This window comes from Asparagus officinalis, chromosome 8 (assembly GCF_001876935.1).
Source record: "Asparagus officinalis chromosome 8, Aspof.V1, whole genome shotgun sequence".
Lineage (NCBI taxonomy): Eukaryota > Viridiplantae > Streptophyta > Magnoliopsida > Asparagales > Asparagaceae > Asparagus > Asparagus officinalis.
This window is the reverse complement of record NC_033801.1, coordinates 45,364,012-45,427,233: the sequence shown is the minus strand read 5'-3', so window position 1 is coordinate 45,427,233 and position 63,222 is coordinate 45,364,012. Positions and strand designations below refer to the sequence as shown.

Here is a 63,222-nt window from a genome sequence, read left to right as displayed (position 1 = left end):
TATATATATATATCATCTATCCTGAACTAAGTGAAAATTGATATTTAGAAATCCACAACACGAGAATGGGTACGTCGAGCGAAATAATTCAAACAAGGAAACCCTCATGTATATACCTCGTATCTCAAACTGTGAATCGCTAAATACCAACTCCATATCCTATGAATAAAATAATAAGTAAAAGAACAACACAGTACCAAACGTCATCCAATGCAGCTTATGTCAAATACCTTGCACTACCCTCGGGTAGTTGGCGCAGTCACAAAAATAAACATCTGGTAGAAGGGTCTCCTATAATATATGTCTTGTATGATAACCTTAGTCTTATACCCTACTCTCGGAATAATTGACATGGGTGCATGAATACAATCTATGTGATTCTCTATCAGAAAAAAAATATGTAGTAAGTCGCTCATAATATCCTATGGCATCACCTACCTTACTCAATCGCCTAACAAAAATAGGCATATCACCCTATTCCTGAAACAATGATGTACAACAGAGTGTAGTCTACTGCGGTCTCATTGCAGTATACCAACTAGCCACTGTGAGTGTAGTCAACCGTGGTCTCATTGTAATATACCAACTAACCTACTCAAGCATCCATACTATCATGAAATGCAATATATGTTATTTTCTAACATGACAAACTCAAAATATAGGTTACGCACCTCCAAACGCTCGTGCGTACTCAAATCCAATACGTGTACTCTCGTAAAATACACATGTGTACTAATGTGCGACTCATACTTCGTGTTCACGATCAACACGCATGAAGACTCATCATATGCAAAACAACCTCTATCGATCGACCGAAACTTCTCCTCGGTCGACTGGCGCTACGTGCAAAACATGCACACAAACAGGTAATGATCGATAGACCGATGCCCTTGGTTCGGTCGACCGACCAGAGAACACTCTCAACTGTCGAATGACCTATCGATCGACTGATCATCCTTGATCGGTCAACCGATCAGAACCAAAAAAATCCAGTTTTTAGGGAAAAGTTATATATTCTCATATATTCATCAAAAAAATCAAAAAATTTTAATGAAACCCATGTTTTAAAACTTGTTTAAGGTATATTAGGGTTTATTCTATTACATTAAACCAAAATTTATCATCTTGAGCGGATCTAGCAACCTGCATGCATAAATTTGTTAAAATCATCTTGAAAAATCATAAAACTCAACAAAATCTCATATTAAATTTATTTCAAATCTTGAATCCAAAACAAATGATTCGTTTTATAACTTTTTAACACAGAAAGGTTAAATCTTTATATCATACAGTTCAAAAAAAGTGATTTTTATACATAAACTAAGTTTTAAAATCTGATAAAACCATATAAAAATATTTAAAAATAGGGGATAGGTTTGGAGGAGATGAAACTCACCTCAACAAGTCGTGCTGGACTTCAAAACACGCGTGAGAACGATGCTCCTTCAACAAAAGCTGTGGATCTCGCCCTTCTCTTAATTTTTACTTCTCAAAGCTCTTAAAATTCACAAAAATAGGTTCTAGGGTTTTAAGGGGAGAGGGTGGCTGATTGTTCATGTGAAAAATCTAAGAATAAGGGAAAAAAAATCAGTTATATATACTTATTACATAAATAGACCGAACTAAAATAAAACTGACCTGAAAACAGAACTCAGGTTCGTGCACTCGTCGATCGACTGATGGTTGACATCAGTTGACTGGTAAGCTCCTATCGGCCGACTGATGCTTGCTATCAGTCGACCGACCAGTGGCTAATTTTTAGCTAACATATATACGTACTCGATCTCAAATCGATTTTAAACATACTCATTCGTCCTAGAATAGTATCATCCATCATCCATAATAAAAATCATTTAATATTATTTTTCACAATATTTTAAATTTATGGGGTTTTACACCATTACATATTATGATTTGTATTGGTTTTGACTTTGAGGGCATTGATTATGAGTTAATTCTTATGTTTTTAGCATTTGCTAGTTCTAAAAATTTCAAGCTAATGCATGTTAAAACGCCTTCCTAAATGGTTTTATAAATGAGAAGGTTCATGTTGAGCAAATCCTCTGGATGTATTGATCTTCTTTTTCCAAATCATGTTTATTGGATGAAAAAAGCTTTATATGGGTTGAAACAAGCTCCAAGAGCTTGACATGATCGCCTTTTTAGTTTCCTTATCGAAAATGATACAATTGATTTTTGTTTGTTTTATCCAAGGCATACTATCTTTAATCTTTATGGATGAAGCATAAAAATGTTCAGCATTACTTTTTGTGTGATCATGTAGATAAGTAAGATGTATCCCTTATTTATATTGATTAAAAATTTCAAAATAAGTGGACATCTTTGCCAAGCCTCTTACGAAGAAAATTTATTTTTGTATAAGAGGTAAATTAGACATGTGCATCCATTGATTTATGTTTTATTCTTGAATTTCAAAATTTTATGGATTTGTTGATAAAGCATGTTTTGATATTATTGTGTTTTAAAATTATTTATCAAATCATGATTTATGTTTGAATGTTTATGAACTTTTGATGTCATAAGTCGACCGAAGCTTTAAACTAGTCGACTGATGTTTCCTGTACAGTCGACCGGTTTCTGATACGTTAAGTCGACCGATTTATGATTTCATTTGATTGATGATCTTCATTTGACTTTCATTTGACTTTCAATTGGTTTTCATGGATTCATGAATTTTCATGATTTTCCTTCATGGATTTTCATAAATACTCTTATAAATATTCTCATGGTTATCTTTCAAAGTTTTTCTTTCAAAAATATTTTCGGATGATGCCTTTGGATCCTCATTTTTGTCACTATTGGAGTTTTATTTGTATTAGTTCATTTGTATCCTCGTTTATTGCCATTAATTTTGTATTGTTGTTTGTTAGCTTTTTGATAATTTTAACTTTTGTATTTGGTCTAACACTATGTATTGATATACACTTTTGTTAGCTGAAATGAGCATGATTCTTATAGCTGTGTATGTTTTTTCACACGTAGCTGCCTTGTTATTTTTTTGTATATATATGTAGGGGGAGCTTTCGCTCTCTTTCTTCTCATTGTTTTTCCTATTTTGATGTTGACAAAGAGGAAGAAACAAGTGAATTATGAGTATCTCATTTTGTTCACTATTGGTTAAACATGTGTATTATATAATTTTTATACACTTTGTGTAAATTATTTGTTATCATCAAAAAGGGGAAGATTATTAGGATTCATGTTTATGAGCCTATTTTCTAATATAGTTTTGATGATTAACAAACAATTTCTATTCTTATTTTCTAGTATTTGTGTTTTCCTCCAATATGAATCCAGGTCGGAGGTTGGATGGAATTGAGCGCTAACGATGATATTCGAGGAGGTTGGAAGGAAAATTGAAATGAAGCCATCGCAATTCAAGTCAAATACGAAATCATGCTTCATCCCTACTATCAAGATGAGGATCGCCAAGATCAAGCTTCATACAAATTATTTGCCTTCGATGCAGTGTTTTAAGTTTAGTTGTGTACTTTATATGTTTATACTTAGAGCTCAAATCACACACATACACATTGTTTCATGTTTATCGATTTTGAGAATATATTGTGTTTTTGGATTATTAACAAAATAAAAATATTTTATATCTTTTCTAAAGTCTATCAATCCATTAAAAAGAATCTCAAAACTTGTTTTAAAGGATTTCAACAAAATCAAGTTTTTAACGAGTTTGTATTTTTGACATGTTTGTAAAATATTGAGTTTTCACAAATGAGAAATGATATTTTAGAAATTTCATTTCTAAAATGTTTATTTTCATATATATATCTATATATATATATATATATATATATAGAAAAACAAAGTATCTGAAATATCATGTTATCAGTTGACCGATTGAAGAAACCGGTCGACCGACCAGTACCAGTTTTTTAGCCTTCTGTTTTACAGTCTATCAGTCGACCGATATGATTTATCAGTTGACCGATCAATAGTCATTTTACTTTAACGACTAGTTTTGACTGCTTTGTTTGAGAGGTTATAAATAGCCCTCAAGACTTGATTTTTTACTAAGAGTTCTACAAGATTGTTTCACCAGTTTATTTCTAAGTTTAAGGGTATTTGTTTGTGTGAAGAAAGTTTAACAAAGAGGAGGATCTTAATTTCGGTTTTGAGGTGTTCAACCTCAAATCTTTATATCTACATCTTTTTGTTTATGGAAAAGTTTTCTAAACTCATTCTCTAGCTAATTTATATTTTGATTATCATATATAAGCTAAATTTTATTTTACTCATTGTTTACACACACAACTACTTGAGCTTAAGTATTTCACATATTGTATATTTAAGTTGTGATAGTGTTTCCTTAAGAGAGCTTACAATTCATTCTCACCTGTTTAGAGAACAAAATATTTATTCACACTCATTGTGAAAACACGTTGTAATACATAAGAACACTTAGAGGAGTAGTTGGAGAGAGACCGGGGTTAATTCTAAGAGGAGTGGGTTGGTAGTAAAGCCTAAGGAGAAGTTGTAAATCTAAAACAGTTGAGGAAGGTAACACGGTAGTCAAACACTTAGAGGAGTGAGGAGTGTGGCTTGTGGGATTGACAACGTGTGTATTGTAAAAGTTATCAGTGATATTTGAAAACCATTATTTTATAGTATTTGTGATATAGTGGAGATCTCCTCGAGGTGAAGATGTGAACATGTTTAAAAACGTATTGAAAACAGAAAATCACATTTTTGAATCTCATGTTTAAATAAATTTCCAGATCTAGATCTTAATTTACAAATTCGTTTGTGAGCTTTTCATAACTAAAAAATATAGATCTTGCATCTCATAATGTAAAGTATCTATTTTTTATGCACAAAAATATGTTTTAGGCTCAAAATCCGAAATAAAACTCAGGAAAAGTTATACAAACAGTGGGTGTAGGATTTGGCGAGATGTTACTCGCCTCTGGTATGCTGACCAATTCTTGAATCCGAGAGGGAGAGATCTCCTATGCAAACCCCTTTAATTTCTATTGATACTCATGAGTTAGAATCAGAAATATATTACTGGACATGATTAGAGAGAATTTCATTTAACGTTTTTGTAGATAAATCATCGAAAACAGGAAACTAGGGATTTTCTGTTCAGTCGACCAATGAGTCGACTCATGAGTCGACTTATGAGTCAACTGATAAGTCGACCAATGAGTCGACTGATGGGAAAAATCTTAGTTTTTGTTTGCCTTGTCTGGTCAATTTATGAGTCGACTGATGAGTCGACCAATGAGTCGACTGATGAGGAGTTTTCTTCTTTTGTATTTCTTCAGTGTGGATCTGTTTGAGTTATTTCAGTTTAACTAAAATCTATTTATGTTTGTTATCGCTGCGTGCTTAAATGTGAACGAGGAGTCGCCTCGAATGACGGGTATTAGAAATTTAGGTATAACCTGTATCTTTACATGTGAGATGACATGCAGACACGAGTTTAGGTTTGTGCACCGAGACACGTGAGAAAGTAGAGTATATGCACCTGTTCATATAACTCATCTAGTCCATGTGTTGGGCAATTATGATGTGTAGTCCATGTGTTGGACATTTATCACTTTTAGTCCATGTGTTGGACAGTTTACATATGCAGTCCATGTGTTGGACCATGTGTTGGACATTTATCACTTTTAGTCCATGTGTTGGACAGTTTACATATGCAGTCCATGTGTTGGATATCCACTACATCAGTTTAGACCTTGAGAGTTAACATCTATACTTGCATAAGCTGGACACGACATTTATATGAGTTGTGACACGACACCGTAATTAAGTCTGAGATGAGTTTGCCTTCTTTTATTAATGTTCTTGTATTAGATATTGGGTTTGGTATTTAGGAAGGTGCAATTTGAGATACAAGGCATATACATGAGGGTTTCCTTATTTGGATTATTTCGCTCGACGTACTTATGTTCGTATTGTAACCTCCTAAATACTAAAATCCTCTTATACATAGGTATTTACAATCTGAGCTACATGGTATATACTGCTCGCTAGCGCTTTGACGCTCGTTGTCCCTCCCCCTTTCAGGTAATGAGCCAGGAGCCCGGAGAGTCGCAGGTTGATGGCGAGGTACTCTAGCCTCAACTTCTCTACTATAGTTATATTTTACTTTTGAGCTCTACTATAGGCTTTTGTTTTAGACATTTTGAGAGTTTACTTCTACAAGTTATAAAGGCTGTGTGCCTTATTTCCTTTTATTCAGACAATTGTATTTGAGACTTGTGGAGATGTTCCACTTATTCATTTTAGACATTGACTTATACTTCAGTACGTTAGATGATGAAATATTAATTTTGATTTCCATTATTTTATCAGTTGACTCTTGTATTATCTTTTACTTTCTTTTATACCTATACCTATTATTTGACTCTACTAGAGAGATAGTAATTGTGATGGTAAAACACACTACAACACCTGAAATCTACCATAGCGGCCGAAAAACGCTATGGTATTATTTCAGAGCGTTTTAATCAACGTTGTGTCAGAACCCGCTACAGTAGGTCTGTGGCTTTACATAGCGTTTCCCCAAACGCTATCAAAACGTTTCCAACCATAGCGTTTTTATGTAGCTATAAAAGAGTATTCAATAGAGTTTATATATTGCTATGACAAATACATAAAAACGCTATTAGTTAGTTTCCAACCATAGCGTTTTTATGTAGCTATAAAAGAGTATTCAATAGCATTTCTATATTGCTATGACAAATATCTTTAATAGCGGTTGAAAAATGCTATTAGTTAGTTTTCATTCATAGCATTTCAACGCTGCTATTATCTTACATTTGATAGCGTTTGAGTTATTACAATGGCGTTTCAGTGAATGTTGTCTTTCTTCTTTTAATAGCATTTCAACAATTGTTTCCACTTCTTATAGCATTTCAGTTGTGCCTATAAACCTTTGAGGTTAAACTAAAAATAACTTCCAATTGTGACAACCATAAAAGCAAATATTTCATTTAAAGATTCAAACTGATACATAACCAAGTTATAGCATACAAGAAGAGTCAACACAAATGTGCCAAAAAACAAATACTAGTCTTTGGATAGTCCAACATGGAGTACAAGAAATTAACCATAGTACACAGAACAACAGAAACTAAATTTGCTGCATTACATATGACTTGGAAGACTCATCATCTTCAGCATTTGAGTACTTGTACTGCTGCAAAAAAACAGAAATTAACAACACCAATAATGAGATCCTAGAGCCATGAACATTATATGGATACAAAACATAAAACAACAACACCATTAATTAAAAATAACAAGCTTATATTAATTTCTTTAATAATTTTGTTTAAATTTGTTATTAATAAAAATAAGAAGACAATAATTTGTTCTTTATTAATTCCTGCATGAAAAACTGGCTTTAATGAAATCAGGTGAAATCAGGTGAAAACTTAGTCTAAAGTCTGAAAGGAAAGAAATGTAGTAAAATTATGAGTGTTCATGTACATATGCATGTGTTGTGAGATATGTAATTTTATAACAGCTTGTTGCATATTTGCATTAACTCTCCACAATCTTGGTTAGCATTTGAAGTTTTGTTGTATATCTACATTTCTTATTTAGAAGCAGAATCAACTGATGATCAAACATATATGTACAACCCTCAATATGCTTCCAGAGTTACAATTGAGCTGTAAGACCCGAGGGAAAAAAGACATTTGCTCAACGTATATCAAATACACTCAAAGCATTTCTTTGACTCTCTACATATTACCAAATTAGACCATTCTAGTTATATCAAAATGAAACAGAAAAAACTATTTGCCTGAACTTCACTCCACGCATTACACAAAAACTAACAACTAATAGTGAAACTCAAACAAAATTACATATGTAAGAAAGCAAGGATGCACCTAGTGGATCAACTATACAAGAAAATACTCAAGGTTAGCTAAGAGAACAGATGCCGCTCCTTCCAAAGTGTAGCTCAAGGAAATTTTTTTCAAGTATAAAGAATTATGAATATTCAATAGATTTTTTTCCATACCATTGAACTTTGCAAACGAAGAGAACGTAGAATTGAGTGCCACTGAGTCAGACCTTTCTTCTTGGCGGTCTAAATATTCTGCAATCTAACAATGACTGACTCCACTATTACCCATTAAAGTTCCTTGTGTTGTTCACATCGACAAAGGCAATAACAATCTTCTCCCTCTTTTTCTTGCAAGTTTTCTCTGTCTAATAAACACACATATGGGAATAAGGATTCCAATGTTATGCAGTTCCCGATATTTGAGCAATAACCATCAGGCCCTTTGAAGTCTTATATCCTCTTGCAAAATCTTTTCTTTTCAGACCTTGAAAATGTTTGTGGTGATGGTGGAAGGTACAATCTACTTCCCCGTTGTTCTGGATGCAAGTCTTTCCTAATTCTAATATCTTCCAAGTCCTTATGAGCATTTATCCTTCCCCGTTGTTCTGGATGCAAGTCTTTCCTAATTCTAATATCTTCCAAGTCCTTATGAGCATTTATCCCATCTTTTGATTTCCCACTATGCAACATAGTGCTTATTATGCTCTCACAAATGTTTTTCTCTATGTGCATCACGTCTAAATTATGACGTAATAGAAGTTCCTATAAATAAAAAATAAAGAAATACATTAAGCAATTATAAAGCTAAAACAAAATATATAAAAAATATGAAATAAAGAAAAAACAGAACACTAACCTAACGCGAACAAGCCCGCGACGTATTGTTATCAATGTCACTTGTGTCATCCTCATCCTCATCATCATCACCATCATTCTCATTATTATTCCTTTTTCTTTTTTTGTCTCCACCTTTTCCAAAATCATTTGGAAAATCATTTAGAACAGCAGAAATATTGTGACCTGTTAAGGCTCTGGGCTTGCTACCATGCTCTACACTATTATCAAACCACGATTCTTTCTTCGGTATGGATGTGAGGGTTTCATAAATTTCCTGTGACCCATGTATGAAAACTTCCTACTGAAGCGTAACCATCTATGATGTGATTTTTCCCACATATAGGGCATGCTTTTCTTCCTTTTGTAGAACAGCCAGCAAGATTTCCATATGCTGGAAAGTCATTTATAGTCCACATCAACATTGTCTTCAAATTGAAAGTTGATTTGCTAAATGCATCATAAGCCTCAACCCTATTCTCCCACAAACATTGCAAATCATCTACAAGTGGTTGCAAATAGATATCTATGTCGTTTCCCGGTTGCTTTGGACCAGGAATCAGCAATGTTAGCATAATATTATCTTTCTTCATGCACAACATAGGAGGCAAATTATAATTCACAAGCATTACCGACCAACAACTATATTTAGAGCTTAAGATAGAGAACAGGTTGAAACCATCAGTAGCAAGTCCAAGTCTGAGATTGTGTGGATCAGCTGCAAATGAGGGCCATTTATCATTAACCACGTCCCAAGCTAAAGAATCAACAGGGTGACGCATTTTCCCGTCTGTGCTTTTGTTATCAAAATGCCATCTCAAATCTTAGGCCATTTGTGAAGACCTGAACATCCTTTTAAATTTAGGAATAATAGGAAAATATCTCAAAACCTTAACTGGAACGCCTGTTCTGATTTCTTTACTACGCTTATTTATCTTCCATCTTGAAGCACCACATGTTGGACAGTTGTCCAGTTCCTCATACTTCTTTCTAAAGAGACAGCAATCATTAGGATCAGAGATCTAGTTCCAGTATCCTTAGGATCATCCTATGTCGAGTCGTGGAGCTAGGATAGAGTTTCTTAGGATTCATGTATAGAGTCCGAAAGGATTTCCTAGTATGAGTGAGGACGATATATGCGTATATCTCAGAAATTTGAAATTTTTTTATTTTCTGACAACTATTTTTGAATAAGTTTAAAGTAATTGTGCAAATATTATATGTCGTGGAAAATTGTATTGTGATACGATATTTATAAAGGCCTATTTGACTTATGAATTTTATTTTTTTTTCCTACCATCAGGAGAGAGATGGCAGGATGAGGTAGACCCCGTACCAGGAGAGCTAGCCAGGCAGAGTCCCATCAGCCAGCTCAGTCCGAGCCCCAGCAGGCTCCATCCGAGCCGCAGCAGGCTCCTCAGTATCTGGTGGACCTTATGGCTCCTCTTATCGCTCGGATGACAGCTATTGAGGAGTTGGTGACGACTCATATAGCACCACCGACCGGTAGCTCAGCAGCCGGGGATACCTGCCGTCCCTGTCAGAGAGAGACCTCCAGAGGTCGCGCCTGCAGCCATTCCTCTAGCAGTCCCAGATAGGACCACAGAGCAGGAGGCTTGGCTCCGTATAGTGGAGAGGTATCAGAAGATGAGGGCACCAGAGTTCTAGGGGTCACCAGACCCTCTTGCAGCCCATAAGTGGAAGGAGGATGTGAGCAACATTCTCGATATACTCGGTGTAGATTCAGTCCAGAAGTAGAGACTGGCATCCTACAGCCTGAAGGGAGATGCCGGGAGGTGGTACCGACTCCAGTTCACTCCAGAGCAGAGGCTGACCCTCACGTGGGAGGACTTCATATATTTCTTCGATGGACAGTACATTTCTTCTGCAGCACGGACTGGGAAGGAGCTTGAGTTGTCCCGATTGACTCAGGGGGACATGTCAGTGGCTGATTTTGAGAGCCGGTTTATAGAGCTGTTACATTTCACAAGCATGTGGCAGACATGAGAGCGTCAGGCTCAGATGTTCTTGGCTGGGCTTCGCCCTAATCTTCGATGGTACCTCGTGTCGAGGAGATTTTATTCAGTTAGGGAGGTAGCTGAGGCTGCCACTTCTCAGGAGATTGAGACTTCTATGTTCCAGAAAGACAAGGAAGGGAAGGCCAAGACCGGACAGAGTAGGGACAAGAGCAAGAACAAGAGAGGTTTTTCTGGACATCAGCAGCAGCATCAGGGCCCTTATAAAAGGGGACCCCAGCAGGAGCAGAGAGCGCATCAGCAGCGCATGTTCCAGGGATCCTGTTTTAACTGTCACAAGGTCGGACATAAGGCATCAGAGTGCCGCAGCGCACCAGCAGGAGCCCAGCAGGGCAAAGGTCCGAACCAGTAGCAGCAGCAGCTCCAGCAGGGTAGAGGTCAGGGCCAGCAGAACAGGCTTGAGGCACCGCCAGCAGCTCAGAGGACTAAGGGACAGATTCGGGCAGTTCAGGATGTTCCCTAGGGACAGATTATCCCATATTCTCCAGCACCATCAGCAGAGCAGTCTTCAGCTACGGGCAGGGTATATGCAGTGGTTCCTCGTGATCATGGCGCCAGCGGAGCTATAGTGGAGGGTACGTTCTTTGTGTTTGTAGGAGGTGTACTGTCAGTCTAGACGAGTCAGAGTTCATAGTCGATTTGATAGTGTTGCGTATGTCCGAGTTCGGTGTCATCCTTGGTATGGATTGGTTGTCTTCCTACCATGTTAGTATTGACTGCTTTGCGAAGACAGTCAAGTTGCGAGCGTCCGACGGGTCCGAGATGATTGTAGCCGCCTCTCAGGGCAACCGACTTACGGAGTCATTTCTGGCGTACATCGAGGAGGTGATGCGATGGGATCAGAGTGCTGAGTTATTGGAGACTAGAGTTATATCAGAGTATCAGGATGTCTTTTAGGACATACCTGGATTGCCTCCGGTGAGAGAGGTGGAGTTTTGTATCGAGTTGCAGCCTGGCACAGCCCCGATATCCCGCGCACCCTATCGCATGGCACCAGCTGAGATGAGGGAGCTTCAGACCCAGTTGGATGAGTTATTAGCTCAGGGTTTTATTCGCCGGAGTCATTCTCCGTGGGGCGCGCTAGTACTCTTCGTGAAGAAGAAGGATGGTAGTATGAGGTTATGCATAGATTATAGAGAGTTGAACAAGGTCACTATCCGGAATAGGTACCCACTACCTAGGATTGATGACTTGTTTGACCAGCTGTAGGGAGCGCAGTATTTCTCGAAGATTGATCTTCGTTCTGGCTATCATCAGTTGCGGGTTCGGGAGATGGATATTCCCAAGACCGCCTTTCTTACTCGATATGGATCCTTCGAGTTCCTGGTCATGCCATTTGGGTTGACCAATGCACCCGCGGTATTCATGGATTTGATGAACCGAGTTTTCCGTCCCTTCTTAGATCAGTTTTTGATCGTGTTCATCGACGATATTCTCATTTACTCGAGATCGGAGGCAGATCATGAGGAGCATCTACGGATAGCATTGAGGACCCTTTAGGAGCACCAGTTGTATGCCAAGTTCAGCAAGTGTGAGTTTTGGCTTTCAGAAGTCAGATTTCTTGGCCATATTATCAGTCGAAAGGGTATAGCGGTGGATCCGGCTAAGGTCACAGCAGTTCTTGATTGGGAGCCACCGAAGACGGTGTCAGAGATTCGCAGCTTTTTGGGTTTAGCTGGATATTACAGGAAGTTCATTCAGGACTTCTCAAAGATTGCGACGCCGATTACACGCCTTACGAAGAAGGGTGTACTGTTCATATGGAGCATGGAGTGCCAGGAGGCCTTTGATATTTTGAAGGCTAAGCTGACTATAGCGCCAGTTCTGACCATTCCGAGCAGTGACAGGACATTCGTTGTGTATACAGATGCATCGTTGGCAGGCTTAGGAGGCGTATTGATGCAGACTCAAAGGGTAGTAGCCTACATCTCACGGCAGTTGAGGGTGCATGAGGAGAACTACCCCACTCATGACTTGGAGTTAGCAGCAGTGGTGTTTGCACTGAAGTCATGGAGGCACTACTTGTATGGAGTGCAGTTTGAGCTATTCACAGACCATCAGAGTCTGAAGTACCTCTTTTCTCAGAAGGAACTCAATCAGAGGCAGAGGAGGTGGATTGAGTTTATCAAGGACTATGAGTTCGCGATTTAGTATCATCCAGGGAAGGCGAACATCGTAGCAGATGCTTTGAGTAGGAAGCGTCGGCATCGGGTTGCGGCTTTGAGGTGTTCTTTGTACAGAGATCTTATCACTATTAGCCACTTTGATATTAGACCCGAGATTGGAGGAACCAGTGCATTCTTGGGAGCTATGTCCGTGCAGCCATCTTGGAGTGACAGGGTTGTCAGAGCTCAGTTGGAGGACTCTTGGATTCAAACCCGTAAGGGGGAGATTTCCAAAGAGCCTAAGGCGGACTGGACCATTGGAACAGATGGAGGATTACAAATGAAGGGTAGATTGGTTATGCCAGCCAGTGCAGAGTTGAAGAGGGAGTTATTGGATGAGGCGTACCGTACTCGGTACACAGTACATCCAGGGACTACCAAGATGTACAAAGACCTGAAGAGGTGTTTCTGGTGGAGTGGTATGCGGAGAGAGATTGCAGACTTCATGGAGTTCCAGACACGATCGTATCGGATCGAGGATCGGTTTTCACCTCGCATTTTTGGAGGAGTTTTCAGGACTCATTTGGCAGCACGCTATCTTATAGCAGTGTATTTCACCCCCAGACGGATGGCCAGACGGAGAGGGTGAATCAGGTGTTGGAGGACATGTTGCGGGCATGTGTCATTGACTTCCAAGGTAGTTGGGAGGATCATATTCCATTGGTAGAGTTCGCTTATAACAATAGTTATCAAGCGACGATCGGTATGGCCCCGTATGAAGCATTGTATGGGAGACCTTGTAGATCACCGATATGTTGGGCCGAGCCGGAGGATAGCTTGATGCTTGGGCCCGAGCTAGTGAGGCAGACCACTGAGAAGGTAGCTTTGATCAGGGAGCGGATTTTAGCCGCTCAGAGTCGGCAGAAGAGCTATGCAGATAAGAGGCGAAGACCCCTAGAGTTTCAGGTTGGAGATTTGGTTATGCTTAAGGTATCGCCTATGAAAGGCGTACAGCGATTCGGAAGGCGAGGGAAGCTTGCACCGAGATATATTGGGCCTTTTCAGATCCTAGAGCACATTGGAGCTGTGTCATACAGACTAGATCTTCCAGTATCGATGTCTAGTATACACAACGTGTTCCATATTTCTATGTTTAAGAAGCACTTGCATGATGAGGAGCAGCAGCGAGTATTGGATGCACCGGAGATCGAACTTCAGGATGATTTGACTACTATTGAGATTCTGGTTCGTATTCTTGCCAGAGAGGACAAGAGGCTTAGAAACAAGGTAATTCCCTTGGTGAAAGTTCAGTGGAACCGAGGAGGCATTGAGGAGATTTCTTAGGAGCGTGAAGAGGACATGCGTCATGACTACCCACACTTGGTTGAGCAGGTAAATAAATTCTTATTATGATTACATATCTTAACTTATGTACATATCTTTGGTTATGTTTTCATTTAACGCTATAATGAGAATACTTTCGCTTAATTTTTAATCTTTTGGAACACATGGTATATGTATGGGGGGTTCCTTGTTTGGATTTTTCGCCCGATGTACTAGTTCCACTAGATTAGGATTTGAGCGAGAATATTATCATTTTAGATCGTTAAGTGTAAATATCTCTATAAGGTTATCTAAGAGTTAATATTTCAAGTTCACATGATTTCCGAATTTCGAGGACGAAATTCTTTTAAGGGGGGAAGAATGTAAAACCCCGAAAATTTCTACAATAAATATATGTGAATTATTAATAGTAAATATTTTCCTTGTGATGAATAATCATATATATACACATATATATGTCATATGAATGTAATTATCTATGTTTGAGAACCCAACAAGTGATTTTAAGTGAGAGAAATCGAGTGTTATGGCCAGCGTGTGAAATGCCCAGCAGCAGGCATTTTTGTACTGCGCGGTCGACCGACGTGGTCGACCGTGGCGGTCGACCGACGCGATCGACCGCACAGCGGTCAGAGAGCTTTCAGGTTTTGTTTTCTTTGCGGTTTTGTTTCGGGTCTTTTGGGTTTCAGGTCGGGTTAGGGAGTTAGTGTTTATACCAACTCAACCCAGGAGAGCCTCTCTTCACCTCAGGCTCAAAACCCTAGCCCTCATCTCTCAAATCTCAAACCCTAGCTGGATTTGGTGCTTAGGAGGAGATCTGGAGGATTTTTCAGCGGGATTTTGGATTGGCAGCGTAGAGAATCAACCTCCTGCAGATCTAGGGCTTTCGTCAACACCCAAGGCGAGTGTCATCTCGCCCAATCTCTCACCCCTATTTTCTATGGTTGTATTTCGATTTTTCATGAGTTTTAGATGAGCCCAAAAGGTATTTTTGTATAAAAATGAGTTCTTTACAACTTGGATTGTAAGGATTAATATTTCAGTTTATAAAAGTTCACCAATGTTTTATCTAATGAAGATCTAGATCTGAGATTTCTTAAACGAGAGTTTAACCCTATTTTACTGTCATTAAAATGTTTTAAATTGCTTCTCATGTATTTTGAAATATTAGAAATGTGGATTTCATGCTTGAGACTAGTTTTTTTTCTTCTAGAACATTAGACCACTTATTATCATATAATTTTTCAAAATTTTGTTTCAGGTTTTGCGTTGACAGAAACCCAGATTGGGTTTCTGTCCGCTTGGCGGTTGACCGGTGCGGTCGACCGGCGCGGTCGACCGCGGATGACTGTAAAGTTTTCGACCGTGATGTTCTGTCGGTCGACCGAGCTGCCGCAGCGGTCGACCGCGGCGCCCTGGCGGTCGACCGAAATGCCCTTGTGTCAGAGCGCGATCGACCGGTCCGGTCGACTGCTGCACAGTCTGCCTGTTCTGTCTGTTTTGTTCATGTTCGAAGTTTTGGCCTGTTATTTGACTCTGGTTTGTAGTCTTATTATGTATTCATGTATAATAGATGATCCGAAAGTACCAATTAGGGGCATGCGCACTGATTTGAGTGTGAACTGATTTATGTAGAATTTCACTATGTACCTTGGCTGTATTTTCACTATTTCACAGTCCTCGTGTTGGACTATAATCCATTTCAGTCCTCGTGTTGGACTATAATCCATGGAAGTCCTCGTGTTGGACTATAATCCATTTCAGTCCTCGTGTTAGACATCTGCCAACTATCCCGTGAGTTTGGAAACTACAGTATACAAACCCTGTAACAGACATGGTTCTTAACCTTGCATAAGACATTCTTACAGAAGCCCATGATATGACACTATGTAGATTTTTGACATGACACTCGTGTGAGCTATATCATTATATTCATGTAGGCTATGACATAGCACTACACTTACGTTCTGAGATTGATTGTATTTCTTTTATTATTGTTCCTATATTAGAACCTCGGGTTTGGTATTTAGGGATTTACAATTTGAGATGTAAGGTATATACATGAGGGTTTCTTAGAACCTCGGGTTTGGTATTTAGGGATTTACAATTTGAGATGTAAGGTATATACATGAGGGTTTCCTTGTTTGGATTATTTCGCTCGACGTACCTATGCTCGTGTTGTAAATTTCTAAACACTAAAACTTTTTTTAGTGAGATCAATGATTTTAGATCTATTATATATTAACTGTATTTTCTTATACAACGAGCCCTGTTCCCTTGGGGTTGGTTGTGATGTTACTCGCTAGCGCTTTGACGCTCGTTGTCCCTCCCCCCTTTCAGGTAATGAGCCAGGAGCCCGGAGAGTCGCAGGTTGATGGCGAGGCATTTTAGCTTCAGCTGTTTACTTAGATATATTTTCTTTTGGAATTCCACAGTAGACTTTTGTTTAGGTATTTGAGAGTCTTATTCTAGAAGTTGTAAAGGCGGTGTGCCTTATTTCCTCTTGTCAGACATTTGTATTTGGGACTTATTGAGTATTCCAGTTTATCTACTCAGATCTTGACTTTGTACTTCTGTATGTCGGATGATGAGATATTTATGTGACTATTATCATTTCATCAGTATATCTTGTATTACCTTTTGCCTGTTTTGTACCTACACCAGTCGTTGACTCTACTAGATAGATGTTAATTGTGATGGTGAAACATGTTATTGCACGGTGTGGTGCATGGCATAATGAAATCAGGTGAAATCAGGTGAAAACTTAGTCTAAAGTCTGAAAGGAAAGAAATGTAGTAAAATTATGAGTGTTCATGTACATATGCATGTGCTGTGAGATATGTAATTTTATAACAGCTTGTTGCATATTTGCATTAACTCTCCACAATCTTGGTTAGCATTTGAAGTTTTGTTGTATATCTACATTTCTTATTTAGAAGCAGAATCAACTGATGATCAAACACAGTTGTAAAACCCTCAATATGCTTCCAGAGTTACAATTGAGCTGTAAGACCCGAGGGAAAAAAGACATTTTCTCAACGTATATCAAATACACTCAAAGCATTTCTTTGACTCTCTACATATTACCAAATTAGACCATTCTAGTTATATCAAAATGAAACAGAAAAAACTATTTGCCTGAACTTCACTCCACGCATTACACAAAAACTAACAACTAATAGTGAAACTCAAACAAAATTACATATGTAAGAAAGCAAGGATGCACCTAGTGGATCAACTATACAAGAAAATACTCAAGGTTAGCTAAGAGAACAGATGCCGCTCCTTCCAAAGTGTAGCTCAAGGAAATTTGTTTCAAGTATAAAGAATTATGAATATTCAATAAAAAGATTTTTTTTCCATACCACTGAACTCTGCAAACGAAGAGAACGTAGAATTGAGTGCCACTGAGTCAGACCTTTTTTCTTAGCGGTCTAAATATTCTGCAATCTAACAATGACTGACTCCACTGTTACCCATTAAAATTCCTTGTGTTGTTCACATCGACAAAGGCAATAACAATCTTCTCTCTCTTTTTCTTGCAAGTTTTCTCTGTCTAATAAACACACATATGGGAATAAGGATTCCAATGTTATGCAGTTCCCGATATTTGAGCAATAACCATCAGGCCCTTTGAAGTCATATATCCTCTTGCAAAATCTTTTCTTTTCAGACCTTGAAAATGTATGTGGTGCTGGTGGAAGGTACAATCTGCTTCCCCGTTGTTCTGGATGCAAGTCTTTCCTAATTCTAATATCTTCCAAGTCCTTATGAGCATTTATCCCATCTTTTGATTTCCCACTATGCAACATAGTGCTTATTATGCTCTCACAAATGTTTTTCTCTATGTGCATCACGTCTAAATTATGATGTAATAGAAGTTCCTATAAATAAAAATAAAGAAATACATTAAGCAATTATAAAGCTAAAACAAAATATATAAAAAATATGAAATAAAGAAAAAACTGAACACTAACCTTCCAGTACGGTAAAGAAAAAAAAGATAGATCTTTTCTTCCACCTAGTAAGCTCATTCTGATTATCAATGTCACTTGTGTCATCCTCATCATCATCATCATCACCATCATTCTCATTATTATTCCTTTTTCTTTTTTTGTCTCCACCTTTTCCAAAATCATTTGGAAAATCATTTAGAACAGCAGAAATATTGTGACCTGTTAAGGCTTTGGGCTTGCTGCCATGCTCTATACTATTATCAAACCATGATTTCTTTCTTCGGTATGGATGTGAGGGTTTCAGAAATTTCCTGTGACCCATGTATGAAAACTTCCTACTGAAGCGTAACCATCTATGATGTGATTTTTCCCACATATAGGGCATGCTTTTCTTCCTTTTGTAGAACAGCCAGCAAGATTTCCATATGCTGGAAAGTCATTTATAGTCCACATCAACATTGTTTTCAAATTGAAAGTTGATTTGCTAAATGCATCATAAGCCTCAACCCCATTCTCCTACAACAATTGCAAATCATCTACAAGTGGTTGCAAATAGATATCTATGTCGTTTCCCGGTTGCTTTGGACCAGGAATCAGCAATGTTAGCATAATATTATCTTTCTTCATGCACAACATAGGAGGCAAATTATAATTCACAAGCATTACCGGCCAACAACTATATTTAGAGCTTAAGATGGAGAACGGGTTGAAACCATCACTAGCAAGTCCAAGTCTGAGATTGCGTGGATCAGCTGCAAATGTGGGCCATTTATCATTAACCACGTCCCAAGCTAAAGAATCAACAGGGTGACGCATTTTCCCGTCTGTGCTTTTGTTATCAAAATGCCATCTCAAATATTTAGCCATTTGTGAAGACCTGAACATCCTTTTAAATTTAGGAATAATAGGAAAATATCTCAAAACCTTAACTGGAACGCCTGTTCTGATTTCTTTACTACGCTTATTTATCTTCCATCTTGAAGCACCACATGTTGGACAGTTGTCCAGTTCCTCATACTTCTTTCTAAAGAGACAGCAATCATTCACACAAGCTTGAATCTTTTCATACCACATGTTAAATATCTTGAGGAAGCTTTTAATCGAGGTGGCTGAATCTAGCAAAACATTGTCCTTTGGCAACATACGTTTAATGATACCTAACAACTCATTGAAATGTTTACTTGATAATCCACTCTTGCCTTTTGAGTCCATACAAATCTATAATGGCTGACAACTTTGTGTAACTTTCGCAGCCTGGATACAAGGAGTTTGTGCTTCTTCTAGTCTCCTTATGAACTCGTCACCATGTCCATGTTCAGAAGGTTCATTAATAGGTATAGGCTGAACAAGTTCTTCATCTATAAAGTAGGCAGCTTGGAATAAGTTATATGTCTCGTCCTTAGTGGCTTCATAATCAATCTTCTCACCACTTTCTTGTTTCTCTCCATGCTTATTCCAATGTGATTTCATTCGGTACGAAAGATCCATCCCCTTTGTAACCAAGTGTTCAAAAATTGTACTTCCATCTTGATGGCTCATATTACGACATTTCGTGCAAGGGCAGAACATCCTTGTAGGAAATCCCAAATTCTTTTCAACTGTCTTTACAAATTGTAATGCTTTTTGCTGGTACTCAAGGGTGGATCTATGATTTTCAAAGAAAAGGAGCAAGAACAAAATACATTCCAGATATAGTTAAATTACTATAATTTTACAAGTATTGGTGAACCAACAGATTAAGATATGATTCTTGCCCGTGGAGCCACACCCACTCTTTTTCCTTCATCTTTTTAATGAAGATTTATGCAAGCAATGTCTAACATATGAAAACAAAAATAAACTAATGTCAACATATGAAAACAAAAATAAACAAAAATAAACTGGATGATATAAGGTATGAAGTCCTTTTTGCATGACAACTAACTGGTGGTTTCCATATATTCTTGCTGACCTACTAGTAGTGTTCTCTCATGTTGAATGTTCAAGACGTGGAAGTCTGTTGTTGTTCCAATTAAATTGGAAAGTATGCATGGGGAATGGTTTGAGGATTTGGTAACTGATTTAGTTTTCTCTTACACTGGTGTTAGTTTTCTCTTGCACTGGATGATATAGTGTATAAAGTCCCTTTTGTATACCATTACAAAGTTAAATTTTATAACTTTATAAGCTTGCATGGCTTGTTGATTGTCTCATAGTAACAGAAAAACAAAATTAAACTAAACCCAGCCTAAAATCCCAAACCCATTCTCATTATCATACCAAGTATACCATTCGAATGAAACATATAATAAACTCAAATCCTAAACCCAGACTAAAATTGAACACCATAAACAAACTAATACGCAATTATCATTCAAATACCTAACAGTAAACAAATTAAACTCTTACCCAGTTATCAAATTAAACAAATTGAACAAATTGAACACCATAAACAAAATTAAACTCTTACCCAGTTATCAAATTAAACAAATTGAACAAATTGAACACCATAAACAAAATTAAACTCTTACCCAGTTATCAAATTAAACAAATTGAACAAATTGAACACCATAAACAAAATTAAACTCTTACCCAGTTATCAAATTAAACTCAACAAGAATTTCAAAAGGAATTTCAAAGGAATACTATTCTTCAGATTGCTCCCTGAGCTCCAAGTGCTCTGCATCACAAATAAACCACAAATTCATCACAACTAATCTCACAAAATAACTACCCAAAAATAACATTAAAAATAAAAAGAAAAGGACTTTCAGATTCTCTTAAACCTTTCAGATCTCAAATTAATCCCACGGATCTTCAAATTAATCACACGGATCTTCAAAAGAAAAGGGTTTCGGAGGTGGACGAGAGACGAGGAGGGGCTCCGGCGGTGGACGAGAGACGAGGAGGGGCTCCGACGGTGGACGAGAGAAAGAAGAGGAGGGTCGGGTTTGGAGGCGGCAACGACGGCGAGATGCTGCGACAGCCAGTCGGAGGCGACACCGGCGACGACTCCGAGGCGGCAGCGACGAGTCGGAGGGCTATTAGGGTTTGGGTGAAAGAAAAGGAACGGGAACTGATTATTCGTGGGGGGTTTTAGAAAAATAAAAAGGAAACGAAAATATAACACCAATCTCTCCCTTGTTTTCAACACGCGGGTTTTTTTTTTCAGTCTCCCGCTTAAGATTTCAACGCGGCTTAACAAAAGAAATGTGATCAATTATTTATAGCGTTTAAAATTTTTCAAACGCTATTAAAAAATAAGTCACATACAATTTATAGCACTTACAACATAAACGCTATCATTCAACGCTATAAAAAAATAGTTTTGTTGTAGTGACATGTTATTGCACGGTGTGGTGCATGACAGGTTTGACATTCTTGGTTTCACCTTGGACTGCAGCCTTGTGTGAACCCAGTGGCGTCACAGAGGAGTAGAGACGTAGGTCGAGTGTTTGACTGAACCTCGTGATCATATCGCGTGTTTACGATTGTTTCTTTGGCGCACTATTTATATTCATATCTTATGCTTCTTTTTTATATCGCCTTTTGTTATATTGTTTATCCTTGCATATCCTCTTACATATCATATTGTCAAGGACTTTGCATTATTAGTTTTAATTTTGCATCGATATCGGATTAGATTAGCAATTATCCTATTCACGCCCCCCCACTCCTAGGATATTTTCAAGAGGCACCGGCGGCGATTAGAACTAGGGGCTGAAGTTCTGATGCTTGGTGCAAAAGTTCTGCTATACACTACTGCCAACACTGGGCGGTGGACCTAGCGATGGTATAAGTTTTAAAAAAACCAAATAATAATTGGATCTCACCACCAGTGCTTGGCTCTCTATTACGTGGTGAGACCCAATGAAGGAGGCTCTAGCAATGGGCAATGGGGGACAACCTTCAACCATTACCAACACCCCATGTCAGGATAGTGTTTTTTTAGTGGACAGGGCTTGTAGGCGAACCCCGACTAGGGGTCGGGGCGGCATTGCTAGGCATCACCTTCGCTGCCATCAACCCCTCAAACCCAACCTCAGGGTTCTAGAAACCCTGGGGGCAGTTTGGTGAATAGAATTTTTAGTTTTTGTTTTTCTAAATTTTGATTTTCTAACTTATAGTTTTTAAATCAAAAAATTATTTAAAATAGTGAAAATATCTGAAACTTATGAGAAAGTTTTAGAATTATTATTATTATTTATCTTTAGAAATTTAGGAAATTTCTAATTGGAACCAACTTGATTTCATAATAAAATTATATTGGGATTTTACAAGAATAATTTTTAGACTTTGGAATTCTAAAAGAATTATTTTAAACATCAAAAAATTTGTTTATAAAATCCAAAAAAATCTTGGAGATGTTAATGGGTAACTATTCCACTGGGCACGCCTGTGGTGCGTGAGCAATTTCACAAGAAATGAAAAACTTTAATAAAATTTACTAGTTAAATAGGATAGTTAAATAAAGTTGTGAAATTTCTTGTTTATGTTTATCATGCCATATGTGCAGATGCTTGCATACTAAAATATAAACAAATCATTTCAAGTGGGAGATTTTGAGTTGAGATTGTACTATGATATAACCATCTAGTCTAATATATCTCTAAGAAATTTTATATTCTATTTTCAACGCAATTTGTTATGATTTTAAAAATTATATATTTGAACATTATGGCACTATGCCTTCTTCTCTCTGTTTTGGATGTAATTTTATTATCAATATAAAAGGCTTTATGAGATGGAATGTTCTTCTAGGTAGAACACTACTCTATGTATATGCCGCTAATCTTAACATGTCCGTAAATTAAGTGTCTTTATCCTTCTCTTATTGATGTTCCAATATAATATTCTGACTTCAGTTCGGGACTAATGAGTTATAGGTACTTCTGTCGAAAGATCCATTTTCTCCTGAGATCAGTGGATTTTATCGAGTATTGAGACTGTAAAGTTTGAGTAAGAACAGGGTCTAACTCGAACTCAAAGATGTGAGATCAATCATTACAAGGTCTAGAAATAGTGATATTGTACAAGTAGTTCATTGGATGAACTGCAAGGAAGAGCAATCTTATTCAGGAATTTGAAGATTATTTGAATGCAAAGGGCTTCTGGGATGCTCTGAACACAAGATTTGAATATATCTCTCAGTTGAGGATCTGAGTTTCTTATTTTTAAATGGATTCAAACAATATGTCTACTGGGCAAAACATCAGATTCACCTTTCTATGATAACCTTTATGATTAGGGATCATGAGGTAGCTAGAGCTGCGTCGTGCTAGGAGCAACAGATCTAGGTGGTTATAAGAGCTTTACATAACTCTAGGAAACAAATTTATTACTTTCATGGCACGTCGCATATGCAACAATATCCGCATGATGTGCAAATGAGAGTGAGATTGGAATCTAAATACCAGGGTGTGTCCAAGGCTGACATGTCTACTTCAGCTTTAGTAGTTGTATACCCGATGCACAAGGATAAGAGCCTAATTGTAGCGGTATGCCAGGAGTTTTTTTGAATGGATTCTAAAATAAAAGAAGGCAATTAAAAGGTAAAAAGGCTAAAAAAGAGCAAGGCTAATTATTTTGATGGCATACAAGCCAATGATTTAGCGCATGAGAGCATGCAACAGAGAAAACTTAGGACTCATTGACCACATGTATAAGGCATAGACTAGCTCGTAGGTTAATTATTTTGATGGAAAACAAGCCAATCATTTAGCGCATGAGGGCATGTAACCGAGAAAACTTAGGACTCATTGACCACATCTATAAAGCATAGACTAGCTCGTAGAGTTCGTGAAGATTTTGAATGGAAGTAGAAAGATCTAAATAGAGAATATGTATTGGTGTTGTAATGGTGTTGGCACTGATTCATATAGGTTTTCTCTAAGTTCAGGGAACAAATAGATCTTGTAATACTAGCACCATAATTGAGGAATCGTCTCCCGATAATTAGGCTTGTGGAATTCATGTGGGTGACATACATAGATTTACTTCTTGAATTCTCTGCTTCGCATAGGATAGCGAGACAATTTCTTAGTTGATTTTAGAATGTGATTGATTATAAGATAATTGGGTCTATGTTCTACTTTGTCTTGTACCGTTAATTAAGATTGGATCTAATTGACGTTATTATAGATTTGGTCACATTAGAGGATACATGTTAGGGGCGACCATCTAAGTATGTGTACCAATATGTATCCATCCACCAAGAAGCATAATCTAATTGGTAAATCACTAGGAAATCTTTTCGCAAGGCTAAGAATAAATCAGTCATAATTGTACACTCTTATACATGCAAACTAATATTTATGAAGGTACAAAATAGAGCATCTTATTTCCTCACATTAATAGGCTATTACTCTATCTATGGTAATGTATATTTGATCGTGCACCTAGTTTAGAGCTCAAATTTGTTTTGAGCACAATATCAACAAGATGGATAATCAATTAAGCAAAACCATTGGAGCTTTGTGCACTAGTTGCAAGAAAGAGTAGTTACCTGGCCAGTTCAAGGAATTGTGTTAAGTAAAGAGAAAAGTCAGATAGTTGACAATAACCTATATTTTTGTAAGAAAATAGTGTTATAAAAGTGACGAATATGACTCTACTATTCATAACTGAGAACATCTACACATTTAATTTTTGGGAGATGCACCATTGATAGTGACATATGTTCTTAACCATGTACATTTTAGATTAGTATTGTCTACACCTTATGAGTTATAGACAACTGAGGGATAGTATTGGATCACAACGACAATGTTGGTGTGTTGCTCACACACTACTGCTTTTCATTGGTATGAGAAATGGGACCTAGAGGGAAGAAGTGTTTATCATACGTTGTGACTGTGACCAAGAGTGTTGCGAGATATTGTCTACTAGTCCATGGAATGATTCCCGAGGCTATTGAGATTTGATAGATTGTGCCAAGTCATTTAAAGTATCTCTCTCCCACTATCTTCAACTGGTAAATGAACTATCCTCTTCCATTACTAGCTCTATAACATCCTCCTCTGTCTCGTACGCTCCTAAAACCTGACAAATGTTCATGGTAGCACTGCATGTTGTTGCGGAGCCTAAGTCACACAAGGATACTACTTCTAGGTCTGAAGTGAAAGAGTGGAAAACAAACAATCGATACGTAGCTTGAGTTCATGAGGGGGTATCAAGCCAGTGACTTTGTGATGCCCCTGGTTTCATACATGGCTGCAGTCCAAGTTGAACTCAGAGATGTCAAACCCGCCTTGTACTCATACTGTGCATAAACACGTTTTACCAATCATATTAATATCCTCTAGTGGAATCAAATAAAAGTGCAGGTACAAAACAAGCAAAATAGGAAATAGAAATAACAGACATGATATAGAAAGAGGTATTTCATAAATAAAAATCATATCTCAACTGAACCACATCTAATATCTAAAATAATGAAAATGTCTCAACATGAATCAACTGGAAATCATACTAAGGCACACTACCTTTACAATATAAATATAAAACTCTAATGTCTGAATAAGAATATAATAATTAATGTGGAGCCTCTATTAATAACTTATGGAACGATAACTATACAAGAACTCCGTCATCCTGCGACTCTACGAACCTTAGTACTGCCTGAAAGGAAGTTTAAAACAAAAAGAACAACAATAAGAGCGTCAGAGGGCTAAAGCAATATTACCTCCATCTGCAAATAGAATTAATATTTAGAAACCTACAACACGAGATGTGGTATGTCGAGGGAAATAATCCAAACAAGAAAACCCTCATGTATATACCATATGTCTCAAATTGTAGATACCTAAACATTAACACCGAACTAGGAAATGACATATTAATAGGATCAACAATTAGAAATTCACAACACGAGACTAGTACGTCGAGTGAAATAATCTAAACAAGGAAACCCTCATGTATATATCATATGTCTCAAATTGTGAATCGCTAATCATTGATCCTGACTAACAAGTAAAGAAAAAAGTAAAAAATATAAAGACATCATTACATCGTATTTATAATATCTTTCATAATCACTAAGGAGAGAAAATAAATACTGACATATAATGACGTATACATTCAAGAGCAAAGTATCTCGTTTATATATCTCAAAAATGAGTTGAACTCATAACTAACATCCGCCTAAAACATAGGCTATAAATCAACTGTCTCAAAGTCATGGACAACCCTGTAGGTATGAACTGTGTACATGGCTCATTAGTCTCATCATGATCTCAACATGTAGCCTGAGTGCAGGACAACCTACCACATAGGTATCCAAATAGATGGCTTACAATCACCATAAATAGATGGCTTACTAGCCTCATCGTATACTCGTGTGGTCAGACTGCTATACAAAACATCTAAACCCGACTCAATAGCATGTACATATGGAATATCGACGCACTACCTCATGTAGCATTGAACTGGGCTCATCAACGATATCCATCATATGCATAAACTGTGTATATCTGGTATATCGACATATTATCCCATATAGTACGGAGCTGTGCTCATTAACGATATCCAATTAGTGTATGAATAATTACTACTTTATTATAAACAACTCAACTCTTGTTAAAACCCCCTTTGGGTTACTCATGTGTGTGCAACGACACTGTACTGGTGTATGCGTGAATGTACATGTAAAAAAGTGTGGTTCGAACCCTACGAACACGTGCAAGACCTCTTCCTTTGGTTGTAGGCTGTCTAAAAATCACAATAGATAGCTTATCCTCCATCAAACACTGATGATGGAAGTTACAATCTGACGACTTCCAAAAGGCTACAATTTGAAGACTTTCACGTAGATCGCTGAAGGTTACAATCTGACGATCTTCACGACAACCGATGAGAGCTCTAGTTCAACAGCATTCACAATCAACATCGGGAGTTACAATCTGACGACTCTTATATTCTCAAGGAGCCAAGACGAATATTACAAGATAATGATCTTTACAACGCTATGACAAAAGAGATTACTTTGTGATAATCTCTTCAAGACAAGAGGCGGAGGTCCTCCCCGTGTATCAACATCAAAACGCTGGAGTCGAACCCGCGTTACAATATCAAAACGTGAGGGTCGAACCTGTGTTACAACATCAAAATGCCATGGTCGAACCCGCGTTACAACATTAAAACGCCGTGGTCGAACCCGCGTTACAATATCAAAACGCGAGGGCCGCGTTACAACATTAAAACGCCGTGGTCGAACCCGCGTTACAATATCAAAACGCGAGGGTCGAACCCGCGTTACAACATCAAAACGCTGTGGTCTAACCCGCGTTACAACATTAAAACGCCATGGTCGAACCCGCGTTACAACATTAAAACGCGAGGGTCGAACCCGCGTTACAATATCAAAACGCTAGAGTCGGACCCACGTTACAACAAGCGAAACATGAGCGACCCTCGCGTTCGGATGTTCAGTCAACACCCAACCTCGCGTCTCAATCCTAAGACGCGAGGTTAGGGTCCTGATCGCCAGGTTGGGCGTTTAACTCATTCAAATATGAGTCGAACGGTTTCAGAACTGTTTTCCCCACAATCTAAGGAAATCACGCCCACTTAGGAGCGGATTTAGAGGGCAGTTACACCCCCTTAATCCCTTATAAAAGCGAGTAAACTCAACTGAGTTCAAGGTTCGATTTTTCTTGGCTGGAATCGACCATTGAAGGCTGTTTTTTTTTTGGAGCTGAGAATTGGTAGCAACGTTCGATTTTTCTTGGCTTGAATCGACCATTGAAGGCTGGCTTTTTAGAGCTGAGAATTAGCAGCAACAGGGGAGATCATTGGGGGAACTTCGGAGGAGATAAGCATCATCCTTCAAGGAAGATCATCTTCAACGTTCGGCAACAGGAGCTTCCTCATCCTTGGCTATTAACCGATTTTCGGTTTAAATCAACTCTTTTTCAAGAGTTCAAACTCGTTCAGAGTTATCAACTCGTCCAGAGTTCTAAAACTTGCCACGCAAGTTCTCCATAACGTCAAATCGTGAGGAGGAGACATCTTTCCAGTGAATCAAGACATCGAATCGTCAACGGAGAGCAAACTCGACGTGAGCATTCGAGGGAGGCACTCCATCGCTACCGTGAAGAACCCAGTTTTAAACAAAGGAGAGAATCAAATTCGTTGTCTTCTCTTTTGTAATCAAATTGTAATCAGAAACAAAGGAATACAAGTCAATTTTCTTTTATTCTCTTTACTGCAAAGACCTCTTCCTTTGGTACAAACACAGATCTCACCTTCCTCTCGGTGAATCCTTCACCAAACTCTTTCAAATACTTAAAAACTTGAACTACGGTTTTAAAGGAGGGGTGGCTGCTGTATTCTCATGAAAAAGTACAACAAAATAGGGTTTAAATGAGTATATATAAGCCTTAGATCAAAACTACACGGATACAACCCGAAAACCTAAAAGAAAATTGGAAACAGTCCATAAGTCGACTTATAAGTCGACTTGGTGTAAGTCGACTTATAAGTCGGCTTATCAGGAAAAATATGTGTGTGCATGTCTTTGTTGATTTGGCTGTAACTTTCACATTTGAACTCAGAATGAGGTGATTTAAGATGCATTGGAAAGCTATTGAAGCGGTCTACAACTTCTATCTTCTTTTATTCTCTTTACTGCAATTTTTCACTACATATAAAAGATGGCAACTCTGCTGGGGACTAGTTTCTCTGATGAAGAAGTGGTGGCGCAATCCGATGTTCATCTCACTGGAACAACCGTCGAAACTCTTGTGGTAGAGTTTGATCAAGCCAAGTTCGAGGAGGCTCTCTCCTCCGGATCCCTTAGCCCCAAGGCTATACGCAAGATCCACAAAGTCTCCAAGAAGACTAAATCTCCAACTGTTGATGGAGTGCCGAAGAAAGTCCTCTCCTTTGGTCAAAATTCATCAATCAGCCCCTTCTCTGAAGGACTGGGCTCTGCCTCTGCTAAACTCACTCAACGAATTGAAAACTCCACACCCGCGTCAATACGATGTGTCATGGGTGGTAAAAGGCTTAAGACGGAGATAGATCCAATCAACGCCGATGATGCCCTTGCAAAAGCCTTAAAACAGGCCAAGAAGAACGCTGCTCGTCGAAGAAGAAGGTCTCAGCGACGAGCACAAACTCGAGAAAGTCGATCCTCCAACCAACGCGAGCTTCGTGTTCGTGAGCCTAAACACGACCCTGAGCTTCGCGTTTATGAGCCCAAACATGAGCTTCGCGAGAACCAAACTGAACGCGGCCCTCAATGGCGCGTTTTACAGCCAAAACGCGAACTTCAAGCCTTCGTTGAACGCGAACTTCAACTTCGCGTTTCCAAGTTAAAACACGACCCTCGCGTCGACAATGAAGAACGCGACCCTCATGTCGCCAAACCAAAATGCGACCTTCGCGTTTCAAGTGCCAGACGCGACCCTCGCATTTCAAGTGCCAAACGCGACCTTCGCGTCTCAGGTTCCAAACACGACCCTCGCGTCTCAGGTGCCAAACGCGACCCTCGCGTCCCAAGTTCCAAATCCAATACAGAAGTTGGTGTATACCGTGGAGCGTGACTAGATTGAGGGGCGGATATAAGAAGTTCATGGATTCAAGTCATCTCAACCAGATCCATGTTTACCAAGAGCCAGTCCTGTCCAATCATGGGCTGGGGGTTCCAATTCAAACCTCACAATCAGTGAGTAATTCTCCTCAAATCTTTACAACAGATTTGAGAGAGTTCATATCGAGAGCAAGACTGATGCAACAAGTCACTCGTTCGTTCCAATATGAACGACTGATTTCTACGGTCCTCTCTGGATGTCAATGCTACTCATATGCGGCCCAACTGTTGGTGTTCAACCAATTTACGAATGTTGCTTTGTCTAACCAACGACGACGTTCGCACAAGAAGAAGTCTTCAGAGACCGAATATCCTGAGGTCACTATCAATGTGATCGGCAGAGGGAAAGCCTCAGGTCCTAGTTCCGATGACTCTGAGACAAGTCGTTCGCCGACCGTCAGAGAAATCGCTAACGAGTTTGAAGGAATCTACCAACGCACTCGGATGCGAACATGAGCCATTCTCCCTGTCAACTATCGGAGATTAGCCAGAGGAACCAATTCCGATGATGAACATTCAGCCATCGCGGAGTCTCAATCGTTAAGTTCCATTGTTTAACGTGAAAGCTCCGCCTATATGACAGAAAACAATGAAGATATCACAAAGAGACTTGATGAGCAGGAGGCCATGCTCAAATCTCAGCAGGAGGCCATCAATGAACTCATGGCCCTGTTGACTCAAATCGTCGCAGACAAGACCAAATCTCAGGAGATAGATTCGCCACCTAGGCAAGAATCTTTCAGGAGAGAAAAAGCGTCTTCATCCCAACCTCACACAAGCAAATGGAAGGGAAAAGTGGTTGATGATGCGGCTTCTGACCAAGAAGCCCATAACCTGGAATCTTCCTCTGATGAAGGAAGAGAGATGGAGAATGAGCAAAATCTCCAATATGCCAAAATGGAAGAATTGGAAGCCCGCCTCAATGCCATTGCTAACAGAAGTGAGCTCCAAGACGAGGGAGTTGTCAGACCCTATCCTGCCGAATGGGATGCAGCCCCTTATCCTCCAAAATTTGAAGTCCCGACGCTACAAACTTTTGACGGCACGGGATCACCGAACCAACATATTTATCATTTCAAGTCATAGACTGGAAATGTAATATCAAACGATGCCATACTGGCTCGATTGTTCATTGGCACCCTTAAGGGAGTTGCCTTTGAATGGTTCAGGAAACTTCCTGTGGGATGTATCCAAAAGTGGGCAGATCTAGAGAGACTCTTCCTGTCGAGATTCTTTGAAGAGGATACGGAAGTCTCCATCCATACCCTTCTCACCACTAAACAGAAGAAGAGGGAGTCCGTCAAAGCCTTCGTCAAGAGGTTCCGAACCATGGCTCTCCGGTGTTCGTCTTGTATGATACAGTCTACCTTAGTAGAGACCTGTCGACACAACCTGCAAACCGACCTCCTAGCCCGAATCGGAGTTGCAGAATGCCGTTCCTGGAGACAACTGATCTCTCAAGGCGAACAGGCTCAAAAGATTATTGCCAGGATCAAAGCTGAAGAACAAAGTAGGCAAGATCAACCTGAGCAATCAGACCAAGCCCAACCTTCTCCTGAGCAATCGGACCAAGCCCAATCTCCTCAGTCAGAAGAGGAAGATACTATGACCACTGAAGCTAATCCTCTTCAGTAGGGTACCGGGTCTCCAATAACAATCACGTTAACAATTACCTCTGATAGTCCATTAACTTGTCAATCCGCTTTAATAGGATGGCAGGTCCACAAAACTATCACGTTAACATTTACCTCTGATAGTCCATCAACTTGTCAATCCGCTTGAATAGGATGACAGGTCCACTAAAACTATCACGTTAATGATCACCTCTGATAGTCTGCTTTCTCCAAATTCCCCCACCAATCATCTTCAATAGGATGGTGGGTCCACCAAAACTATCACGTTAACCGTCACCTCTGATAGTCATTTTCCTCCAAATTCCCCCACCAATCCTCTTCAAGTAGGATGGCGGGTCCACAAAACTATCACGTTAACATTTACCTCTGATAGTCAAACTCATCAGATAATGGCCTACCAGGTGATGTCCCTCTATTCCGACTTCACGGATAGTGCCTCACTAGGCGATGCTGCCTTGTCTTACCTCTTTTTTCTTTCCCTGCTAGTCTTGAATCAAGACTGTGCGCGTTGGGTTACTTGGAATCCATTGGATTAAGAGTAACGAATCTTTCAGCATCGTCGCAGTTAACATTACACTTATGCACGATCCAATCATTCCCCACAGAGTATGCATTCAACTTACATCACTCCCAATTTGTCACGTTTAAACAATCTACCTCTGGACAACAATCAACTTATCAATTCCTTGACAATAGTTTTTTTTTTTTTCGGATTATAAGTCCTCAAAATTTGCTCAAATCGCAATCTTCACCCAGCCAAGACGCTAAGTCTTCCAAAAATCTTGCCTTCAATTATCACAAGCTTCAAAATTTATCGCTCTTTGACGATAACTCATTTAGCCAAGTTTTCGCCCAGGCCGAGACAGCTAATTCCCTAAAATCTTTGTGCAAGTCACAGAAACACATTCTTGTCACGTTAACATCATACCTCTGACAAAACTCACTTATCAATCCTTATCAATAGGATGATAAGTCCACAAAGTTGATCCGATCGTAACAAATTCCTGTCACGTTAACACTAAACCTCTGACAATTCACTTATCAATCCTCGTCAATAGGATGATAAGTCCACAAAGTTGCTCCAATCGCAACACATTCCTGTCACGTTGTTAACACTATACCTCTACAAATTCACTTATCAATCCTCGTTAATAGGATGATAAGTCCACAAAGTTGCTCCAATCGCAACACACATTCCTGTCACGTTAACAATATACCTCTGACAACAATCCACTTATCAATCCTCGTCAATAGGATGATAAGTCCACAAAGTTGCTCCGATCGCAACACATCCCTGTCACGTTAACATTAAACCTCTAACAAATTCACTTATCAATCCTCATCAATAGGATGATAAGTCCATAAAGTTGCTCCAATCGTAACACATATCCTGTCACGTTAACACTAAACCTCTGACAAATTCACTTATCAATCCTCTCCAATAGGATGATAAGTCCACAAAGTTGCTCCAATCGCAACACACATCCTGTCACGTTAACACTACACCTCTGACAAAAATCCACTTATCGACTCTCCTCAATAGAGCGATAGGTCCATAAAATACTGTTAGGTTAACATCACACCTCTAACAGTCAAATCCCCCAATGAACTTGTTAATCCTTTTTCAACAAGAATAGCAAGTTTTCATTATGAAATCCCCAACGGATTAAAGATTTTCTGGAATCATCCTAGTGATAATAAAGAAAATTTCTGAATTTCACTCTAAATGGAAATTCATGCCAAGTTAATATTACACCTCTGGCGCTTCCAACTTTCTTTCAGTGTCTCAAGTAACACAGGAAGAAACAGTGGCAAAGCCTACGTATTCAACATCGTAACAAGTTGTTATTAATAACGCCGAAATCCATGCCTTACACGTATGGGGAATTTTATCCCGAATCCTAAGTAGGGATATGTCAACGCCTAACACGCGTTGCCGGTTAGTCTTTCACCGTAAAAAGGACAAAAGTCTACGTATTCAACATCGTAGCAGGTTGTTATTAATAACGCCGAAATTCATGCCTTACATGCATGGGGGACGTTATCTCGATCCCTAATTAGAGATAAGTCTACGCCTAACATGCGTTGCCGGTTAGTCTTTTTCCGTAAAAAAATGACAAAGTCTATGTATTCAAAATCATAGCATCGAGTCTAAGAGAGTTCATTCTTTTAGCATAACATTACATGTGGAACGGATTCAAATAATTCACATGCTAGCCCGACTCAAACGGTAGTCGGTAAATGCTTATCAAATCCGTTGATGGCTGAGGGTTTGCCAAAAATCCTATGCATGTTCGTAGGTCCATTATCTTGATGGATGTGAGCCGAGACTTGAAATAGATAAGCTAAAGACAAGTTTCAAAGACTTAGTCAAAAATGCACGGAAGCCACTTCCATGTCTCAAGTCAAAACGCCGAGGTCAGACCCGCGTTACAAAAATCATGACGCCGAGGTCACACCCGGGTTCCAACTTTAAAAACGCCAAGGTCAGACCCGCGTTACAAAAATCATGACGCCGAGGTCACACCCGGGTTTCAAATTCAAAACGCCGAAGTCAGCCCCGCGTCTCAAATTCAAAACACAGGGGTCCACCCCCGCATTCCAGAAGCAGGATTATGACGCATACCTTCACAAAGTTCCTACGTGGTAAATCCCTTCAACCAAGATGCCTTCGAAGCGAGTGCAAAGAACGACTCATTTACGACAAAAAATCAACAGCTCCAGGATCAGAGTGAGATCCAAAGTATTCTGAAAATTCGTCCCAGTCAACCGCGAACTTTCGAAAACTTTGGAGGGGGTTCTGTAGGCTGTCTAAAAATCACAATAGATAGCTTATCCTCCATCAAACACCGATGATGGAAGTTACAATCTGACGACTTCCAGAAGGCTACAATTTGAAGACTTTCACGTAGATCGCTGAAGGTTACAATCTGACGACCTTCACGATAACCGATGAGAGCTCTAGTTCAACAGCATTCACAATCAACATCGGGAGTTACAATCTGACGACTCTCATATTCTCAAGGAGCCAAGACGAAGATTACAAGACAATGATCTTTGCAACACTATGACAAAAGAGATTACTTTGTGTTAATCTCTTCAAGACAAGACGCGGAGGTCCTCCCCGTGTGTCAACATCAAAACGCTGGAGTCGAACCCGCGTTACAATATCAAAACGCGAGGGTCGAACCCGCGTTACAACATCAAAACTTCATGGTCGAACCCGCGTTACAACATTAAAACGCCGTGGTCGAACCCACGTTACAATATCAAAACGCGAGGGTCGAACCCGCGTTACAACATCAAAACGCCGTGGTCAAACCCGCGTTACAACATTAAAACGCCGTGGTCGAACCCGCGTTATAACATTAAAATGCGAGGGTCGAACCCGCGTTACAATATCAAAATGCTAGAGTCGGACTCGCGTTACAACAAGCGAAATGTGAGCGACCCTCGCGTTCTGGATGTTCAGTCAACACCCAACCTCGCGTCTCAATCCTAAGACACGAGGTTAGTGTCCTGAACGCCAGGTTGGGCGTTTGACTCATTCAAATATGAGTCGAACGGTTTCAGAACCATTTTCCCCATGATCTGAGGAAATCACGCCCACTTAGGAGCGGATTTAGAGGGCAGTTACACCCCCTTAATCCCCTATAAAAGCGAGTAAACTCAGCTGAGTTCAAGGTTCGATTTTTCTTGGCTGGAATCGACCATTGAAGGCTGTTTTTTTTTTGGAGCTAACAATTGGCAGCAAGGTTCGATTTTTCTTGGCTTGAATCGACCATTGAAGGCTGGCTTTTTAGAGCTGAGAATTGGCAGCAACAGGGGAGATCATTGGGGGAACTTCGGAGGAGATCGGCATCATCCTTCAAGGAAGATCATCTTCAAAGTTCGTCTTAAATCAACTCTTTTTCAAGAGTTCAAACTCGTTCAGAGTTATCAACTCGTCCGGACTTCTAAAACTTGCCACGCAAGTTCTCCATAACGTCAAATCGTGAGGAGGAGACATCTTTCCAGTGAATCAAGACATCGAATCGTCAACGGAGAGCAAACTCGACGCGAGCATTCGAGGGAGGCACTCCATCGCTACCGTGAAGAACCCAGTTTTAAACAAAGGAGAGAATCAAATTCGTTCTCTTCTCTTTTGTAATCAAATTGTAATCAGAAACAAAGGAATACAAGTCAATTTTCGATCTCACCTTCCACTCGGTGAATTCTTCACCAAACTCTTTCAAATACTTAAAAACTTGAACTACGGTTTTAAAGGAGGGGTGGCTGCTGTATTCTCATGAAAAAGTACAACAAAATAGGGTTTAAATGAGTATATATAAGCCTTAGATCAAAACAACACGGATACAACCCGAAAACCTAAAAGAAAATTGGAAACAGTCCATAAGTCAACTTATAAGTCGACTTGGTGTAAGTCGACTTATAAGTCGACTTGGTGTAAGTCGACTTATAAGTCGGCTTATCAGGAAAAATCTGTGTGTGCATGTCTTTGTTGATTTGGCTGTAACTTTCACATCTGAACTCAGAATGAGGTGATTTAAGATGCATTGGAAAGCTATTGAAGCGGTCTACAACTTCTATCTTTTGAGGTTTCCTAAATTCAAACTGTATCTATATATAAAATATAAATACTCTTAACAAATCGTTTTTCCAGATTCAAGCTCGTGCATACCGTACATGATTTCACTCTTATATTCATATATATATACATTGGATTGATCTCAAATCAATCCCTAGCATACTCAAACATCAAAATATATTATTTATCACTATATAACATATTTATTATTATTTTTTACATAATATTCAAATTTTATAAGGTTTTACATTCTTCCCCTCTTAAAAGAATTTCGTCCCCGAAATTCCATAATCGTATCTTAGGAATTAATAATATGAGAAAAGCACTAAGAGAGGATTATCCAGACAAGAAAACCCTCACGTACACATCTCATACCATTAATAACCAGATATAAAACATAACAATATCTACACTTAACCATATAGAATGTGAATACTCCCCCCCATCTAGAATGTGAATACTCCCACTTAACTCCTAACTAAGCGGAACAAGTACGTTGGGAGAAAAATCCAAACAAGGAACCCCCCATATATATACCATGTATTCCATATAATTAGGAGCTAAGTGTTCATATTCTTGTTCTAGCATTAAATATAAATATAACAATATGGATAACCATGAACATCAATCAAAATTAATCAATTTATCTGCTCAAACAGGTGCGGGTAGTCACGACGCATAACATCTTCGCGCCCCTCCAGAATCCTCCTCAATATCTATACTTTACAATCTAAAATGTAAATACTCCCACTGAACCCCCTAACTAAATAAAACTAGTACGTCAGACAAAAAATCCAAATAAGGAACCCCTCATATATATACCATATGTTCCGAATAATTAGGAGCTAAGTGCTAATACCACCATTCTAGCATTAAGTATAGATATGAACATGTAGATAATCATAAACATAGGTGAATCATATCCAAACAATTTATTTGCTCAAATAGGTGCAAGTCGTGGTGATGCATATCCTCATCGCGCAACTTCCTCAGCTCCTTTCCGATTATATTGAACTTTAACTAAAGGAATCACTTTGTTTCTAAGTATCTTGTCCTCCTTAGCAATAATACACATGAATTTCAATAATAGTCATATCATCAAGAATCTCAACCTCTAGCATGTCTAACACTCACTGCTGCTCCTCGCACGTAGATGCTTCTTAAGCATCGAAACATGGAAGACATCGTGTATACTCGACATCGATGCTGGAAGATCTAGCCGATATGAAATGGCTCCAATGCACTCCACTATCCTGAATGGACCGATATACCTCGGGGTAAGCTTTTCCCATCTTCCAAAACACCGAATTCCTTTTATTGGTGACATTTTTAATAATACATAGTCCCCAAGCTGGAACCCTAATGGTCGTCGTCTCTGATCTGCATAACTTTTCTGACAACTCTGCGCTGTAAAATGCGTTCCCGAATTATTGCTACTTTTTCTGTAGTCTGTCTTACTAACTCCGGTCTAAGTATAGGTTGTCCTCTGGTTCTGCCAATCAAATAGGCGATCTACAAGGCCTCCCGTACAACGCCTCATACGGTGCCATACCAATTGTTACTAGGTAACTGTTGTTATAAGTGAATTCAATCAATAGGATATGATCCTCCCAGCTGCCCTGAAAATGTATAACACAAGCCCACAACATATCCTCTAATACTTGGTTGACTCTCTCCGTTTTTCCATCTGTCTGCGGGTGGAAACCACTAGAATATGACAATTGGCTACCGAAAGAGTTTTGGAAGCTCCTCCAAAAGTGCAAAGTGAAAACCGAGCATTGGTCTGATATAATTATCTCTGGATCTCCATGTAATCATAATATCTCCTAGATGAATATCCTCACTTACGACTCTGTCGTGTACGTCGTCTTCAACGGAATGAAATGTGCTGACTTTATCCACCGATCAACAATTACTCAAACTGAATTGTTGCCCTTCTTCGACCTTGGCAAATCCTATAATAAAATCCATAGAAATATCTTCCCACTTCCACTCCAAAATGGGTAAAGGTTGTAGATTTTCTACCGGTCTCTGATATTCTGCCTTCACTTACTGGCAGGTAAAACATCTAGCCACATACTCTACAACCGCCCTACGCATGCTGCTCCACCAAAAGTGTCTCTTTAGATCCTTGTACATTTTAGTTATGCCTGGATGCACGGTGTACCTGGTATGATGCGTCTCATCAAATAAGTCTTTCTTTAATCGCGGATCACTCGGCATCACTAATCGGCCCTTCATTCGAAGTTCTCCATCTACTCCAACGGTCCAATCAGCCTTTGGCTCTTTGGAGATCTCCCCCTTTCGAGTTTGAATCCAAGAGTCCTCTAGCTAAGCTCTGACCACTTTATCACTCCAAGATGGCTACTCAGACAAAGCTCCCAAAATGCGTTGCCTCTGCCGAACTCCGGTCTAAAATAAAATTGGCTAAGGGTGTGAAAATCTCGATATAACGTGCACCTCAAAGCTGCAGTCTGATGTTGACGCTTCCTACTCAATACGTCTGCTACAACATTAGCCTTCTTCAGATGATACTGAATCACAAACTCGTAGTCTTTGATAAACTCAACCCATCGTCGATGTCTCTGATTTAGCTCTTTCTGAGAGAAAATATACTTCAAACTTTGATGATCCGTGAAAAGCTCGAACTGCACTCCATACAGATAATGTCTCCATGTCCTTAGTGCAAAGATCACTGCTGCAAGCTTTAAGTCATGCATGGGATAATAATGCTCATTTTATCAGCTATTGTGATATGTATGTCACTACTCTCTGGGTCTGCATCAAAGCACCTCCTAGACCCAATAACGACACATCTATATAGACTACGAAGGTCCTGTTACTACTCGGAATAATCAATACCGACGCTATAGTCAACTTAGCCTTTAGAGTCTCAAAGGCCTCCTGGCACTCCATGACAGCGTGTAAGTGACGTCGCAATCTTTGAGAAATCCTGAATAAACTTTGTATAATAGCCTACTAAACCCAAGAAATTGTGCATCTCTGAAGCTGTCTTCGACGGCTCCTAATTAAGTACTGCCTCCACCTTTACTACGTCTACTACAATACCCTCCTTGTTGATAATATGGCCCAAAAATATGACTTCAGAAAGCCAAAACTCATATTTGGTGAACTTGCCATATAACTGATGCTCCCGCAAGGTCTATAATGCTAATCGAAGATGCTGCTCGTGGTCTATCTCCGATCTCGGATAGACAAGAATATCATCAATGAATACGATCATGAATTTGTCCAAATATGGATGAAAAACTCAGTTCATCAAATCCATGAATACATTAGCTATATAGGTCAGCCCAAAATGGCATTACAAGGAACTCAGAAAGACGGTCTTGGGAATATCCATCTCCTGAACCCGCAACTGATGATATCCAGAATAAAGATTAATATTAGAGAAATACTACGCTCCCTGCAGCTGGTCGAACAAGTCATCAATCCTCGATAGTGGGTACCAGTTTCGGATAGTGACCTTATTCAACTCACGATAATCTATACAAAGGAGCATACAACCGTCCTTCTTCTTCACGAAGAGAACCATCGCTCCCTATGGAGAATGACTCCGGCGAATAAAGCCCTGAGATAACAACTCGTCTAACTAGGTCTGTAGCTCCCTCATCTCAGCAGGTGTCATACGATATGATTCTCGAGATATCGATGTTGTGCCCGGCTACAACTCAATGCAGAAACTCAACCTCTCTCACTGGAGGTAAACCTGGTATATCCTGAAAGACATCCTGATGCTCTGATACCACTCACATCTCGCTAAACTCAGCATCATGATCCCGTACCATCACCTCCTCGACGTATGCCAGAAGTGACTCCGCAAACTGGTTGCCCCGTGAGGTCGCTACTATCAACTCAGACCCATTGGACGCTCGCAAGCTGATTGTTTTAGAAAAATAATCGATACTAATATGGTAGGACGATAGCCAATCCATACTGAGAATGACGTTGAACTCTGACATTTGAAAAATGATTAGATCAAAAAAGAACTCTGACTCATCTAGACTAATAACGCATCTCCTACAGATACTCTCAATAGGGATACCTCCCTTAAAGGAGTAGAGACGGATAACGAAAAGTCTAAGACATGTGAAACTAGTTGAAACCTATCCATGAAGGTATGAGAGATAAATGAATACGAAGCTCCTGAGTCGAACAAGATCCGAACTGGAAAGGAATAATCACTAAGAAAGCTCTGCTCGTACCATGATCACGCGGTACGACTGCATAAACTCTGTCAGTTGCTGGTGACTACTGTACTACTAGCGGTGTAATCTATGAGACTATCTATCTCATAGGAATCTCTTGTATAGTGTGCATATGGCCTACTGGCCCCTTGGTCCTCGGAATGGTAGGTGGTGCCTCAATCCTCTGCTACTGGTCGTAACCATGGCCCTACGACTACTGATCTTGACCACTATTCTACTAGTGGTGATGAAAATCCTTACCCTATTACTGGGGTCCTCCTAATCTTGCAAAAGGTTTCTTGTCCTTGTCATGGTCTCCGGAAAATCCTGCTTCTAAAATTTACTCTTAGTACATCTCCCTACCCCAATCGAGTTAGTTCTAGCTGCTTATTGAAATAGTAGATAAAATCCTTCCATGAAATTAACATTTGTTGCTCTAGCATAACTAAAATCGGTGCTATCCTCCGGCGTCATCCTTTAAGCTGAATATAACTAATCTCCTGCTCCATGAATCTATTAACAGCTAGTTGTGGTAATAGTGTAATCATCGGTATTGCCTCTTGAATAGATGCGACTGGTATGACTGGTGGTGGAACTTCAGAAAGTATAATCTGGCTTGTTACTCACTCCTCAACAGTTGCTAGTCTCTACCTCTATAATCAGTGTTACCAAGTCGATCAAATACTGTGGAGTCTACTGCGATTCAGGCTCTACTTGCCCATCTCTCCAGGTACGACTTTTACCTCGACCACGACCTCTTCCCGATATTTATATACCAAGAGGAGAGATTCACAAACATACATAACATAACATATAACAGTAGGAAAATTATATCATATATCATTCACATATTTATTTTTTAATCAAAGTAAGGTAGTCATAAAAAAATTCGTAAATTTTGGAATATACATATATAACATCCTCACTCATTCTAGGAATCCTAGCGAACTCTATACATGAATCCTAGGAAACTTTATCCTAGCTCCACGACTCGACACAGGAAAGATCCTAAGGATGCTGGAACTAGAGCTCTGATACCAACTGTGACGTCCCTGGTTTCACACATGGCTGTAGTCCAAGTTGAACCCAGAGATGTCAAACCTGTCATACACCCACACTATGCATAAACATGTTTTACTAATCACAGTAATATCATCTAGTGGAATCAAATAAAAGTACAGGAACAAAACAGGCAAAATAGGAAATAGAAATAACAGACATGATATAGAAAGAGATATTTCATAAATGAAAATTATGTCTCAACTGAACCACATCTAATATCTGAAATAATAAAAATGTCTCAACATGAATCAACTGAAAAACATACTAAGGCACACTGCTTTTACAATATAAATATAAAACTCTAATGTCTGAATAAGAACATAATAATTACTATGGAGTCTCTATTAATAACTCATGTAACGGTGACTATGCAAGAACTCCGTCATCCTGCGACTCTCCGAGCCTCGACACTACCTGAAAGGAAGTTTAAAACAAAAAGAATAACAACAAGAGCATCATAGAGCTAAAGCAAGATTACCTCCATCTAGTCCCAGAGGAAGGGCTGCTAGATGAAGTGAAGACTCTATCTATTAAGCATAGTCTACCTAGATCATTTTCCATGTATCTAATAGAATTAATATTTAGAAACCTACAACACTAGACATATAGTATATCGAGTGAAATAATCTAAAAAAGGAAACCCTCATGTATATATCATATGCCTCAAATTGTAGATACCTAAACATTAACACCGAACTAGGAAAAGACAAACTAATGAGATCAACAATTAAAAATTCACAACACAAGCCTAGTACGTCAAGCGAAATAATCCAAACAAGGAAACCCTCATGTATATACCATATATCTCAAATTATGAATTCCTAATCATTGATCCCAACTAACAAGTAAAGAAAACAGTAAAGAAATATAAAAACATCATTAAATTGTATTTATAATAACTTCCACAATCACTGAGGAGATAATATAAATATCAACATATAATCCCGTATACTTTCAAGAGCAAAGTATCTCACTCATATATCTCAAAGATGAGTTGAACTCATAACTGGCATCCACCTAAAATTTGGGCTATAAATCAACAATCTCAAAGTCACGGACTACCCTGTAGGTATCCTGAACTATGTACGTGGCTCATTAGTCTCATCGCGATCTCAGTATGTAGCCTGAGTGTGGGATGACCTACCACATAGGTATCCAAATAGATGGCTCACAATCACTATAAATAGACGGCTTACCAGCCTCATCGCACACTCATGCGTACAGACTTTTATACAAAGCATCCAAACCTCACTCAATGGCCTGTACATATGGAATATCGACGCACTACCTCATGTAGCACTGAACTGGGCTCATCAACGATATCCATCTTATGCATAAACTATGTATATCTGGTATATTGACATATTAACCCATATAGTACTGAGTTGTGCTCATTAATGATATCCAACGAGTGTATAAACAATCACTACTCTATTTTAAACAACCCAACTCTTGTCAAAACCCCCTTTGGGTTACTCATGTGTGTGCAATGACACTGTACTAGTATATGCGTGAATGTACATGTAAAAAAGTACGGTTCGAACCCCACGAACACGTCTCAAAATAGTACAACAACAAAACTCATGAAATCTGAAAAAAATGCCCGTAAGTCGACTCATAAGTCAACTTAGTCGACTCTAGGTTGATGTTGCGATATTTCTTAAACAAAACTCATTCTATTCAACATGGAACATAGGAACCAGGTTATAAACATGTACAACTAATTAACAGAGATCGGATTATATGATTTAGCATTTGGATTTTAACTAATTAGGGTTAGTAACATGATTATACAAGATTTTTAATAAAGACATGAAATATCACGTGATTGCCATAGCATGATCATTATAAATATGAACAGAGATATAAAATTCATTTAAACATGTCTAAATTATTTAGGTATCACAAACCTAGGGTTTAAGCATGATTAATTAGTATGATAAGATAATTAAACATCAAAATAGGGTTATTACATAAGTTAAGCATGTTTAAAAGATTTAAAACGAAAATAATTGAAACCCTAAAGATCAATTACATAAGTTAAGCATGTTTAAAAGATTTAAAACGAAAATAATTGAAACCCTAAAGATCATGATCATTATTCTATCATAAACAGCAAGAAAAGATTACTGATCTAGCATTGGTTTAAGATTTAATATCAAAAATCTGACTTTTAACACCACATGTTAAGGTTAAAGCATGAAAACATGTATTCAACATCATATTAAACGTCTACCCTAGTTATTTAACTATGGGGATGGGTTTGGACGAAGATAATCTTACCTCACATCGTTGTTGATCCTTCCAACACGTGTGCAAGACCTCTTCCTTTGGTACAAACACAGATCTTGCCTTCCTCTCGGCGAATCCTTCACCAAATTCTTTCAAAATCTTAAAAACTTGAACTAGGGTTTTAGAGGAGGGTGGCTGCTATATTCTCATGAAAAAGTATAGTAAAATAGGGTTTAAATGAGTATATATAAGCCTATGATCGAAACAACATGGATATGACCCTAAAACCCAAAAGAAAACTGGAAACAGTCTGTAAGTCGACTTGGTGTAAGTCGACTTATAAGTCGGCTTATCAGGAAAAATCTGTGTGTGCATGTCTTCGTTGATTTGGCTGTAACTTTCACATTCAAACTCGGAAAGAGGTGATTTAAGATGCATTGGAAATGTGTTGAAGGGATCTGCAACTTTTGTCTTTTGAATTTTCCTAGATTCGAACTATATCTATGTATAAAACATAAATACTCTTAACTAATCGTTTTTCCATATTCAAGCTCGTGCATGTCGTGCATGATTTCACTCCTATATTTATATATATACATTGGATTGATCTCAAATCAATCCTTAGCATACTCAAACATCAAAATATATTATTTATCATCATATAACATATTTATTATTACTTTTTACATAATATTCAAATTTTACGGGGTTTTACAGACTTACTGGATCTTTCAAATGAATGTAAGACTATTGAGAACAAACGGGTTTTCAAGGTCAAGTAAGATGGAACAATCAAGTGGTGTAGGGCACGCTTAGAAAAAAATTATTTTCTCTAGTAGAGAGAATGGACTTTATTCACATAATATTAAATATTGTATTAGATATGGATCCTGAACTTGTCCAGATGGATGCTTAGATAGCTTTTCTCTCTGAGAACTAGAATAGAATGTCTAATGTCAACGGATTTAAGCACAGGGTGCCCAAGTTAAATTTCTCTAACTATGACTTGAAGTAATATTCTAGTGTATAGTATCTTCAATTTTATTAGATCATACTAGGTTATGGTTTTATGACAATCGATCACGATAAATATGTCTACCTACACCAAGTTGATAAGAGCTTGAGATCTTATCTTCATATATTGATGGCATATTGCTGACTTAGTATAGTAGGGAGATCATTGAGACTCTAATCTCTAAGAGTCATACTCTAAATTTTAAGCAATGTCCCAACACTAGAGCAGAGAAGAAGAAGTGAATGATGACTATCGCTTATAGGAGTGGAATTGGTAGTCATGTATGTATGCAAGACTCGACACAATATTTGTACTAGGATTGATGGGTAAGAATCAATCCAATCCTAGTATTAGTCACTAGAATGAATCAAGAGGATTCTCGGATATTTGATTGAGACTGCACTTGTGTATTGTACTATGACAGAATATATACTTATCTATAGATATTCAGATGCTAACTAAGCTGGCGATCTAGATGGGCAAGCGTTGGCTTATAGTTATATTTTCTTACTAAATGATCACATGATCATTTCATATAGCAATAAGAAATAGTAGTACATGACTTTTTTAACTTAGAGTGGAATATGAAGCGATATATATGATAGCACTGGAGGCAGTCTCATTGAGCAGATTCTTAAAGAATCTTGTTGTAGCTCAACATGCAGAGAATAGTGTAATTCTCTATTATGATAGATTGTCAATTGTTGGTTATTCGATAGACTCAAATTAGTTTGAGAAAATTGAATAATTCTAGATCCAATACCATTTCATTAAGAGCTAAGAGAAGGAAGAGGTCGTGTTGTGTGTATCTCTATGAGTCAGATGATTGGAGATCTGCTGATAAATGGAATAGTTGAGGAGTGGCTAGTGCAACACACTTCAATCTTAGAGGCTATGTCTTTCATAAAGAACTTTTATTTTAGTTGAGCCATCAGACACTTGGAATATTACAAATTATAGCTTTATAAGACATTATCTTTATTTTTATTCTTTTTCAATATATTCATATCTAAGATTGCTAATGCCTTACTATTGCTTGATTATTTTGGTGTGTATATATTTGTATATGATGTGTGCGGGGTACACGAAGGGAACTGGATGCACCATCGGAAAGTTGTGTTAGCAGATATGAGCTCTTTTCACACAAGAGATCCCCTTCAAAGCTGTGGCAGTTGCTAAAGCTGAGACTGAGTGTCGGATGTCATTTGGCTTGGAACAATGGCAACACTATTGTATTATTGGATATGACTATAGTAGGACACTCTATTGGTTGCCCTGACTAAGTCAAGGTGCGGTTGTTGTATAATTATACGTTGATGCAACCAAAGTGAAAACCTCACGTCCACGTTACCTATTTACTATTAGACAAACTAAGGGTCTGACTTAACGCATGTGGTCTTGGCTTGACAAGAGATCCCAAGCATATCACATGGCAGTATGGTCGGATGAGTTCATAGGGGTGATGAAACTTGGGTCTGTATTGTATTCATTTAATGATGTATGCTCTCAAGAAGAGAGTGGTGATACCCTAGCACGTTTCTATGTGACGTGTGCTTGGACCGTATATATGGAGGTCAAGGGATGAATCCTTGCTCTCTCACTTTGTGCGTTATAGTTGATCACTAGTTACGGAGGGCAATCATTATACCCTTAGAGACATTAGGTTATCTAAGAAGGAAGGAAGATTGATTGACACGTCTCTAGATTACATCACTTGGCTAACTCTTATTTGTGTCGAGGATAAGGTCAAAGAGTAAAATGAATCGAGGGTAGACCACGATGTTCATGTACGCTTCTTCAAGGGCTCGAAGGTACTTGAGCAGACATGGTTGATCAGATCTAGAGTACAAGATACTACATAAGTATATAGTTATACTATTTGATGTGTGTTTTATTTCAAGGAGATCATTGTGTCGGTCCTAACGGATCTAGTTGTAAGGCTACCTGCTTGTAGGTTTTCAACGTCCACGCTACACTAATAATGTATTGACTAGAATTCAAAAGAGGAGAAGATTCTCTGGGAGACTTTGACTCAAGGAGTCTAAGAGAGTCAGCTCATGAAGCAACAAATTGTACCCACTCATTTGTGTGAATGGGAGTATGTTTTACGGTTATGAGATATATACTCAAATAAGTGGGTGGACACTATTTCATATTAGAGATAAGATATTCATAATCCTAGTGAGCGTAGGATTCTATTTCTAAGCCCTTAAATATAGATATAGAGATTTTCAATGGGTGAGGGGGAGGATATACACCATAAACCTTCATACAGCCGTCATCTCCTTCTCGGTTCGAATTCATGCTTTATGTTGTAGTCGCGTATTGATATGCAGTGGCTTCTCACCTGTTGCAATGTGTGGTCGGCCCTTCAGCCTTTAAATCAACAAAGGCGTGGCGAATCTATATGAACGATCCATTTGGCAAACCTAAACTTGTTATTTATGTTCTACATGCAGGCTAGGATTTCTTTATTTTTCACTGTGCATCATCCATTTGTAGATTTATGCCTATTGCATATGTGTAGTTGTTGGAATCCTACATACATTTTATCTTGGACGTTTCCAAACGCCCAATTTGGCTTTTACACAAATTATTATTTCGTTTCTAACTTGGATGTTATCTAATCCAAATTTGGCTTTAATATAAGGTATCTTGCCCAATTTATACCTGATCGTTGTGAATGCACAAGGGAGACATTTTGGCGAACTGAAAGGTATAATTATGAAGTCCTTTCCAATGGAAATAATGTAGATGTGATTTAGCTAGGCCTCATTTAAGCACAAAAAATTGGGATTATTTCAAAAATTAGTTTAGATCTAATGCATGGCCTAATTCTTTTAAGGAGCGCTTTTCACTCCGTAGGAAATTTATTGATGTCATATGAATAAGTAGAATACGGAGTAGAAGAATGGTCAAATGTATCCTCACGTAATGCTGCAAGAAACTTGAACAATGCTCTATCTAAACAAACTATGGACCTATGCTCATGGAGTAGAAGAGAAGATGATGTTGAAGTGTCGGGAAGGAGATTCTCACTCAGGAACAAGTTGAAAAGACTGATACGGAGTTTTTTTTAATTTTATCTTTATTTTTGTTTTTGTTTTTGTTTTTGTTTTTTAATTTTTTTGTTTGATGTTTTTTATTCTTAATTTTTTATTTTTATTTTTATTTTTACTTTTGTTTTTATTTTTTTTATTTGTTGTTTTTGTTGATTCTGTTGATGAAAAAACCATGTACAATTTTTTAATTATATCTAGAATTTTGAATTTCTTTTTCATAGTGAAGGATGCCTTTGGTCCCTCTATGTATGCATATTGTGAATGACGGTGATGAGCCTCTTGTGATTCTCACATATGCATAAAAGGAGAAAGTTTTTCATCTCTATAGTTAAAGAATTTCTTGTTCTTTTAATATTCACTTTTGATACTTTCTCATATATCTGGTTTCTTCGGTTTGTATATTTGATTTCTTTGTTCTCTATGAGTTTACTTTTTGGTTATGTCCAACAAGCTTCTAAAGATTGAATTGTGCTAAAGTATTTTAGTTTTATCACTTAGACGAGAGAATTTCTTGTTCTTTTGATATTCACTTTTTTTTTGGTAAATGAAAATTTTTTATTCATCCCCAATATGTAAAGTTTTTGTACATCAAGAATCTCAAGAACATGTAATTGAGATAACAAATCAAAACCTATAGCTAAAGCTCAGGACCTAGCTATAACAAAAAACCAAGAAACAGATACAAAACCTGCACACAGCCAATGTGCACATAACCCCACAGAAAAGCGATTATTTGCAGGGGGGCTTCAAGCTTCACCACCTGAAACATTATGCACAAGCATCAATAAGCTCATCTCTGCCAAACGTGCACTATGTGCACAGTGTATAACCTGAACAGAACAATATGCAGACTATAAGGATAAAATCCAGTCTTTATGTTCAGATGAGAGCTTGCTATTATTGAGGATGTTGGTTAAAATTTCCATTTTAATACTCTTGATTAGCTGCTCAGTATTATGGCTTCTTTGATTAAAAATTCTATCATTTCTTTCTCTCCAAATACAATAAACTTTAGCTGAAAATGCTATTCTCTTGGTTTTTTGTTTAAAACCTTTCCCCTTCAACCTGTAATTGAACCAATTAACCAGCAGCTCTCATTCACATGTCCTCTAATTAAAGTTAAACCATTCCATAATCCCATTCCGGACATCCTTTGAATACTGATATCTGAAAAATAAGTGATTACGATCCTCTGATTCAGCCCCAGAGCATAAACAACATTTGTTAATCTGAATTATTGTTCGTGGTGAAAGTCGTTTTCATTGAAGTCATTGTTCCTTAAGCAACAGTTTTTTCGGTTACAAAAGATCCGGTCTTTTTATAAGATCTGGTTACAACAAAATCAAAGAAAAAAAAAGAAAAATTACAACTTTCCTTTTCTCAAACAAATCGCAAGATCCTGTTTTGCAGTCTCTTGCTTGTGTGGGTTCTTCGCCTGCGCCGGGGTTAATCCGTGGACCACCGCGCGATCTTGATCTGGTCGGATCTACACGGTATGACGGGTGTTATTTCACGAAGGAAATAATAGCCAGGTGTACTATTTCACCAAGGAAATAATAGCCTTTAGTAATCGAAATCGACCAAGCGAAATCGATACTCATCTCGGGATCAAAAACCAAGTTTTGATCCAGAGGATAACCGTGTGGATCTCAGATCTGATCTCCCTCTCGAACTCCTGCCTTGTTTGACGTGGATGATCGCCAAGAACAAGATCTGAAAATGTCCAAGTCTTCAAAGCTTCAAAACTCCAAAGTTAAGCTCTCAATCCAGCAGAGTTTCGCCTCAAAAAGTTCCAACCTCTCAACAATGAGCCTGCCCCCTCTATTTATAGGCTTTTCAGGTCGGATCTGGGCTCAGATCTGAGCCCAGATCCGTGGCGCCACCTTTTGGTGGCTCGGTGGTGGCCGAGCCACCTCGGTGGCCGCCGAGCCACCACAAGGTGGCTCGGTGAGCCACCTGAGTGGCTCGGTCTTGGCCGAGCTCTTCCCGGGGTGTGCCGTTTCGTCCGTTTCGCGGTTTATCCGAGCTTCGTTGTTGATCCGATTTGGTAGTCCGGATCCTGATTTGGCAGTAAATCCGCCTTGGAGTTCGAGTCTGTTCCCGATCATTGTTTGATGCGGTGGACTCTATGATTGGATGACTCATTGATTCATCGACCTGTTAGCTTGATTCCGCACACGAGTGGATGTATTCCGTTGTTTGCGTGCGGTTCGTTAACCTCGTCACCTCGTTAATCCGCTTCGTCACGTGTCACTTGGCTTCGGTGTTGTGGTCTAACGATCGTGTTTAGATACGTCACCCGATGGTTCGTTGGTTTGTCGAATCACCGTGCCGAGCTGTGCTAAGGGACCCATAGGTAGTTTTATACGCCTACAGATACCCCCTCCAAAGTATTTCAGCCTTATTCTTTTATAGAAGAGTCTGGAATACTTTGGATATGATTGTCCCAACCTTCAGTCGGTGTAACGGGACTTTGGAATGGCTTCTATTCTTGATTCCTTCAATCTTCCAAGCTATTTGGTGCTTTGTCGAATGTCTGCAAGGGTTCCGGTGCTGCATTTATTGTCTGACCGTTGTCGAAATTTTGAACTTGAAGTCGATTCCTGATTTTCTGATTTTTAGCTCTTGTTTGCTGTTTCAACATAGAGCTACCTCTATTGTTGGCGTTGAGTCTTCATTTGCAACACGTTGTCCGGCGTTTGACACTGTTTATACTCATACGTCTGTTGGAGTGTTGTTGAGTTATCCTTAAGAATATTTTTAGAAAAATACACTCCAGAAACTTCTCAACAAAAATAGGGAATAGTTTATACTCGTATACCTTATTGGAGTGTTAAGAATTAGCTGAACCGACCTGATAATGACCCACAAAAGGAAATAATTTGGCTCAAACAATCCTCCGACCCTTCCGAATATATGGGAGAGGAATGAATAAATAAGGGACTGAACCGTCGGTCGATTTGAAGTCGTTTCGACACTCAGTTTAGCTCCAATTTGAATTTTGGTCCAAATCTGGTTCAAACTGGTTCAGAACTGGTTCAGGACTGGTTTAGGACTGGTTCAGGACTGGTTTAGCCTAGTTCAGCCTGGTTTGGTCTGGTTTAGCCAGGTCTGGTCTGGTTCAGCTTGGTCTGGTCTGGTTCAGCCTCATTTGAACTGATTTATCCTGGTCTGGTCTGGTTCAACCCGGTCTGGTCCGGTTCAATCTGGTCCAACACTATAAAAGGGGCTCTTTTCTCCTCTCTAGGGCCGGCCACCCCATCCCCCTCTTGTGGATTTTTCTCTTCCCTCGTGCATCTTTTCTCCTTCAAACCTTCAAATTTGTCTTAGATCTACCCTCCCCAAGAATCCTGAGGATGGTCCTTTTGGAGGTACGTGCCTCTTTTCAGGTTAATTATAGGACTAGCCATTGTTTGACTAATGCCGCTATAATGTGATGAATCTGAGAATTCCATTTTGTGTTTGACAGAAGCTTTTGTCGAGACTAATCCTGTTGAGCCAGCTGTGAGACCAGCTACATCAGCCTAATGCCGCTATAATGTGATGAATCTGAGAATTCCATTTTGTGTTTGACAGAAGCTTTTGTCGAGACTAATCCTGTTGAGCCAGCTGTGAGACCAGCTACATCAGCTGATACATCCACAGCGGTTACACCTCCACTACCCCCAGTGACTCAAGGGGAAGAAGATATAAATTAAGCAACTGAGAAATGTTATTTATTTCCTCATCAAGGCTTTTGACGGATTTCTCCTTTTTGTGTAGGGCTTTCTTCTCGGCTTCATGTCCTTGTGAAGGAGTTATTATCAGACAACGACCCTGAGAAGATCGTCATCTGTATTGAAGTCCGCTCCTTCTTCTCCTTCGTGAATGCTATGATTGGCAAACTCCTCAACGGTAGACTTTTCCTTCGCCAATTTAAGCCTTTCCTTGATTCTAGAATAAATTCAATAAGGGATGCAGGATATCCGGATCTGGCGAAGGCTATAGTTGATGACCTTGGTTGCCTAGAGCACGAGCTTCAGATGTTACGTGAGCTCCGGGATGCAGGTGTCTCTTCATTCATTGCTGCCAATTTGGATGCTCGCTTACAGACATGGCGCGATACTCGAGTTTTTGCTGAGTTCGAGATCCAGGTGCAGCGGGATCGGGTAGACCGAGTTGAGGCCAACCTTGCTGTTAGATCATCTTCACTTGATGATCTCGACCTTTCTATTGCCTCTTGTGAGACCAAGATAGAACAGTTCCAAAGAGGACTTCGTGAAGAAGAGGAGACTTTGAGTATCCTTCAGATGACGAAGGTACAGGATCAGCAAGCCCACACTGCCTTATCTGAGGAGTTGAAATCCTTGAAGCAGAAGCTAGTCGAGACGGAGGAGAATACTGCGAAGACTTTAGCCACTACTGAAGAGTCTCTCAGAGCTGAATTGCAGGATGAGCTTAGACAAGCTTATGATGAGAAGCTGTCTAAGTTTAGTCAACAGATTTTTAGCCATAGGCTTGATGTATGATTTGAGAAGCTGTCTAAGTTTAGTCAACAGATTTTTAGCCATAGGCTTGATGTATGATTTCATTTACTGAATTTTTTTTTACTTTTGATCCTTTTAGTGGAACTGGTTTTATCTTTACCTTTATTATGATTCCTCATTCTGTTTGGAATGATTGACAATAATACTCATAGGATTTTTGGCACCCCCAGCCTTCAACGGGTTTGATTAGCCTTTACCGACTACCGTTTGAGTCGGGCTAGCATGCGGATTGTTCAAGTCCGTTCCGCATGTGACGTTAAGCTAAAAGAGTTAACCCTTTTAGTGCTACGATATTGAATACGTAGACTTCGTCTTTCTCACGGGAATAGACTACCCGGCGACGCGTGTTAGGCGTTGACTTTAGGATTTTTGGCTAACCCCCAGCCTTCAACGGGTTTGATAAGCCTTTACCGACTACCGTTTGAGTCGGGCTAGCATGCGGATTGTCTAAATCCGTTCCGCATGTAATGTTGTGCTAAGAGAGTGAATTCTCTGAGACTTTATGCTATGATGTCGAATACATAGGCTTCGCCATTATTATGGGAATAGGCTACCCGGCAATGTGTATTAGACGCTGATTTATCCCTACTTAGGTTTCGGGATAAAATACCCCAGAATCGAACTCTAGTGTCTTTTTCTACGGAAAAAGACTAAACCGGCGACACGTGTTAGGCGTCAGCATATCCTTTCTTAGGATTCAGGATGAAATTTCCCATGCGTGTAAGGCATGGATTTTGGTGTTATTAACATATCCTTTCTTAGGATTCAGGATGAAATTTCCCATGCGTGTAAGGCATGGATTTTGGTGTTATTAATGACAACCTGCCACAATGTTGAATATATGGGCGGGTGTTCTTTTTAACGGTTAAGAACTAACCGGCAGCGCGTGTTAGGCGCAGACTTATCCCTGCTTAGGATTCGGGATAAACTTCCTAGGATGAATCCTAGATTGACAAACTCTTGGAAAAGGCTGGTGCGGGAAAGGAAGAATTTTATATTCTATTTCCCGGTCTTCTTTTAGGGTGAAGGTGAACCCGAATACAAGGAAGGAAGAATTTTATGTTCTATTCCTTGATTCTGGAAAGGAAGAATTTTATATTCTATTTCCAGCAAAAAAGAAACTAGAAGTGGAATCTCCACTCCGAGAATCTGGAAGATCTAGATAAACTTACCTTTTATAGGATTGGTTATCTAATCTAAAGATGAGTTTTTTATTTATCGAAGTGAAATTTCAACTTTGGTTATAACCATGAGAAGGCTTAACCAAAGAGCAAGAAAGGAGTTCATTCGTTCATCGAAAGGGGACTCTGAACTGAAAGTGGACCTCTTGTTCATGGAAAGAGTCAATAGGGGAAATTGCTAGTGGTTTGGGCCAGAAAGACACTTTTGGTGGACTCACTGTCAATTGAAATTGATCAGTGAGGGATTTTAGTGGTGAAAATAATTTTTGGGTTATCCTCTAGAATATTAGGTGTAATATTCTTCAAGAAACTTCCCGGTAAATGGGTTATCCTGAGCATACTAGGGATAGTACTTTTTCAGGAACTTCCCATTTATTGGCATTAATTGCCTGGCGCCCTCTTGAGTAATCAGGCGATACGCGCCGTTTGCGTAGACTGTGTCTATCACAAATGGTCCTTCACATTTGGGTTCAAATTTACCTTTCTTCTTGGAGTTGAGGATTATCGGTCGGCGAGCAGCGAGGATCAGATCTCCTTCCTTGAAGCTTCTCTGTCGGACTCTTTTGTTAAAAGCCCTAGATATTCTGGCTTGATAAAACTCAATGTGTTGTTGAGCTTCCAAGCACTTTTCATCCAACATTTCGAGTTCTTCAAGACGTTTCTGATGTTGTTCTTCTGTCGTCATTTCGGTTGCGAGAGCGATCTGAAGGGATGGGATTTGTATTTCCAACGGTAGCACAGCTTCACATCCGTATACCAATGAATATGGGGTAGCTCCTGTAGGTGTGCGTATGGTGGTGCGATAAGCCCAGAATGCTTCACCGAGTTTATCGTCGCAGTCTCGTTTATTGGTCTTGACGAGCTTTGACAGGATCTTAATGATCGTCTTGTTAAACGCCTCAGCTAATACATTCGTAGCGGGATAATAAGCTGTTGACGAAATATCTTGAATTTTGAACTTGTCTCAAAACCTGACGAAAGCGTTGCTTATGAATTGTGGACCGTTGTCATGAATGATCCGTCTTGGCACGCCGTGTCGGTATATGACATGATGTTTGATGAAATTGATGACGTTGTTCGTCTTCACTTCTCTAAGCGGAATCGCTTCAGCCCACTTTGAAAAGTAATCCGTGATTACGAGAATGAATCGATCACCTTTGACTGAAGGGGGAAAATAGGACCGACAATGTCCATACCCCATGTCTCGAACGGCCAAGACGTGGTTGACATGTGTAAACGCTCTGGCGGTTGGTGCATATAATTTGCATGTACTTGACAGGCATGACATTCTCGGGCGTATTCGATTGCGTGACGAACCATTCTTGGCCAAAAATATCCCATTCTCCTGATGCGATCATACAGTTTGGGACTGGGCTGATGCGCACCACATTCTCCTTCGTGTGCTTCCTTAAGAACTTCTTCTGCTTCCTTGTTCGAAAGGCATCGGAGTAACAAACCATCGTACCCTCGACGGTATAATGTATGGGTCTCGGTATTATAGAAGAATCTTTGTGCTTTTCGACGGATTGATTCTCTTTGTTTTACATCCTCTGGAAAAATACCATATTGGACGTAGTCAATGATAGGAAAACGCCAATCTCGAGACTCAGACCCAATTTGAGTTGAATTCACCTCCTTAGCGCTTATGTCTCAGTCATCTTCCTCTTCAATATCCATATCGTATATGGGTATGCAGAGTTGATGCGTCCTTACTGTGACTAATAGTTCAGTTTCGGGAGGCTGCGCAAGTTATACCGCTAGTGCTGCCAGTGCATCCGCATAAGCGTTCTGGAGGGGAGGGATGTATTCGATAAAGAATTCTTCAAAAGAATCTGCCATTTTGATGGCCTCCTGGTGGTACGGGATCATGTCTTGGTTCCTGACTTCATACTCTCCACAGAATTGGTTGACTATCAATTGAGAATCTCCAAAAGCTTCGAGATATTCGACCCCCAGATCCTTGGCAAAACTGAGTCCAATGAGAAGCGCATTATACTCGGCTACGTTATTGGAACATGGACTAGTCAGTGAATAAGCCCGAGGCATCACATGCATCCCCGGGGAAACTAAGACAACTCCAACTCCGGAGGAGACTTTAGAACATCCAGGGGTTATTGCCCTATTAACTGCTCTCAAAGCACCATCGAAGTATAATTACCATACTTGTTGGTGCGATGTAGTGTTAACCTCGTGGGTTTCATCCGGCAAGTCATCATATACTTCTGTCGTATCCGTTGTCAGGTTTGCCGCCAAAAGGTCACAAATCGCTTGTCCTTTGATCGACTTCTGTTGTTTGAAGTGAAAATCATATTGGGACAAGAGAAGGGCCCACTTCGCTAACCGTCAATTCATAGAGGTCAGTTGCGTCATAAATACCCATATTGGATTAACGTTAGAAATGACGTAGATCGTCTGTCCGACCAAATAATGCCGCATCTTTTACATTGCGAATACCAATGTGAGGTATTCTTTCTCAATCATCGGATATCAAGACTCGGCGCCTACCAAGGTCCGACTTGCCTGTTCGTGACCATTATCATCGTCTTGTGCTAGTAAAGCACTTATCAAGTGGTTCATCGCCTTGAGATAAATCAAGAACGGTCTACCTGATTTTGGTGCAACGAGAACAGGAGGATTCGTCAGATATGTTTTGATATCTTCGAATGCATTTTGGCAGGCGTCGTCCCAAATAAATGATACAGCTTTCTTGTTTAGCTTAGAGAATGGTTGGCACTTTCCAGAAAGATTTGAGATGAACCGCCGGATGTAAGCTAACCGCCCTTGCAATCCTCTGAGTTCTCTTAAATTTCTAGGGGGTTGCAGTTCATGTATCGCCTTCACCGTATCAGGATCGATATGTATACCTTTAGTGGTGACGACGAATCCAAGGAATTTTCCGCTGGACATTCCAAGGAAGGATTTAGTGGGGTTTATCTTCAATTGATGACTCCGCATGAGATCGAACATCGTCTTCAAGTCTTTGATGTGATCTTCTTTGTTGCGTCTTTTTACAACCAAATCATCAACATAGCATTCGACTGTTTTCCTGAGATGTTCTTGGAAAATCTTAGTCATTGCTCGCTGGTACGTGACGCCTGCATTCTTTAGACCGAAGGACATCACCGTGTAGCAAAAGACACCAAGGGGCGTTCTGAACGCTGTATGCTTCTCGTCATCTGGGTGCATCTTGATTTGGTTATATCCTAAAAAACCATCCATAAAAGACATTCTCTCAAATCCGCACGTATTGTCGATAATGACATCTGTGATTGGGAGAGGAAAGTCGTCTTTTGGACATGCCGTATTCAAATCTCTGAAGTCGATGCAAATCACTAGTCTGGATGTTGCTCCTCTCGGATAAATCCTGATCCGATCAATTTCTTAACCTCTGCCTCAATGGCTTCCATAATCTGCGGACGAAACCGTCTTTGCTGTTATTTGACAGGTTTGGCATCCGACTTGATATCGAGGCGGTGCATTGCCACATTGGGGTCGAGCCCTGGCATATCTTCATAGTTCCAAGCGAAGACGTTAATATATTCTCTGATGAGAGCAATTAATTCTTCCTTCTCATTTTAGGGAAGACTATCGCTGATAAATATAGGCTTTGGGTTGGCCTCGTCTTCCATGTTAATTTGGACTATTTTATCTTCAGTGGGGGGTTCTCTCTGTTCGAACCTATCACCATACTGCATGTTCAGGTGATGAACTCATGGGTCTTCCCATGTTGGCATTTGATCATCGTTCTCCATTGTGGACGGATCAGCTATAGCCATGTTCGCCATTAGGGCTTTGAATGCTTCCCCCAGACTTGTATCGAAATCCCATTCCGACGAATCTGACGGGTACCCGTCTTTGTATTGCCCAGATGATTGGTTATTGATTAACTAGCAACATTCGTCTTCTGAAGAAGATTCATACCCTAACCCTCGTCTGAATTTATCGTAATCATCCGGTTTCCCTTTTGGTACATACGCTGCTTTGGCTGGAATACGGGGACCTCGATCGAAGTATAAACCTTCTCCGAGTGTGAAATTATATCCCTGTTTTTCCATGAGCTTGCGCGCTTCCGGACTATACTTAGATAAATGCCAACCAGGTTTGTCATCATTCTCATCTTCCCTTAAGAAATGATCTGGTAATGGAAAACCCTCTCCTTTACCGTAAATCACTTCTCTTTGGCCTCCTATTTTTGTAGGGATGACCAGGTTGTTCCGAAAGAATGCTGGAGGCGTTTCTTTGCTATATAGGACGATCGAAGCGGTACATGTAAATCGGGATTATCATACAATTCTTTTATCACATCATTAAGAGACAGTGAGTACTCTAAATCGTTATTTATTTTATTATTGGCAAGTTGCCAGTTACAACTGCCATCTGACAATTGTTCATCGTCAAGGTTGATTACAAAGGGTACAATGTCGTTTAAAACATAACCTCCATTATAATCAAGTCCGGCTTCGGTATCAGCTTCTTCTCCGCTGTCCGTGCCATGGGCCGATGATTCAGTATCGGATTCGTTGCCATAAAGGAGAGAATCAGTGAAATAATTCTCATACCCTTTGAATGGTTGCTTATCCGTGACCACCGTCCTAAGCTTATTATCAGTGTCGACATATTTCAAACACTGATGGAGAGTGGAAGGGATTATAACGTTACTATGGATCCAAGGTCGTCCCAATAGTAAGTTATATGAAGTCTCGGCATCGATCACATAACATGTGACTTCCGTCTTCAAATCACCCATTTGACATTTTATCCGGATCTTACCCAAGGGTCTTGACCCGCTAGTATTGAATCCATAAATGACAGTGCCTGTGGACGCCAACTTATTAACCGGAATGTCGAGGCTATGCATCAAGCGAAGTGGCATAATACTCACAGCAGAACCCGGATCCACTTGGATTCGGTTGACTTTGCTGGAGCCAATGTATCCAATGAAATATAGGGGTCGATCATGGTTCGAATTCTTCGTCTGCATATCCTCTTTGGTGAATGTAATGCAGGGAAGGTTTTTAGCCGCTATATTACAGTGTTGAATTAACGGTTCTAGCTCTTCAAGTGCCGGCTTGATCTGAGTAAGGAACACTTCTGAATTGGCCAAGGCTTCTTGCAAGGCTTCCCTGGTTTCTTTAGACAACCGTAGCAACTCATACAATGTTATCCGCACTGGGATATTAGCTAGTTGAGCCATAATATCGAAGACGTGCGGAGTGTTCGAGCTTTCTAGTTTATCTCTTCCAATCGGACGATTAAAACGAGACTGCTTCGGATTCTGAACCTCCTGGGGCTTCTTTTCTTTCTGTTTATTAACCGGTTGTCGTCGAGATTCTTCAACCGGTTTAGGAGTTATAATCACACCCAGCTCTGTGAGAGTTTTGGCTGGTCCTTGCTTAGTCACCCCCTGCTCAGCTAACTGATCACTACGTGATGGATAGTTAAAGTGATACTGATTTCCGCTCCTAGTGGCAAAGACTTCTTGTTCTTCTTCGGAGAGCGGGAAGGTTGGAACTTCATTACCATCCTCTTCAAAGCTCGCGGAGATAGCATTGCAGGACTTGCCTTTACCCTTTCTGGTCGAGGAAGTCGTCCACTGATCATCTTCAATTAGATCGGGATGGACCCAGAGGATTTCGCCGTTTGAGGCTGTGTGTGGCACAAATTCTTTTTGGCGCTATCCATATGGGTCATCATTCACCATCTTCATTCCTACTTTGGTGATGCGTTTTGGTTCAAACCATGCTATGGGCACTGATCCAAAGCTGATTGATATTGCATTTGCTCCGACATTCTTGGACGGCTTCGGGGTTATGACACCTACATCAATTAACGCTTGAATCTTATCCTTGAGATGGTAGCATGACTTGGTAGGGTGATGGACTGCTTTATGGTATGCGCAATACTTTGGATCCGTTACTTTGCTAGCCCTTCTTGATCCACGATCGCCGGCAGCTAGATTTTGTTATTTTCCAACAGGTACTTAAAGATGTCGGGAACTTCGTCATCTTTGAAAGAGTACACTTTAGGAAATCTTGGCTCCGAAGATTTCTGCTTCTGAGGCCGTTGTTGCCATTGCGACTGCGATTGTTGTGGTGCTCGTTGCTGCTGCTATTGCTGGGGTTGCAATTGGAAAGTTTGATTAGTATCAACTGCATTAGCATGTGCCTTACCTTTCCCTCATAGGACGAAATTCTGCTGCGGAGCATTCGTCGCCTGTTGGCCTCTTTCCGCCTTCTTCCTTCTGAGTAATCGCTCGGCTTGCTCTCCTCGGACCTTCAAATCCTTCCATGTTTTGGACGGTGCTGTCCTCATTGCTTCCAACACGTCCAGCGCGAGGTTGTTGTGGCAAGTCTGGAGAATGAACTCCTTAGTGATCGGGTCCCGACAGTTCATTGCCTTGTTCCGGAACCTTTTGACGAAGGTATCAACCAATTCCCCATCTTTTTGTTTCTCGTCAAGCAACGACCCGATGGATATCTCGGTGTCGTCGTCGAAGAAGTTAGTGAGGAATTTAGTCTCCATGTCGTCCCATCTATTCACGCTTCCTGGCTTGAGACAGCGATACCAATCGAAGGCGGCTCCACGAAGAGTGCCAACGAAGGACCGTACCATCAGAGGCTCATTACCAGAGATAACCCCTAGGTGTGATTTGAAGTAAATCAAATGCTGAGTGGGTGAACCCATCCTATTAAACGGCGTGAAGTTAATTAACCAGAGATAACCACTAGGTGCGATTTGAAGTAAATCAAATGCTGAGTGGGTGAACCATTCCCATCGAACGGCGTGAAGTTAATTAGATTAAACTTCGCCGGGTACGGGATTGATTCCCATTCTCTTGGGTATGGACAAGGAATGCCCGTCTTCTTCATCTCTTGAGCGGAAATCAACGTATTGATTTTTCTCTTGAGGTTTTTAATCTCCACACTTTCACCTGTATTTTTGCTAGCATTCTCGTTACCACCCCCTGCATTGACGGGAGGATTATTGGCATTATGAGCTTCATTCGCATTTGTGTCCTCATCCTCCTGATTAACCTGGTTATGACGACTTGGTTCGCCTTGCTGGTTTGTCAGTGCTTGGATTTGTTGGTCATGCATTTCTCTCATATTCTGCATGGCCATCTGCATTTCGAACCTGAAGCTCTCCTGTTGCTTAGCCATGGCTTCTTCGAGCATCTTAGCCACTTGTTCTGCACTTATCATAAGTGACTCGCAGGGTTGTCCCTCGTTGGATACGGTATTATCTGATGCGACCGCAGAGCCGGCATCCGATTCTTCATCTTCTGAAGGTAATCTTGTCTGAATCCTACCATAAGTTGCTCGTATGATGGCTCCAGACTGCAGACGTGTTATACGCCGGGATGCTTCTGGAATTGACTTGGGATTATCCCGTGCCGATGTCCCTTTGCTGGTCATATTTGTGGTGACCCTCAGAATTCTCCGTCTTCAACCATCGTTCTCCTTCGTCAGAAACGCCTAAGCCTTGGTTTTGGCATTTCGGTACTGAGCCTTTCGAAAACCGAAATTCTCTCGGGGACTGTATTGGTACAGTTGCACTCCGACAATACTGCCCGAATGAGTTTGGAACAGGGGCATTGAGTCTTTAGTTCTCGAGGACTCCTTTTCCTGGTTTTACTTGTACCCCTAACACGATAGTACAACTCGTCAGTTTAAAGGTCGGAGTAACCTATCGTGTGTTGGCACGACTTCTCAGGTATAACGCTATCGTCATCAGACGATAATGTTTCCTTCTGAGGGGGAACTGCCTTCTTTGGACTTTCAAGAGTCACGCGCCTCGAAACATGCCTTTGCGGGCCTGAGTTCTTAGCGGGCTCTTGTACTTCAATGCGCAAATTAGTGCGCCTAGCTACCCAGATTTCTTTGTCATGTTAAGGGTGGGGGCGACTCCCAGCATGTTGAGTCGTTCGGGGCTTCTTCATCGGGCCCAAACGTTCTTGAACTGGAGCTTTGCATCGTTCATCGGGAAGTGGACCGAGGCGCTCCAAAACTGACTTCTTTCTTCGGGATGATTCTGCGTGATCTCCCGGAGTAGCTATGGGAATTATCGGCGATTTAGGTTAGTTCGCCGGAGGTTGAACTTTTGCTGAAGGCTGCAAAGGTTGCTCATTAGCCTGAATCGCCGCTTCAGACTTCGGCCTCCAGACTTGGCGGGTTGGTGGCGGCTTTTTGGCCACTTCCTTCTGCAGTCTTCTGCGGGCTTCTTGGACTTGAGCTCGTGCTTACGCTGACAGTGCGCGGCGCTTGCGAATGCGCTCATCAAGTGTTGAACGATTCCATTTGACACGGATCCATTCATTCGTTGGCGGCTTGGAGGAGCTGCCATTCATTGTTTATTGAGGCTGTTTGCCTCTCCTGCTCTTCAGATCTGCGTTATAGCGGATCCCGTCAGTGGACTCCATTGCCTTTGCGAGTTGCCACGCCAGGCGTTGACGTCGCCTCTGGCGGGCTCTTTTTGAGAGAGTCACTACGCCCTCAACAGTGGAGGCATTAGCGAGAACAGGTTTGACCTGGTTGGAGGTCGGTGGAGCTTCACCCGATGCAACTTCGGCATCAATTGGGTTGAGATCTTCGTTGGCATTCTGCACTTCTTCATACCAACGAACTTTTTTCCTGGAGGAGAACTTCTTGGACTTGCGGAGGGAGGTGGATCCGGACAAGGATGATAGGTACTCCTCGAACTTTTGTTGGTCGAATTCATACTCGACCTCCTCCTCGACCGAGATTGAGATCCGCGGCTGCGACGCAAGGCTACTACTGTGGTCGCCAGATTGTTCGTGGTGAAAGTCGTTTTTATTGAAATCATTGTTCCTTAAGCAACAGTTTTTTTCGGTTACAAAAGATCTGGTCTTTTTATAAGATCCAGTTACAACAAAATCAAAGAAAAAAAAAGACAAATTACAACTTTCCTTTTCTCGAACAAATCGCATGATCCTGTTTTGTAGTCTCTTGCTTGTGTGGGTTCTTCGCCTGCGCCGGGGTTAATCCGTGGACCACCGCGCAATCTTGATCCGGTCGGATCTACATGGTATAACGGGTGTTATTTCACGAAGGAAATAACAGCCGGGGGTACTATTTCACCAAGGAAATAATAGCCTTTAGTAATCAAAATCGACCAAGCAAAATCGATACTCTTCTCGGGATCAAAAACCAAGTTTTGATCCGGAGGATAACCGTGTGGATCTCAGATTTGATCTTCCTCTCAAACTCCTACCTTGTTTGACGTGGATGATCGCCAAGAACCAGATCTGAAAATGTCCAAGTCTTCAAAGCTTCAAAACTCCAAAGTTGAGCTCTCAATCCAGAAGAGTTTCGCCTCAAAAAGTTCCAACCTCTCAATAATGAGCATGCCCCCTCTATTTATAGGCTTTTCAGGTCGGATCTGGGCTCAGATCTGAGCCCAGATTTGTGGCTCGGCCAGTATAAATAGAGGGGGCATGCTCATTATTGAGAGGTTGGAACTTTTTGAGGCGAAACTCTTCTGGATTGAGAGCTCAACTTTGGAGTTTTGAAGCTTTGAAGACTTGGACATTTTCAGATCTGGTTCTCGCCGAGCCACCACAAGGTGGCTCGGCCACCAAGCCACCTGAGTGGCTCGGTCTTGGCCGAGATCTTCTCGGGGTGTGCCGTTTTGTCCGTTTCGTGGTTTATCCGAGCTTCATTGTTGATCCGATTTGGTAGTCCGGATCCTGATTTGGCAGTAAATCCGCCTTGGAGTTCGAGTCTGTTCCTGATCGTTGTTTGATGCGGTGGACTCTATTGTTGGATGACTCATTGATTCATCGACCTGTTAGCTTGATTCCGCACACGAGTGGATGTATTCTGTTGTTTGCTTGCGGTTCGTTAACCTCGTCGCCTTGTTAATTCGCTTCGTCGCGTGTCACTTGGCTTCGGTGTTGTGGTCTAACGATCGTGTTTAGATACATCACCCGATGATTCGTTGGTTTGTCGAATCACCATGCCGAGCTGTGCTAAGGGACCCATAGGCAGTTTTATACGCCTAC

At 40.0% G+C, this 63,222-nt stretch overlaps 1 protein-coding gene across 1 annotated transcript; it reads right to left on the bottom strand.

Annotated features, from left to right (window-relative positions):
* On the bottom strand, window positions 19,340–38,635 carry LOC109821193. The gene is made up of 2 exons (XM_020387383.1): window positions 38,376–38,635; window positions 19,340–19,766 (listed from the first exon to the last, which is right to left on the bottom strand). The coding sequence occupies exons 1-2, from the start codon at window positions 38,633–38,635 to the stop codon at window positions 19,340–19,342; spliced, it is 687 nt and encodes a 228-aa protein (XP_020242972.1).

Excerpts from the sequence above, each read along its gene's own strand:
- LOC109821193 (XM_020387383.1), bottom strand. The coding sequence starts at position 38,635 with ATGCATGACTTAAAGCTTGCAGCAGTGATCTTTGCACTAAGGACATGG. Across the intron at positions 19,767-38,375 it reads CATCAGACTGCAGCTTTGAG|ATCCACCCTTGAGTACCAGC; the intron begins GTGCACGTTATA and ends TGAAAATCATAG.